Below are 70,165 nucleotides of genomic sequence, written 5' to 3' on the forward strand. Positions count from 1 at the left end.
AGTCTCTGCGGCCTTTGGGCGCTAGCAGATGGGGTGCCCCTTACCTCGGCCCAGGAGACCCGTCAGTCGCCACATGTCGCCAGCACCATAGAGACCGCGCAGCCGAAAAAGCCAGGCCAAACCATGGGACAGCCGCTAGAGCGGCCGCTGTGGTGTCCCGAGTGGGGAAATCCCCACGCGACTCTTGAGCTCGCCAATTAGAAAAGAGCTCCACCGGAAGGACGGCCCTCAGCGAGAGGAAGTGGAGGATGTGGGCGTATCTGGGGCCATTCGGGGGGTGAACCGCGACAAGGGCATGGGGGTGTGGACCTGGGAAAGAGCTGTCATTTGCCACCCCCACTGGAGAGAGGACAGCGCGCCGACCCGGGGATCGCAGGTGGCCGTTGAGGCAGGGCTGGAACGACTGCGGTGGAGCAAGAGGGCCTTGTAGACACCGCGGAGCCGCCGAAGAGGAAAAGACTCCCCAGGCCCAAGGCTTAAGGAGGCCAAGTGGATCTAGGCCGAAGGAGAAGAGCCTTAGGGCCCCACGGAAGAAGCTAGCAGTCCCAGCTTCCCGCTCGAGGCCATCGTTTAGCGATGCCAGGCCCCGACCCCACCGTAGCCATGAGAAATGCACCAGGCAGGGTTTCAATTCTTAGATTCTAGCTGTGGCTCAGCTTTGTCGCACTGTGTAACCTAAGGCCTACTCCTTCCCTTATCAGGGCCTCAGTCTGTGTACCACGATGGGGTCAGGTGGAATAGTCTCCCCTGGTTCTTCATGGTGTAACAGGCTGAGACTCTGATTTGCTCCTTTCAAAATCCCAAGAGCAGCCAGCCACATGCCCTGTTAATCAGAGCCCATGTCTGCAGACCCAGCCAATGTTAAGTGTGTTCTTTTGAGAGAAATAGCTCTCCTTTCACTATATTTGAATCCATTAAATAAAAGAGCTCAAATTAAAATGTAAGATGTTCAGACTTAGACTTCTTGTCCTCTTTCCCCCTTTTCGGTGAGTGTAAGTCTCTAGGGTGAGAGAGTACTGAAGGTAACTACTTTTAAACCCAGGCATGTGGTACAAAATTTATGTTCATTTGGTAAACAGTTTTTGAGCCAAAAGTCAGCTGCCATTCTAGGATCTGAGAAATCAGTTGAATAAGGAACTTCTGTGACCTTCAGGAATACATGATCCAGTGGATTAGAGTGGATGATGGAGTCCCACAAATCTGAGTTTGATTCCCAGCTTTCTCATTTTCTAGCTTTATTATATTGTGCAGGTTCCTTAATCACACCAAGCCTCTTCTTCTTCATCTATAAAATAGAGAAAGTAATACCTCATGCAATTGTTGTGAGGCTTAAATAAAATAAAAGTTCCTGGCATGTAGTAAGAGCCGAATCAATGTAAATTGCTATTATGGTTGTGGAGGAGGTGAGTAGGCAAATGTATTAGATAACATTGTAATAGAAGCATGAGCAATGGATTGTGGGATGTACCATGGAAAGATTCAGAAAAGTGGTTGCAGGGGCTGGGGATGTGGCTCAAGCGGTAGCGCGCTCGCCTGGCATGCGTGCGGCCCGGGTTCGATCCTCAGCACCACATACAAACAAAGATGTTGTGTCTGCCGAAAAAACTAAAAAATAAATATTAAAATAAAAAAAAAGAATTGTCATTTAAAAAAAAAAGAAAAGTGGTTGCATTTGAGCTGGGCCTTTAAATATAAGTAAGAATTTATGAGGTAGAGATGAGAAAAAATAATTGTAAGCAGAAAAGCTGTGAATAAAGGTCCAGGAGTTTGAATATTGGGGAACTATTCAGAAATAACTTGATTTGAAATTTGGGGCAGTTACCTTTCATATTCCTTGTGTTGGCTGCCTCAACAAGTTCTCTGGTTCAGCTGTGTTCTTCCTGGGACTTTGGTGCCCTTCCTTTCAACCTGTCTGTACTTGGCTTTCTTTTCCAAGGGTCAGCCCAATCCTCAACTGTTTGAGACCTCCCTGCTTTCTGCTTTTCCCATTCTTGTAGCACTTAATTTCTTACTACATGGTTTAGCAGTAATTACATGTTGTCCAGCTATTTAATGACCTCATTTGTGTAAGTCTAGTCTCCCCAGTTCTCCAGGGCAGAGATAGCATTTTCCTATTTTGTGTCCTATATGGGGCTGACATAAACTAAGTCCACAGAATATGTTCAAGCAATGCCTGTTGACGACCGGATACCTTGTGCTGATGGTGATATAGCCACGTGTACCAGAGCCCAATTATGGGATTTACTGATTTGAATGGAAATGTCTTCACTCCACATGCACACATTCATTGAGTGTTCTCTCTGTTTGAAGCTAGTTAAAAGGTTTTAAAAGAGAGGATCTGAGAAGACACATGTGTAAGGTGCTTGTTGCCATGTATAAAATGGCATTATGGCATCTTGATGCCAGAGAACAAGGGATAGATGTCAGGGGCAGCTGGCCTCCTCACTGGGATACCAGGAGCACTGTCAGGAATGGCAACTTTGTTTCCTTGAGCTTTGGATTTGCCTGAACTGCCCAGGCTCCAAACCATCAGCCATTCTCTTCTGTTCCCCAAACAGTGGTTGGATTGTGGCACAGAGTCAGGTTGATTCAATCCCTCTTCAAAGGTAAGCTATCTTACACTGGGAACCTATTGTCCAGGTACCCAGTTAATCACCTCTTGTGATAAATACTCGTGCTACTGTGTATTCAGTGAATGTTCTAGACTTTTGTTATTGCTTTCGTTTTTGTAGACATTCTTAATTTGCATTAATCAAGTATATGAGAGCTTAATTCAGTGTTAGAGAATGTTCTGAATGTATAACAACTTTAAAAATGGCTGTGGTCCCTGCCCTCACAGAGAAAATAGTGTAGTGGGGCAAAGTCAGTAGGCAATTAAAATACAGAATGGTGTTTTATTTATTTATTGCAACACAACAAATAGTGCAACGATCATTTTATTAATCTCTCACAGTTCTGCAAGTTGACTGGGCTCAGCTGGGCAATTCTGCTAGTCTCTCTTGGGGTCTTAAGAGGTTGCAGTCAGATGGCAGCAGAAGCAGGAGTTGTATGTAGATAAGTGGTACACTGGAAAGACAGGGCCTCATTTTCTCTCCATGTAGTCTCAGGGCCTCTCTGCTCTACATGGCCTCTCCAGCTGGGTAGCAGAACTTACAGGATGGCTCAGAGCTTCCGAAATTACCAAAGTGGAAGCTGCCAGGCTCCTTAAAGCTTAAGCCTAGAACCAATATGGCATCACTTCTGTACTCTGTTGTTATAGCAGTTTACAAGGCCAGTTCAGAATCAAAGTGAGAATGAAAGACATAAGGTGGGAAGTTGGTTCTTTGGATACTACCAAATTCTACAGTGTGGGGAATGTACAGGTACTATTGGAGTTGGGAACGGTGGCACACACCTGTAATCCCAGCAACTCAGGAGGCTGAGGCAGACAGATCTTGAATTTAAAGCCAACCTCAGCAACTTAGCTAGGCCCTGCCTCAAAATAAAATACAAAAAAGACTGGGATGTGGCTCAGTGGTAGAGTGCCCCTGGGTTCAATCCCCAGCACCAAAAAATAATCTCTCTCTCTCTCTCTCTCTCTCTCTCTCTCTCTCTCTCTCTCACACACACACACACACACACACACACACACACACACACACAGAGCACTATTGGAACAAGGAGAGACCCAGACCTAGGCATGTAAGTTGGGAAGACTCCGAAGCAGCTGCATCTACAATGACCAACCTGAATGGTGAGGATTAGGAACTAGCCAGGTGATGATGAAGGGAAGGTACAGTACAGGAAAAGGAAATAGCTGATGCAAAGTCCCAGGGAGACACAGAAAACACAGCTTCGCAAAGAAAGCACAACTTAAGATCACTGTGAGCCAGCCAGATTACACACCTGTAATCCCAGCGGCTAGGGCGGCTGAGACAGGAGGATCTCAAGTTTAAAGCCAGCCTCAGCAAAAGCAAGGTGCTGAGCTAAGACAGTGAGATCCTGTCTCTAAAATAAAGTACAAAATAGGGCTGGGGATGCGGCTTAGTGGTCAAGTGCCCCTGAGTTCAATCTCTTATTAAAAAAAAAACAAAACAATTACTGTGGTTATAGGGGGTCAGGGTTGGCACGGGTGGGTTGGGGGCATAGAATAGTGACACTCCTTTCATCTGAAGAGGTATGGGGCCAGGTCATAAAGCCCTAGAGTTGTCTGGTCTTGGTCAGAGGGCAAGGAACACCTAGGGTTTTAGCAGAGGAGTAACCAGGCCAGAGGAACAAAGAAAGGCCTTTGGCTACTGTGTGGGGGACAGATTGGAGAGAGAAAGTCTTCATTTTCACTGTCTCTTCTAGGCCAGCAGCCTCACCTTCATCATTGAGAAGGCTGGGTCATCACCTCAGCACTGACTTGGGTTCTTTAAATGTTTTTTATTAGAGGGGATTTTTTTTATATAGGAATGCAAATTCCTTTATATAAATGTTTTGTTTTGTTTCATTTATTTTTAAAAGGACATGTACAAAACCTGCTACCTGGCAGGGATCTGGACATGGGCTTGGTCAGACGGTCAAACAATTTATATTTAAGTGTGAAATGTGTTAAGGAAGAGCCTGCTGGTAGGGATCAGGGAGCATGCCAAGTTCAGTAGATTTGACCCCTCAGATGAAAAGATATATAAAATTTAAATTATCTTTTCATTACCAATGAAAAGATAATGTAGGGGAGGGCATAGAAGGTCATTGAAAGAGCTACTACTCCAGTAAGAAGTCAAATAGTACTAAAGGTTTATATCAAACCCAGCAGACTTTGGCTCCCTGCTCTCCAGTCTCTAGTTCTGCTCCCCAGAGGCAACCATTGTCAACCCTTTGAAGTGTCAGGAGGCAGAAGAGCAGAGGCTCTGAAACTGGCGTGTCTCACATCCAACGTAGCTCTCCTACCAACCAGCCAGGTTATCTTGGTTAAGTTAATTGTAATAGTTCCCTCAGTTTTCTCATCTGTAAGATGGAGCAGTGCAGTCAATGAATAGTAGCTGCATGTGATGATGATGATGATGATGATGATGATGATGATGGATGAGGACTAACTTGAGAGGTGCTGTGAGCGTACTCTGATGTTAGTCATATACTATACAAATAAACGTAAGGCCTGATTATGGCTTCGAGGAAATGACAAGGACGTGGACTCAGTTGGAGAGGTCTGAGTCTTCCCTTTGTTCTAAGGCCAAACACTGTTTATTCTCAGGCCCATTCCCTTCCTGTCTCTTGTAGAACCTTGTTGCTATTATTATCCTTTTCCTCATGCTAAAGCATACATCTCTTTACTAGATTTTTTTTCTTTCTGCCTATGAAATAGACCAGGGCTTACTTATCTTGGGTGAAAAGCTCTTTACTTGATCCTCCTGCCCTTTTCTGCTCCTATTCTGTTCATTTCTCTCTACCACCAGATTTCTTAGTCAACACACATTCTGCTTCCCAGTTCTATACAACTTCCTTGCTCTTCATCCATGTATCCCAGCTTTTATCCTTGTTCTTCTGATGCAGGGTCACAAGGATCATCAAAGCTCACCTCATTAATCCCCAGTGGGCCTTTGGATCCAGAGCACTTGACTCAACTCCTTAAATTTTACATACAGAACCTCATCATCCTGCTCCTTCGTTTTCTATTTTATCTTTTCTCTAAGCCATCCAGGCAAGAAAGAGGGGTGACTCAATTCCCCTCTGTCCCTCCCACGCCCACATTAGTTTTGACTCTCACTGCAAATGCTAGAAACTCATTGAGGATAGCTTTTGAAAAGCTTTACCAGGATACAGGGTGGCAGGGGGGATATCTAATGGAACCCCATGATCAGGATAGAGCTGGCAGCCAGGAAAAACTAGAACTAGAGACTCAGGAGTCAACAAATTGAGCAATCTCTCTCTCTCCCTCTCCCTCTCCCTCTCCTTCCTTCTTTCCTTCCTTCCTTCCTTGTGGATTTCTTGTGATCTGCACAGACACCCCAAAGGTGTCAGATACTCCCACACCCAGCTAGTCACCAGGTCCTATTAAAAATCACCCTCTTGCGTCAGGGCTGGAGTCTGTCTCCTCTGCAATTTCCCTTGTACTGCATCTTGCTTGTTTGTTTACCATCTGATCATTTTTCTGTCTCTGTTATTGCTTCTTCCTTCTTCTGACCCCTAGCGCAAGCATCACATTTCAGTTCTTTGCTCTTTTCTGAAGCTCCCTTTTGTTTTTTTTTGTTTTTTGGTTTTTGGTTTTTTTGACTCCTAAATGAGAATATAGTGGTTAAGAACTTAGGTTCTAGAATCCTAATGGCCTGTGTTTGAATCTTCCACTACTTTCTGATTGTGTAAACTTGGGAAAGTTACTTGAATTTGTGAGCCTTAATTCCTCATCTGTGAATTGAGGTGCATATAAAGTGCTTAGTTGGCACAATATCCAGCACACAGAAAGGACTCAATTGGTGGTAACAATGATTAGCCTTACCTTGTCCTCTTTCCTGAGTTTCAGTCCTAGATCCCCTGCTAGCCTTTTCCCTTAGATGTTCTGCTGGGATCCCATATCCACCTGTCAGAATTCTCCAGATACTGGGGGAAGATGCACCTTTCCCCAAGAGAACTGAGGGTGGGGGGGCCTGAAAAAGATGGATGGTCTCATCAAATTCTTGAAGGAACCTGACCTCAGTCAGGCCTCAGGAGAGAAGACTCCAAAGAGCAGTGCTCCTGTAAGCCCCCAAGTCCTGTGCTGGCTGACTCTTGGGACTCAGGAGGGCAGGCAGGGCTGCCATTAGAGGAACATGGAGGATGGGAATCCAATCTAAAACAGCCCGGGGTGGTGAGAGATGTCGCAGGATCTTCAGTGCTTCAAGAGTGTGTGAAAAGTGTGAGCCACATCCTCAGGGCATTGTGCCAGGCTCAGGCTGGGGCCTCCCTCAAGTGCTGGGGTTTTAGTGCACTTCTGGAGGCCAGAAGCGCTCCTGTTTTTAGCTGAGCTATTACAGATCCCCTTTGCACCCTTGTGAACATTCATCACCAAGTCCCACGTGTAGAGTGTACAGCTTTCTAGGACCCAGCAGCCCTGCTCTACTGGCCTGCTCTCTGCTCCCAGGTGGAGACATTTCTGCAGCAGGAATCTTGGAGGGCAGTGCTCTCCTCCCACCAGCACAGAGATGGGGAGTGGGGCAGGGAGGCTGCCCTGCCAAATAGTTCAGCGCTCTGACTCTGAGTCAGAATGTGCCTGTGCATCCTGCCTTTGCCATTACTGTCTTTGTGGTCCTAGGTCAGTCAGTTAACTTCTTTGTCTCCTCTGTACTGCAGAGATGATGAAGGGCTGGGGATATAGCTCAGTTGGTAGAGTGCTTGCCTTATATGACCAAGGCCATGGGTTCAATCCCCAGCAACACAAAAATAAACAAACAAAAAATGGAGATACTGAAGGGGTGGTAATTCAACAACGAGTCTAATTGTTGAATTTTAGTAAGATAATGCAGGGAAAGCACTCAGTTTTATTCACTTACATGATCTGAGCCCTAGGGCCCTGGCCTTGCAGGAATAACAACCCCCATTCCACACACACACACCCTGACTGCCATCTCTACCCCATCTATTTCGTCCTCTGTTTACATATCTGTCGTTGCCTTTGGATGATAAGCTCCATTAAGTCAAAGAACTGTATGTCTATGTCCCTTGTGTCCAGCATAGGACTTGGTATATGGATGATCTTAATACTTGTTTATTGGAAGGAAGTGGTGAAACAATATAGAAGACCCAGGATTCATTTGGCCTCAGAGTCCCATCATCCACTCTGGTTATTCCCCATAAATGGAGGGCCTAGGTCCCTCACTGTCCTAGAGGCTGGAGATACCACAGCAAATGCAACAGACTGAGCTCCTAGCCTGGTGAACTGTCCAAAGGGTGAAAGACATTAATTGCTTAACAAAACCAATTCTACATTTCAACTGGGAAATTTGCAAGTAAGGAGAAACCTGCTGCTGTGACAGCATAGAACAGGAAGATCACTTTTTGGGGAGGAAAGAATTGGAAGGAATTTGCCACACCATGTACAAGTAATGTAGGCCCAAAGAAAGGAGAGGCTGTAGGTTAGGGATGTAGCTCAGTGTTAGAGTACTTGCCTAGCATGTCAGAGGCCCTGGGTTCAATCCCCAGCAAAACACAAACACGCAGAGGCTTGGTTGAAGCAGAAGGTGAAAAAAATCTTTCAGGCAGAGGGAATGTGCAAAAGTCCTGAGGCTGAAGGTACTTTTGCTGGATGGAAAACAAGGCTTATGTGACTAGAACCCGATAATGGAGGAATTCAGTGGCCTCTAGAAGGTTGCAGAGCTGGGAGCACAGGTTATGCAGAGCCTTCTTCTTTTTTTTTTTTTTTTGAATGATACTAGTTAAAATTTACTCAATTTTATGTATATGTGCACTGTGCTAAGTACTTTGCATGCATGTTTTCTCAGTTACTTTTCACTTTTTGGTGCTATTATTCCCATTTTACAGGTGAGGAAAATCCTGACTCGGGAAGGTAAACTTGCTCTGGATCACACAGATGGTGCTAACGTAGTTGGGATTTGAACCCACACGTTAGGGCCCAACATCTACCTTCTTAATTCCTGCACCGGGTCTAAGAATTAAGTGCGGACTTCCATCTTTGGTGCACATTCCAGCTTTGCTACTTGTCGCTGATGCTTATCCTCCAGATTGGAGGAACCCAGGTATACCTTTGCCCTGGTCAGACGTGCTCTCCGTGCTCTCTAGTGGCGACCGCCTGTAGAGGTGGCCAGAGTCGCCTGGTTTGGGCTCCCGTCCACGTGACCAACCAGGCGCCGCCTTGCCGCCCAGCGCGTTGCAGTGCGACGGGTGCTGCTGCTGCCACCACAGCTGTGAAATCTGGAGGCATCCCACCCGGGAGCCGCCCCGGGTTGGGCAGGGAGGGGCGCCCGGCAGCCTCCGGCAGAGGGCTCCCTTCCCGCACTCCCAGGACTGAGCCCGTAGTCCTGCGCCTGCTTCACGTCTCCTCCAGCGTTGAGGGGGAAAGCAGCGTTCATTTCTGATTAAAAACGACTCTTTTTAAATGGGCTTCATTCTTTATTTCTTTTCGTCCTCTCCCAGGGCCAGAAAGAGGCGGAAAGCGACACCGAGAATCCATTCCAAACGAGCAGCCAAGAGAAGACGCGGCAGCTCCCAGATGTTGATGTTTTGTTTTTTGACATAAATCTTTGCACTCATATGGGAGTTTTCATTGATTCATGTTCCCATCTGCTGAATTTCCTTTTATTTATTTAATATGGCTTTTTGGGGAAATCTTGCTCTGAAGCTCTGGAGGAGCATAAACCGTAGCAACCGCTGCACCCCTCCTCCCTCCTCCAAACCTTGGCTGCTGGGGGCCGGAGCTTCAGTGCCTGCAGAGAGGCCGCTCCAAGCCTTCCTCGCTGGGGGGCAGGCGCCCCAGGCCGTGTTAATGTGGCCGTTCCACTATTTGGGGCCTGCCAGAGGCTGCCAACGCTAGAAAGAACAAGCCGCCCTCCCTGGTGCTGGGGATTGAACCCAGGGCCTTGCCCGGGTTAGGCAAGGCTATACCATTGAGCTTCAAGGCAGCCTTACTCCCAAGAAAGAAACCATGAGCGAGACAGATGGGGTGGAGTGTTCCTCATTCTCACTGTACCCAAATATCATGTTTCCTTCATGCGAAAACACTCGTTCTAATCGACTGGGAAGCCAGAGAACATCTAACAATGGTTGTTCTATTAAATGTAGTAGTTTACCCTACCCCCCCCCACACACACACACCCGCTTTCCGGCACCCCAACAATGATACTTTGGTAATTATCAATTCTGACTCTGGAGTCAGACTGTCTGGGCTTGAATCCTGAATCCTGATTCTGCTTTCCATAGCAAATTCCTGGGCAAGTTCACTTCTCCAAGCCTCAGATTCTGCATCTGTAAAATAGGGATAATTACTACTTCTTTCTCAGACATAGGCACACTTTACAGATGAGAAAACTGAGGCTGAGAGTAGTTAAGAGATCTATCCAAGTGATCCTTACCCAATCCCACCACCTTGCCCTCCCACCAGTGCCCCCTCCAGCTTCTCCCCTAGGGTTCCAGGATAGATCATAATCCTGACAGAGAGAGGTACTTTCTTTACCATGAGGCAGGAAAAAAGTCGAAAAGTTGATTCAGAATGCCAGACACTTTAGAACAATTTCCATTTGACTTTGGAATGTAGGCCCAAATTGGGAAAGGACCTAGATGTCATCTTGTCCAGTCTTTTACCTATGCAGACCTCCCAGACAGGCACAGCTTCTTCTAGTGGAAGATGCCTCTGGCATTAGGAGACCTACAGACCACTGTATAGAACTATTGGTTCTCTGCGCATGCTAAGTGAATATCTCCTTGCTGAGGAGAATATGGCTGGATATCTGAGACTGATTTGATTCTAAGCTCACCGTGTCTGACCACATGCCCTTAGCCTTCATTTACGAGTGCCATGTCTGTAAAACCTTACACATACATTAAACCTTGCTCATACTCCCACACTCTCCCAGCTGGATCTCAGTCATGGCAACAATCTGACCTCAACCATGCCCCCTATAACAAGGCAGTAGAGGATCCTTGATTTCTAATGACCATATGGAACAGGGCTGCCTGCTGACCTGAAACACTCTTCGGGTCATTATGTGAGGGGGAAAAATGCATTTCTGTTATTTAAGTTACTGAGTTATTTCTGGCTTCCTAGTTATACCAGTTGGATGTAACTTAATTTTTAAAAGAGGGTAGACAGTGAGTTAGTTGGTCAAGAGCATAGGTTTTGAAATCAGATTGATTTAATATACTTTCAGCTCTACCCTCTTTGAACTGGTGACCCTAAGTTACTAAGGAACTGAGCCTCGGTTTCCTCATCAGTAGGATGAGAGGAATAAGCACAACATCACAACCCCTTTGGAAAACAACCTTTGGACTTGTCCATTAAAGCTGTTAAGATACTAATAGTCTTTGATATAGTGATTCCAGTATTAATCATATGCCTTAGGGTTTTGAACCCCAATACACCAAAACTCATGCATAAGAATGTTCATAAAGTCCAAAAAAGGAATAGAAGTCAAATCCCTTACATTGTGAATGGAAAGATCACTTGTGGTATTTTACACACGGAATGTGCAGCAATAAACCTCAATTAACTTCAGATACATAAAACAACCTAAATTCATTAACTTCACAAAAATAAGAGTAAGTTTAAAAACTCAAATAACGTATACAGTGTGATTCCATTCACTTATATTTCAAAAATAGACAAAACTATATCATTTAGGAATGCATACATAAGTAGTAAAAGTATAAAGAAAGCAAGGGGCCTGGGGCTCTGTGGTGGAACACTTGAGTAGCATGCACAGGCTCCTCCTTAGCACTACACACACACACACACACACACCCAAAAAAAAAAAACCCAAAGGAATGTTCATCACAGATATATGAACAGGTGCTTTTTAACTTATTGTGGGACATAATTATTTATTAAACTGTGCATGTACATGTTTTAGACAGTGTGTGTGGCTGCCTGAGAACTGAATGAGGCAACATGTAAAACACTGAGCATCACTTCCAGGTGGTTGTAGTAGATGCTCAAAGGAGCTGATTTTTTTTTTCATGTCAAGGGAAGAATTTGAGGGCTTTGAGAGAATTTCATACAATTAGCCAATGATACCATTAAGAAAAGATTCTATTTTTTCTTTGAAGCATATTGACTGCCTGTTTTTGTAGCTTCTGTGTATACATGTGTGTATTTACATAGGTGGGAAGTATTGATTGATTTAGGATTAATTGATATTCATAAACTCAGTGCAGAGTTAGAAAACTTCATTCTGCCCCTCAGAGAACACACAGCGGGAAGGGAGAGAAATCAAAGAGGTTGGTCATAAGATAAGATCTAGGGGGCCTGGATGACCGGCTAAGAGCAATGAGGAGAAAATTGCAGAATGCTGACTTTGTGAGGGGACAAGGTCTGAGGCTTCGGCAGTCCCCTGGATATCTCACCTACACCCTCCTGGCTGCATCGGCTTCCTGCAATGTTGGCAAGCCCTCAGAAGCCAGCACAGACGACAGTGGGTTGACCCAGAGCCAGTTCAGTAATGGTGAGGGAAATCATTTTGCTGACCGTGTGCTCTAAGGCACTGTGGAAGCAGCCAAGAGTAAGAGTGGTCACCCAGCCAAAAGGCACTAGAATCAGCCAGGCAGGCCAGGAAAACCTGGCTAGAGTTTTGTGGCTAGGAGATGCCAACAGAGCTATGCCCCCCGGAAGCCAGCCTCAGGAGTCTCAGAACCAAGACTGCTCTGCCCATGTCTGGCCATGAGCTCCTAGACGTGCCTCCCCAAGGGGAGCCCAGTTTGGGGTACTGCACAAGGCCTGTCTTTCCAACTATCTTCATCTGCTTTCTGCTACTATAACATAATACCACAGGCTGAGAAAATTACAAACAAAAAAATAAAAGTTTCTTTGGCTCATGGTTCTGAAGCTGGGAAGTCCAAGATCAAGGGGCTGCATCTAGCAAGGGTCTTCTTGTTGTACCACAACTTGGTGGAAGGGCAAGAGAGCATGCATGAGAGAGAGAAAGAGAGGACAAGAGGGTCAGAAGTTATAACAAACTCACTTTTGACCTAATCATCTCTTAAAGGGCCTACCTCTCAACATTGTTACAGTGGCAATTACATTTCAATATGGGGCCTGACGGTGGTGGTGCATGCCTGTAATCTCAACAACTCTGGAAGCTGAGGCAGGAGGATCACCAAGTTTCAGGCTAGCCTCAGTGACTTAGTGAGATCCTTAGCAATTTAGCAAGATCCTTACTCAAAATTAAAAAGTAAAATAAAATAATAAGGTCTGGGAATGTAGCTCAGTGGCAAAGAGCCCCTGGGTTCAATCTTCAGTACAGATGGGAGTTCAGCTCAGTGGTACAGCAATTTTCTAGCATGCAGAAGTCCTGGGTTTGATCTCCAGCACCAGAAAATAAATTCTAACTTGAGTTTTGGAGGAAACATTCAAACCATAGTTTCAACTGATTTCTACATGGTGGGCTGATACACTCCCCCATGCAGTGAGAGTCATGGAAACAAGGACTTTTAAATCTTGGACCATTTAGACTGTAGGTTCTTGGGCTCAAGGACCCCTTGTGCCTTTCAACTTGTACTTTGCTTCCTTCTAGATAATCCAGTTCAGTCATTCAATTCACCCAGTATCTACTGAACATGTGTACTGTTCAGGTACTTCTTTTAAATGCTAGGGATATGATGAATAAGGAAGACATAAACCCTGCCCTCATGGAGTTTACAGTCTAGGGGAGAAAGAGTTTCTGGATAAGAAATTACAATTATGATGTATATTAGGAAAAAAAGAGGAAAGAGATTATGGAAAGAGATTAATAAGAGGACTTACATGGTTTAGTGATGTTTCTCAAACATAGTCCCTGAACTACCTACATCAGAGGCATTTCAAGTACATGTTGAAAACTCAGATTCTGGGCCTCCTGCTGGATGTGCTGAGTCAAAATCTTTGAAAATGGGGTCCAAAGAATCTGCTTTAAAAAAACAAAAAAACTAAGATAAAATTTACATAACAAAACACCAGTCGTTTGAAGGTATACATTCCAGTGACATTTATACATTCACCATGTTGCACAATCCTTACCTCCAGTCAGTTCTTTTTTTTTTTTAATATTTATTTATTTATTTATTTTTTAGTTTTCGGGAGACACAACATCTTTTTTGGTATGTGGTGCTGAGGATCGAACCCGGGCCGCACGCATGCCATGCGCTATGGCGCGAGCCACATCCCCAGCCCCAAAAGGCTTTTTTTTTTTTTTGGTGCTGGGAATTGAACCCAGGGCCTTCTGTATGCAAGGCAAGCACTCTACTGTCTGAGCTATATCCCCAGCCCTCCAGTCAGTTCTAAGACATCTTTACTATCCCTCAGCGAAGCTCCTGAAGTCACCCCCCTTTGCCCTTCTCCCTAGCCCCTGCCTACCACCAACCTGCCTTCTGTCTCTGGATTTCCCCGTTCTGGACATTTCGTGTAAATGAGGTCATACACTATGTGATCGTTTGTGTCTCGCTTCTTTCACTTAACACAATGTTTTCAAGGTTCTTCCTTGTTGTAGCCTTTCTTTTTAATGCTATTCAGTCAATCATCCATTGATGGATATTTGGGTAGCTTCTTGCTTTTGCCTATTATGACTATTACTAGTACGAGCATTCAAATACAAGTATTTGTTTGAGTTTTGTTTTCAGTTCTCTCAGGTAAATACCTAGGAATGGAATTGCTGAGTTACATTATAATTCTATGTTTAACTTTCTTTTCTTTTTTTCTTTTTTTTTTTTTGATACCAGTACTTGAACCCAGGGACGTTAACCACTGAACCATATCCCCAGCCATTGTTATGTTTTATTTTGAGACAGGTTCTCACTAAGTTGCTTAGGGCCTCACTAAGTTGCTGAGTCTGGCTTTGAACTCGTGATCCTCCTGCCTCAACCCCCTGAGCCACTGGAATTACAGGTGTGCACCACTGTGCCTGGCTGTGTTTAATTTTTTAAGGAGCTACCAAACTGTTTTTCATAGCAGCTGCATCATTTTACACTCCATTAGGAACATGCAAGCGTTCTACTACCTATTTGTTCTTGCCAACACTTGTTGTTTTCCTTACTATAGTGGGTATGAAGTGGTAACACATTTTGGGTTTGATTTGAATTTCCTTAGTGACTAATGATGATGAGCATCTTCATGTATTTATTGGACATTTGTATGTCTTCTTTGGAGAAATATCTATTCAAATCCTTTGCCCATTTGATTTTATTATTATTGTTATTGTTATTTTGGCAGTGCTGGGGATCAAAACCCAGGGCCTTGTACGTGCTGGGTAAGCGCTCTACTACTAAGCCACATCCCCAAAACTTTTGCCCTTTAAAAAAAAAATTGGACTGTCTTTTTGTTGTTGAGTTGGAAGTTATTTTTTTAAATATTTTTTTTAGTTATACATAGACACAATATCATTATTTTGTTTATTTATTTATTTATTTTTTTGTGGTGCTGAGTGAGGATCAAACCCAGTGCCTCACTTGTGTGAAGCAAGTGCTCTGCCACTGAGCCACAACCCCAAACCCTAGTTGGAAGTGTATATATATATAAAATGTATATATTCCGAATCCTACATGATTTTCGGATTAATAAATAAAATGGAAAATGTCTTTTTACCTATGTGTGTGTGTGGTACTAGGGAGAGACTGCACCCAGAGTTGTGGGTTTTTTTGTTTTTTTTTTGGATACCGGGGTTGAACTCAGGGGCACTAGGCCACTGAGCCACATTCCCAGCCCTATTTTGCGTTTTATTCTCTTAGTATTTTATTTGTATTTTAGTTGCTTAGTGCCTCGCGTTTGCTGAGGCTGGCTCTGGACTTGCAATCCTCCTGCCTCAGCCTCTTTTGAACTGCTGGGATTACAAATGTGCACCACCATGCCCAGTTTGTACCCAGGGTTTGTTTGTTTGTTTATTACCACTAAGCTATATATTCTGCTCCTTTTTTTTTTCTTTTTAAGTTTTGAGATAGGGTCTTGTTAAATTGCCCAATTTGTGATCCTCCTGCCTCAGCCTCCCGAGTCTTTGAGATTATAGTGTGTGTCACCACATTGGCTTCTGTTTGTTTTTGTTTTAGCCATTAAGTTTGTGGTCATCTATTGCATAGCAATAGGAAACAAATACAGGCCCAAAGTAAGAGAAGGTTCTGAAGTTAGTATAAGCGGTTTCTTGCTTGGGCTTTATGACCTAGCAGATTCAGCAGTGCTCCAAATGTCTACTGCAGATAAGAATGCTGATGGACCTTCTGGGAATCCCCAATAGAAGAATTCAGATGTAGATTCCTGATTTTTTTTTTTTTTTTTTGTACTGGGGATTGGACTCAGGGATGCTTTATCATTAAATTATATCCCCAGAACTTTTTTTTTTTTTTTTTGAGACAGAGCCTCACAAAGTTGCCCAGGCTGGCCTCAAATTTGTGATCCTCCTGCCTTGACCTCTTGAGTCACTTGATTATAGCCATATGCCATCATGACTGGCTAGACTGCTAAAAAATATATATTCTTTTTTATTGTAGCTATGCCTTCTTAACATAAATAAAATATTCATGCAAAAAAAAATCCAGTTCCTGGGAAAGAAATCTGGAATGCCAAGTGGACTTACCTATTTATTACAGAGGCTATCCAAAGGATTCACATGAAACAGCTAGATAAAAGAAGTGGATAAAGCTGGGTATGATGGTACATGCCTATAATCCCAGTGATTTGGGAGGCTAAGCCAGGAGGACTGCAAGTTCAAAGCCAGCCTCAGCAACTTAGTCAGGTCCTAAGTTAACCCTGTCTCAAAATATAAATAAAAAGGGCAGGGGATGTGGCTCAGTGATTAAGTACCCCTGAGTTCAATTCCTGGTACTAAGAGTGGGGGGAAAAAAGAGGTAGATTGGGTAAGGAACATGGAAAGCGACATGGAGCTTCACATGTTCAGCTATCTGGAAGCCCATTTTATAGGATGTGAGGTAGGGTCCAAACTTTTCATTTTATTGTTTTTTTTGGGAGTTACTGGGAATTGAACTCAGGGGCACCCGACGACTGAGCCACATCCCCAGCCCTATTTAGTACCTTATTTGGAGACAGGGTCTCACTGAATTGCTTAGGGCCTCACTGTTGCTGAGGCTAGCTTTGAATTTGAAATCCTCTGTCTCAGCCTCCAAAGCCACTGGGATTACAGGCATATACCATCCCACCTGGCTTCATTTTACTGTTTTGAGTGTGGATTTCCAGTTGTCCCTTAACCATTTATTAAAGAACTAGCCTAGGGCTGGGGATATAGCTCAGTTGGTAGAATGCTTACCCTGCATTCACAAGGCCCTGGGTTCAATCCTTAGCACCATTAAAAAAAGAAGAAAATAAGAACAATCCTTTTCCTTGTGAATGGTCTTGGCACTCTTGTCAAAAATCTATAGACCAAGTCAGGTGTGATGGCACATGCCTATAATCAATCCCAGTGGCTCGGGAAGCTGAGATAGGAGGATCACAAGTTCAAAGCCAGCCTCAGCAACTCAGTCAGGCCCTAAGCAACTCATCCAGACCCTGTGTCTAAATAAAATACAAAAAAAAAAAAAAAAAGGCTAAGGATGTGGCTCAGTTGCTAAGCGCCCCTGGGTTCAATCCCCAGTACAAAAAAAAAAAAAAATCTATTGACCATAGATATATGAATTTAGTTCTGGACTCAAAATCTATTCTCTTGATATATGTCTAGCCTTAAGCCAGTATTACACAATTTTGATTACTGTAGTTGTGTAATGAGTTTGGAATCAGAAAGTGTGAATCCTCCAACTTTGTTCTTATTCAAAATTGTTTTGGTTTTTAGGATCCCCTGCCATTCCATATGAATTTTAGGATCAGTTTTTCCATTTCTGCACTGAATCAAAAACTCTGAAGGAAAGCTGGGCATGGTGGCACAGCCCTGTAATTCCAGCTACGTAGGAGGTTGAGGAGGGAGGATTGCAAGTTCTAGGCCAGCCTCATCAACATAGCGAGACTGTCTCAAAATAGCTTAGTGACAGAGTACCTCTAGGTTCAGTCCGTAGGACCACAAGCTAAACTCAGGAATTTCCCCTCTTTTTTAAATGGTACTGGGGATTGAACTTAGGGCTTTCTGCATGCTAGACAAGCACTTTCTCATTAAGCTATAACCCAGCCTCCTTTTTAAAAATAATTTTTTAAATTCTGAGACAATCTCACCTTGTTGCCCAGATTATAGGTGTGTCCCACCATGCCCAGTAGGAATCTTCTTTAAAAGAAAAAAAAATAATTGTGAGTAAAATGAACATAATATAAAATTTACCATCTTAACTATGTAAGTCAGTAAATACAGTCAGTGGTGTTAAGTATATTCACATCGTCATGCAATGAATTCCCAGAACTTTTTCATCTTGCAAAACTGAAACTGTACTCATTAAACAACTCGCCATTCCCCCACACCAGATCCTGACAACCATTCTTTGACCTTCTGTCTCTGTGAGCTTCACTCCTCTAAGTACCTCATATAAGTGAGATCATGCAGTGTCTTACTGTCACTGGTTCATAAATCTTAGCATAATGTCTTCAAGTTTCATCCATGTTGTAACATGTGTCAGAATTTCTGTCCTTTTTAAGGCTGAACAATATTTCAGTGTCTCTCTCTCTCTCTCGTTTGTTTATATATTCAGCAATCTATGAATGTTTGAGTTGCTTATACCTTTGGCTATCATGAGTAAAGCTGTTATCAACATGGGAGTCCAAATATTGGTATAAGAGCATGTTTTTGATTCTTTTGGATTTATACCCAGAATTGGAATTGCTGAACCACATGATAATTCTATTTTTAATATTTTGAGGGGCCACCATATGATTTTCCATCAAACTGTTCCATTTTACATTTCCACTGACAGTGCACACAAGTTCCAATTTCTTCACATCCTCACCAATACTTGTTATTCTCTCAGATTTTTTTTGACAGTATGAGGTAATATCTTATTGTGGTTTTGATTTGCATAGGAATCTGATTTTTTAAATTAACTTTATCTTCAAGCAATTTTAGATTTACAGGAAAGTTGTAAAGATAGTACAGAGAATTTCTGTGTATCTCTCATTTGGTTTATAAAAGAGAACTCACTAATGTTGTAATCTTACTTTCCATGGTACTTTGTCAAAATTGGAATCTAGTTGGGCATGATGGCACATGTCTGTAATTACAATGACTCAGGAGGCTGAGGCAGGAGGATTGCAAGTTTAAGGCCAGCTTCAGCAACTTAGAAAGGCCTTTAGCAACTTAGAGAGATTGCGTCTCAGAAACCAAAACTCCCTGGTAATCTGCTTTGTGATGAGCACAAACACATAGTGATGTGTGTGTATGTGTGTGTGTGTGTGTGTGTGTGTGTGTTGCTGGGGATTAAGCCCATAGCCTCACACATGCTAAGCAAGTGCTCTACCCCTAAACTACTCCCCAACCCACACAGTGATTCTTACATGTACTAAAAACCCACTGATTTAGGGATCAGAAAAGTTTTTTTCAGAGAAATACATTTCAGCAGTTACTTGAAAGACAAGTCTAAGTGAGTAAAAGAAATGGGATATGATCCAGGCAGATGGAACAAACTGTGTCAAAGCCTGGGGGTAATAAAGAACTTGGAGCATTTGAGGATAATCATAATAGCAATAATAGTAATTTATTGACACTTACCATATGCCAAGCACTAGTAAACACTTTAGAAAATTATTATACCTAATTTTTCACAACAACTCTATAAACTGGGAAATATTATCTTTTCTATTTTATAGATGAGGCAACTGAGAGTTGAAAGAAGTAACTTGTCCAATGTCACCCAAAATGGCTAAAGTAGAACTTGAACTCAAGCCCCTTCCAATTCCTTTTCTCCCACTAGGCCCCAGTAAAATTTATTATCTACTTGCAGCAAGGAACAAAGCATTAAATACATGCTCTTCCTGCCTCCTGTCTACTCTCCTACTCTCTCCCTCAAACTTTGTACCCTTCAGGGCTCAGAGAGGCCTTACCATTCTAGTTAACGGGAGCACTCAACAACTGAGCCACATCCCCAGTGCTATTTTGCATTTTATTTAGAGACAGGATCTCACTGAACTGCTTAGCAGCCTCGTTTTTGCTGAGACTGGCTTTGAACTCGCAATACTCCTGCCTCAGCCTCCCAAACTGCTGGGATTATAGGCGTGCGCCATTGTGCTGCCCTAAGGCCTTACCATTCTAAAGTTGTTTCTTCACTGTTATTCTGTCTTATTGAATTGATAGGTAAATGAAAGAACGAGAAAAACAAAGAGCATTAGTAACATTTTGCAATTATAGACTCATTTTTGTATCTGTGTAATGCCTGTCTCTTTCACTGTACTGCCAGCCCTGAAATGGCAAGGATCCCGTCTGATTGATTCACCTGATACCGGTAGATGCATGCTAAATATGTAGTTCACATGGAATAAATGTAGGAACTCAACAAATTTTAGATGTTGGATGAGTAATTTTTATTTTTGAGAAAGAAGAAAAAATGGGTTGCTGGATTCTATTTAAGATATCAGTTATAGTCTCCCTGTCTCTCCAGCAAAAACTTCAACTTCACTTGCCCATCCATCATACCCCATAGAAAGTGCCAGTAGTTTTGTATGAAGAGAGAGGAAAAAAAAACAACCTTGGTCTGACTGACCTAGGAAACATCTCTTTGACTCTTCAGAAGGTCAGACCCAGAGACAGGGGTGGTGAAGTCTCTATTTAAGAATATAATCAGGGCTGGGCACTGTGGTTGGCTCAGGAGGCTGAAACAGGAAGATTGCAAGTTCAAAGCCAGCCTCAGCAACACAGTGAGGCCCGAAGCAACTTAGTAAGACCCTGTCTCAAAATAAAGAATAAGAAAAGGGCTGGGGATGGGGCTCAAAAAAAATTATCAAGAAGATAGAATACAACTTCAGAAAGTCAACTGCCTTCAAGGAGGGAAGGGGCCTAGTGACCTCTCCAGCCCTCTTCCTACGCTGGGATTCAGCTTTCCGGCACAGCACCAAAGAGCTAGCAGAATGACCATGCGGCAGGTGAAGGCATAATTGCTCTTTACTTCCCCTGGCTCCCCCAGTGTTAAATTAGCTTTATGTCAATACCACATTGGCAGTTGGGATGAATTATTGAAGCTCATTCACTGCAACAGGCCCAGGTTCCACTCGCTTTATGGAACAGAGGTGACTGTGAGCATATTATTTCTGTTTGTCTTGTTATAGTCGGTACATTTTCAGTCTGTTGTTAATATGAAGGGACTCACTCTGATGGGCAGATCATCCCAGCCTCTGCTTCTCATGAGAGCAACACAGATAGGCATGGTGGGAGGGCCCAACCTATGAGAGAGCTGGGAAGAGCTGGTGCGGGCCCCTAACTCACAGAGCTCTTTAGTTATCATAATTCACACTGTACTCCCAAACACCTATTCATACACACACAAGCACACACTATCAGCGCGCACACACACATATGCGCTTGTATACATTCAGAGTCTTAATGAAGTTACAATCAACAGAAGCCCTGCAACAAAAATACAGTGGGAGCCAACTTTCTAGAGAACGATTTTCCAATACACTGTGCAAATTTTAAAGCCTTCTCCTCCTCTTACCTTCAACACCAATGCTTCTCTAGAAGTCCTGGCTAGTTTGCTAGCCACACTTAGCAGAAATGACTGGCCTGGGACTGGGGATATAGCTTGGTTGGTAGAGTGGGTTTGATCCCCAGCACCACAAAAAAAAAAAAAAAAAAAAAAGATTGGCCCGGGATGTCCCAGGGCAAGGATAAGGAACCCAACTTCTGGAGGCTTCTGTGTGCATATAAGGGACTAGTCTTTCTTCTTTGATCTCCTCCAAATTTCCCTTGAGCTGGCATGTTACTGAATTTCTTTTTCATTTTATTTTTTGAGTTACTGGGAATTAAACAGGCCACTCTACCACTGATCTACATCCTGAGTTCTTTTTCTTTTTTTTATTTTGAGACAGGTCTCAAGTTGCTGAGATTGCCCTTGAACTTGCAATCCTCCTGACTCGGCCTCCCAAGTTGTTGGAATTCTAGGCATGTGCCACCATGCCTGACTGTGTTACTGAATTTCAAGATACTTCTGCTGCTTGGCCCAACTGCCAAAATTATTAACTAGAGCTCTGCATTTATCCAAGCACATGTGCACTGATGTTCAGTTATGAATATGCATTCACATTCCTTCACACACACACACACACTCCACATATCCAGAGATAGGCCTCCTAGCCACGTGGTTTATTTGGAAGGCTGATGAGAAGGCCTCTTGATTCTATCAGCTGGTCACATGCCTCACAAAAATCCCACCATTAAATATTTATTCCTTTGGGAGTCCCCAGTTGAGAATCAAATACCTCTGGTCAAGGCAACACACCATAAAGTTATCATCTAACATTTTGGCAGGAACTCCACTTCTGCCCAGGGAATTTCCTTCTCCTTGGCTGGCTGACTCTTTCACATTCTTCAGGTCTGGTACAGCCTTCTCTGCCCACTCTGCACCCCTGATTCAGAAACGAAGGTTAGTCCTCCTGTTTTCCACTCTCATTACTCCCTAGCGTTTTCCTTGGATGCACCTATTATAACTGTTTAAATGATTATTAGTGTGGTTATGTACCTATAGTCTGTGGCTTTGGTGAATGGACAGCTCCAGTTGGTTACCGGCTACCTTTCTCTGCATTCTTCACTCCCAGAGCTAGCACAGCGCCTGATACAGTAGACAGTCAATAAAATTTATACGAAGTTGGAGCATTTGGGGAAAGAACAGAGAAAGAGGGAAAGTGTCACAAAAAAGTCAGAACAGATGATTCCAAACCCTCTGATCATAGGCCTTCAAATAACCTGTATTTCCCATGTCACCCTGCATGGGGCCTATTAAGATGCCCAATGGAACTACAAGGGACTGCAATAGAATTTAAGGAAGCAGAAGCTTCTTAGCTGAAGGGAAGAGGCTTGAGGGGCATTCTGGCCTAGTCTAGCTCCCCACTTTTCCAGAATGCAACAGAGAGCTTATAGTTCTAGACCAAGACTTATGTGAAGAAATCTCCTTTTCACATTTTTTGGTTTGTTTCTGAGGTCGTAGAGTATTGATAATTATTACAAAAACACTAACAGCTACCATTTATTAAAAGCTTACTATATGCCAGGCACTGGGCAAGTACTTTATACCTATTTAAATACAATTATCTTAACTAATCTTTTCAACCATCTTGGGAGGTAAGTACACTCTTATCCCCTTTTTACAGATGGGGAAGAAACTCAAAAAGAATAAGTGATTGACTGAGGTCACACAACTAGGAAGCAACTGAGCCAGGACAGAACTCTGAGGCCAAGCTCTCAACCACAAGCATAGGCTACATTCCACTTATGTCCCTTAGGAGATGCCAGACCGTCCCTTGTCCCTGCACTCTCAAACTCACTCAACAAATATAAACTGGTGCTCTTTAATTTTGGATGTATTTGGGATCTTGGGATTGCTGCTATTCCCTCGTCTAGGAACCACCAAGACCTGGCTCATGATTCCTGGAATCAGAGAAGAGGAGAGATGCCAAAACATCTGGAACTGCAGGAAAGAACAGGTATTAACAGCAGGAAGGCCCCACTTTCTTGATGTTCCCCTGCAAAACACTCCCTGGCTCCTGGCCCTGCTGTTTGAAAGATGGGCTCATTTTCAGTCTTTCCTCTGCATGCTTCTCTTCTTCTGGTGGTGATGTGGAGACTCATTTGAGAATGACGGTCTTCAGGCATGTGACAAGTGAGACACACAGGACCACACAAACCAAAATCAGCCAATTTAGGAGAGAAGCTGCCACTGAAGCTGGGCCCTGTGATCTTGGGATGGTCAAGACCCTGGATTATTGTGTACAACCCTTTACAGGAAGTAAGAACATCATATATCTGACACCTGGAAATGGTCTTTGTTCTCTTTCTTCCCTAGTGCTCTGGTGGTTTTGTTCTTCCAATCATTCTCAGAGACTGAACTCCATAGCTCCAAATTAGGTCTAGAATCAGTTTGAATCTATGATGGTACCAGAATCCTGCCAGTGAACTTGGTCTGAGACACTTTCTGATTTGTTTTTTCAACTTGCATTGATCCTAAACTGGCTGCGGTGGTGCACACCTATAATCCTACTGACTCAGGAGGCTGAGGCAGGAAGATCACAAGTTCAAGACCAGCCTCAGAAGATTAATGAAGCCCTAAGCAACTTAGTGAGACCTTGTCTCAAAAAAAAAAAAAAAACAGGATTGGGGCTGTAGCTCAATGGCAGAACACTTACATAGCATGTGTGAGGCACTGGGTTTGATCCTTAGCAGCACATAAAAATAAACAAATAAAATAAAGCCACGCTGTCCATATATAACTACAAAGTGTTTTTTTAATAAAAATAAATAAAGGGCTGGGGTTATGGCTCAGTGGTAGAGTGCTTGCCTAGCATGTGTGAGGCACTGGGTTCGATTCTCGGCACTGCATATAAATAAATAAACTAAAGGTCCATTGACAACTAAAATGTATTTTCCTAAAATAATAATAAATAAGTAAAAGGGATGCATCTCAGTGGTAAAATACTGGGGTTAAATCCCCAGTATAAAAAAGAAAAAGAAAAAAAATCTCCAACCTCTATTGATCCTGATATTACCTTCTCTTTACTGGCAATGAACTCCTAAGTGACAGGGTCCAAGTCGGTGTTGAATTGGCCAATTGGCATCTTCCTCTGTTCCTACTTTCTTCATTTGTGTTGCAGAGATCAGAGAGCTTGACTGCGTTTCCCTGATTCCTTTGCCATCAGGTACATTTGTATGACTGGAAGACAGAAAGGAGGAAGAGGCCTTGTTTCTCCTATTTCAGACTTTTTGCTGGCAAGAAAGATCCTGGAGATAGAGGGTTCTCCCTGTAACAGCCATTCCAATTTGCTGGTCTCCACTTTCTAATTCCTGGTTGACAAAGATCAGGCAATGTGTTTTTTAAATCAATAGTTCCAGTGGGGGCCTTTTGATTTTTTAAACTTACTGATCATGTCAAATATATGAGCTCTCCTGGTGTATTTTCTGGGAGTCCACTTCACAAGTACTTACAATTTTGTAATCACAGTTTCCCTATATTAAATTCCCTTCAGTTTAAAATACCTAGAGTGGTCTGGCATGGTAGCACATGCCTGTAATCTCAGCGACTCAGGAAGCCAAGGCAGGAGGATCGCAAGTTCTAGGTCAGCCTAAGCAACTTAGTGAAACCCTGTCACAAAAAAAATAAAATTAAATAAAACTTGGATGTATGTAGCTCAGTGGCTGAGTGCCGCTGGAGTCAATCCCCAGTACTGAGAAAAAAAATTAAAATACCTAGAGTAGCATCTGTGTCTGCACTGAACCAAGCCCTCACATAGTTGTAAAATGACTCCTTGGAGAGAAAGAAAGGAAGGGCGGGGGGAGACAGTGTTGGAAAGAAAAGATTTCTTTTTGGAGAGAAGAATTTCTTTTCTTATCTATCACTAGGTTCATAGCTAAGATCCCTATAACAAAAGACAGATTAACAAGAGAAAAGCACACAAATTTATTTAATATCAGTTTTATATGACACAGGAGACTTCATAAGAAAATGAAGACCTGTAAAAACAGGGAAAACTGTAATTTTTCTGCCTGGGTTGGATGCAGGGTGGGCAGTCATGCAGAAGTATGATCGGATCAAGGCAGTATGACCTACTGGAACACAGTAGAGGGAACTCAGTAAGGCCTATTTGCCCAGATTCTTCTTATTGACTCTGTGTCTTTGAGGACAAGGATATTCATTTCCTACTTGTTTACAGAAGGCACCTTTGGAATGAGGGTCTTATGGCTTACTTCAGGGAAGAAAGGAGGAAAATGGCCTGTAATCCCAGTGACTCGGGAGGCTGAGGCAGTAGGATCATGAGTTCAAAGTCAGCCTCAGCAAATTAGCAAGGCCAGAAGCAACTTAATGAGACCCTGTCTCTAATAAATATACAAAAAGGGCTGGGGATGTAGTTCAGTGGTTAAGTGCCTCTGGTTCAATACCGGGTAACACACACAAAAAAAAAAAAAAAAGGAGGGAGGAAATCAGAGAGTCAGAGGTATTATAGCCTTCGTGAGGGAAGAGGGAGAGTGGTGTTTCCTGTTTTTGCCAAGCTGCTGTATTTTAGAATAGTGTGCCCCAAATTCCATCACTAGTATGTGAAAAGTAAGGGGTCAGTTAAATAGAAATAAAAATACATTATCATAAATAAGCCTCTCTACTATAACTGGTAAACTGTCTCATTCATAGTAAAACAATGACATTCAAACTTCTCAAATCATACATATTAAATGTTTTTGGTTCTTGATATATCATTTAGATCTCAACAAAGATATTTAAAGCAATCTGGGTATGGTGGCTCATACCTGTAATCCCAGAGGCTCAGGAGGCTGAGGAAGGAGAATCATGAGTTCAAAGCCAGCCTCAGCAAAAGCGAGGCACTAAGCAGCTCAGTGAGACCCTGTCTCTAAATGAAATACAAAATAGGGATGGGATGTGGCTCAGTGGTTCAATCTCCAGTATAAGAGAGAGAGAGAGAATATTTAAAGCAACAGGGAAAAAAACCCAAAAAAACCATAAAAACAAAAATAAACAACAACAACAACAAAAATCCCTAAAAACGATAAAGGCAGGGCTGGATGCATTGGCACATGACTGTAATCCTCAAGACTCAGGAGGCCGAGGCAGAAGGATTGCAAGTTCAAGTCCAGACTCAGCAACTTAGTGAGACCCTGTCTCAAAATAAAAAATAAAAAATTCTGGGGATATAGCTCAGTAGTAAGTGCTTCTGGGTTTGATCCTCATTACTGACTCCCACAAAAAAATAAAGGCAAGGATAGAGCAGATAGACAGGTGGGCAAAGAAACAGCATATATTTCAAAGGTTTATTATGGCTATAGATATGGAATAGACAGCAAACAAGTGCACAGATACAATGTGAAAGTTCAGAAATGTGGAAGTTGACTATAACAAGTATGTGAGTGAGTGAGAGAGAGAGAGAGAGAGAGAGAGAGAGAGACTAATAATTCTCTCTCCTAGTTTGAAAATTCAACCCCTTTTCTCTCTGAAAGTCCCAAATGGGATGAGGAATGATATAGAAGGTAAAAGATGGATGTGCGTTAGGAACATAGGAATCAAGGTGAAGTGATAAGCCTGCTTAAAAGAAGGAACAATGGAGTGGGAATAATGAAAGAAGACCTGGAAGCATTCAGGAGGTTGTAAAAGGAGTGAACTTAAATTAAAAGGAAGGAAGGAAGTGGCCAAAGGTGTTTTGAGGAATAGATTAGCAAGAACGCCAACTTCCTCACTCCTAGATAACTTCATGTCAGCTGCACAGGGCCTGGAAAACAGTACAGATGACATAAACATTTACTGAACTGAAGAACAAAGTCAGGGAGGAGCAGGGAGGTGAAATGGCACAGGGGATGATATGTGTATAATAATAATCACTGATTTTTTTTCTTATTCATTTTCATTTTTTTTTTCTTTTTCATTCTGGGATTTAAACGCAGAGGTGCGTAACTACTGAGCCACATCCCTATCCCCAGCCCTTTTTATTTTTTATTTTGAGAGAGGGTCTCAACAAGTTTCTTAGGGCCTCACTAAGTTGCTGAAGCTGGCTTTGACCTTGCAATCATCTTGCCTTAGCCTCCTGAGTTGTTAGGATTACAGGTGCATGCCACTGCACCTGTCAATAATCACTAACATTTACTGAGGACCATAAGCTCTGCTAAGCATTTAAAATGCATTATCGTTTTGAATCCTGGCCAACACCCCACGAGGTAATTATTAATATTCCCATTCAATAGATTAAGAAACTGAGGCTCAGTTTAAGTAACTCTATCACACAGAGAGTAAGTGATGGAGTCAAGATTTGAATTCTGACTTGTCTGACTTTAAATTCAGTGTTTCTCACTGCTACACTATATGTATTCCCTTTGGAGTCAAGGGGAGGTCTGTATTCCCCCAGCTCCCCTAACGCCCTATACACCAAAAATGTAGAGAAGATTCCAGAGGGCATTGTCCCAAACCTGGTCTACCAGTGAGGAGAATACTAAGAGAGGAGGGATGGGGGTAAGGCCCTCCAACTGAGGAGGGACCATATTAAAACCTCATCTTCAACAACACAAAGAAAAACAATTTGAAACTTAATCATCTCCCAGAATTATGATCCCTCCCCGCAGCAGGGAGCACATTAGCAGAGCTGAGAAATGATAATTCAGCAGCCCCCAACCCAGCAGGGAGGGAAAGAGAGGAGGAGGGAGGAGGAAACAGAAGCAGAGATGCAGAAATGGGGGAAAGGGGGAGAGGCAGGGCCTGACTTCTCTTTGCTTCTTTTGCCTGCTCAGGTCTGAGACAGGGCACCAGGGGAATGGCCTAGTGGCACTTGATCCTTCCACTCTGCTCAGATAGGACAGGGATCAGGTTGCTCCCTAAGTCAGTTCTCAGCACCGGTGGATTCCTATGTCCAGAGTTGTATTTAAGCCCACCCAGGTCAGGTCTGCTTTGTGGTTTTAGCCTTGGTGGGGAAGAGCTCGAGCCACCAGGTGGCCCTCGGCGCCCCTTGTCCGATGGCACCTAGGAGAGTCAGCGGTCCGTCAGGACCCGAGGTGCTGGACAGCTCCCGTCCGCAGCAACGTTTCTCCCGAGCGCTTTAGAGGGGTGGAGCGAGGCTCCTCAGCGCCGCAGCAGTCCCCACCCTCAGGAGAAGCCCGAAGGCTGCCGGGAGCTCCTGGGGAAAGGACTCGGGGTCATGAAAGGGTCCCGATGGAGATCTGGTGGGGACTTTGAGATTGGAGCCCCGGGGGCAACTTCTCCAGACGCATTCCTTCCTTCTGAGTCGAGACCCCCTCACTCCCCACACCACCCCCCGCGGGGGACAATGGCGCCTTCAGCCCCCAGAGATGAATGGGGCCTTTGAGAGCGGCACGCCATCGGGTCAGCAGCGGCCACCGGGTCCGGGGCTGGGCTGGGAAGGGTGGGGAGCTCTTGGGGGAGGGAAAGTATCCCATGGTCCCTGTCTTAGAGATTGGTGGGTTCTGCAAAGAGATTCATCCCAAACAGGCAGTTCCTGGTAAAGGGGTTCTTAAGAGGGTGGGGAGGGAAGGATAGGCTGCTCCTGCCCCACACCTCCTACCGGGAAAGGGGCAGTTCTGTGTCCTCTCCTTAGAAGGCAGCAGAGCAAATTGCATGGGGAGAGAAACTAGCAAGTGCCTGCTACCTCTTGTCTTTCCTCCCCAAATCAGGGTTCCAACCTTTGTTTGGATGGCCAGCTTCTCCCATGTCCCTTCATCTGGGCTGCCCCTGAGGCCTGGTCCCCTTTTCCTGCTTCTATCTCCCTTCCCCTTCCTGCACTACATAGCCTACCAGGTTTCTATGGAAACGGGCTAGGAAGGCTCTGCCAGGAGGCCAAGGCCACTACTGCTCTTGAGGGGAGGAGGGATGGAATTGAAAGTGAGGAGCTGGAGGTGAGTTCTAGCCACTCATAGAAGGGAATGGAGCTGTGCTGGGAATAAGACTTTCAAGTGTTGGTGGGGTACAGCAGGAACAGGGAACAGAGATGTAACTGAGTGATGTGACTGAGAATTGAGGGGCTCCTTTTCATTCCCCCAATTCTCAGTGCTCCAGATATCTAGAAAAGCTCCCACAGAGGGGAACTTAGTGGGTGAAGAAGGGAGACAGGTAGTACCAAAAGCTCTGACCTTCCCTCCTTCATAAGGCTCTATTCCTTTTTTCTCTTCCTGTGGACATGTCCTCTTGAGAGGAGGCCTCCAGGGAACCAGACTATACCTAATGGGAAAGGAAATCAGAGTGGGGTGTGGGTGTTCGGGGATGTTCAGGAGTATCCCCTAGATAGGAGGCTAGAGGCCTAGGAATGCCAGGTAGTTTTACAGCATCTTTCCCTAGTGCCTTCCTTGAAGAGTTGGTGGGTAATGCCTGGAGGTTAGCTTCCTCCCCTCTGTCCATCCCTTAAGAATGTTGGGGTGTAAAAGGAGGAAAATGGAGGTGGCCTGGGAGTGGGGAATTGGGAAGCAGAGAAGGGTGAATGGGCCTAAAACAGAAGGGCCTGGGGAGGAGCGGATGGGTGGGGAGGAGAGTGCATGGCTAGGGCAGGTAGGGGGGTTCTTAGAAGCTTCATCTGGCAACTCCTAGGATAAGCTCCATCTCTCACCCACTCCCACCTCAAACAAAACTGCCTCTTGGCCAGGGACTATTTATTGGAAATCTCAGAGTCCTGGGAGAGTGTGTTGTGGGAATCCCTTGAGAAGGGGCCTCCCAGGTTATCCTAAGGTTCAGCAAAGCTTCCCTGGGGAAGAGGGGAGTGAAAGGGGTCCCCTGAGAGCCTAGAGTTTCCTGGATCTGAGCCATTGCTTCTCCTTTGGCCATAGCCCCCAGCATAGCTGTCTTGGTGTTTGCTTATTTTGGTTATTTTTTGATCAGATATTTTGGCACTGTGCACACTGCCTCCTGTTGCCATGGCAGCCGTGACAGGGGCTGAGGCACCGTGAGAAAAATACCAAAATTAATGAGTGAGCGAAAGTGCAGCCGAGAGAAAAACAAGGTTAAAAAAAGAGTTAAAACAGTAATGAAAACAGGCTTCCCAGCTCTACAGCAGAGCAGCTGCTGAGGCCTCCCCAGAGCAGCAGCCCCCACCCAGCCTGGGGCTCCTGGCATCTCCCAGACCTCGAGGCAGGACTCACTCACCTTCCCCCACCCAGCCAGTCACAGGCCCAGCAACAGCCACTTGGGGACCATCCTAAGCACAACTGTAGATCAGCTCCAACAGCAGATCAGCTCCCATATCAGGTAGCTGCCTGCCTCCCAGAACAGCATCTCAAGGAACAGCTTCTCATCTCCTAGACAACGGATTCTCAGCTATGGCCCCCACACAACAGTGGTCCAGCTATATTACCAGGAAATGGCCTCCCAGCTACAACCGAGCTTCAGAGTTATAGCTGCAGGCATAACAGCATCCCAGCTAGAGTTCTGCACCCAAGAACAGCCCAGCCACAGTCCTGGGCAACAGCATCTTAGCTATAGCCAATCCCCAATATGCTATCATCATAGCTATAGCTTCAGGACCAATAGCATCCCAGCTACAGTCCTATATACAACAGAAGCTCCGTTCTCATCCCAGATAACAGCCTGCTTCTCAGGTACAGGCTCCTAGCAACAGCTTTCTATCTCCTAGGACCTAAGCATTGGATCCAGCTAGAACCCCCACCTTTATCATAACAGCTTCTCATCTATAGCCAACCTCAGGTGGGCCAGCCTTATATCTATAGCTTCAGGCCCAATAGCATTTCACTTACAGGTTTCCTCAACATGTACATATGCATAAAATATAAACACACACACACTCACAGCTTGACAACATCATTTCAGGTAATCTGATTTTCTGGCTATACCTAGGCACACCAGCATCACAATATCACAACAGTGTCCCAGCTATAATCAGAGGCCATTATGATTTTGGTTACAGTTGCAGGCCCTAAAGCATCTCAGTCCTCTATCTACAAGCCAATCCAGGTACCCATATATCACAGAAAGCAAATCCAACAACTCCCATACCTAGCACCAATCCAGCCTCCATTCCCTAGACACAGTCCCTACTGGAATCTCAGTCACTATCGGTTTCAGGAGCCTCCCCCCATGCTCCACTTGCCAACCAATACTTCTTCCAGTTCGGTACAAGGCCTGGCTTCTCTCATGTACAAATGCCACTTCCCTTATTCTTCCTCCCAGCCCCAGCCCTCTTGACTGCCCTCCTCAGGGAAAACATTCCAAAGTACCCATACCTACATTGACCCAACTCAGATCCCCACAGAACAGCCTGGCAGTTGGAGTAGGAGGGGATGGAAAGCAGGGAAGAAGTGTAGACACACCCTGGTGGTATTGCCCTGGCCCAGTTCTGCTCCAACCACTTGGTGCAGGATTTGGGTTTGATGGTAGTGGATCAGGGAGGATGGAGGAGAACATCTGGGAGATTAGCATTTCCTGCCCAGCTCTGTGGCTGCCGATCTTGCTCAGCCCAGAGCAAGGGAGGAGAACAGAGGAGCCTTTGAATGGCTCCCAGCAAGCAGCCTGGGGAGGGTTTGCTGCAGTGGGCAGCAGACAAACACTGGGGGCAGGGAGACTGGGGCAGCTCCCTGTGGAAGATTTCTTCTCTCTAGGCCACTGATTCCCTCTTTGGAGCTGTCCTCAATGATGGGATGAGTATGGGCTTTTCAAGAGACAGACGTTACTTAGAGGACAGATCCTCCTTTCACCAGCTGATCCCACCTCCCATCCAGAGACTCCAAACTTGGGTTCCTGAGCTGAAGGCAGGAGCTGAGGGTCAGAGTGTAGGGTACAGACCAGAAAGGGAGTCCAGTTGGGTGTGGGTGTGGGGGCAGTTGCTGCTCTAGGAGAGATTTTGGACAGTCCTTGCTTGCTTCCTTAGGTGGCCACAAATTCCACCCTTACCCTGAAGAGGAAGAGAGGTCAGAGCTGGGAAGAGGAGGAATCAGAGAAAAGAGACAAGGGATAGAAGAATGGTAGGGATGGGGAAATGGGTAGGATAGGAACAGGAATGAGAAATTAGGAAGTTAAGGCAAAGAGACCCAGAGACCGGTCATAAAGATGCCTTTCCATAAGCAGCACCAAGCCTTGCTAGAGTCAGCCTTCCTCATTCTTATGACCTAGAACACCCTTCCTGGGCCTATTAAGAGGAGGCAGGCAGGAGGTCCTATTGAATTGGGGCACTTGGCAGCCTAGGGTGCCAAACCCGGAGCGCCGGAGGTATTTCCCAAGCTGCTCAGGGACCCCTAGATGGCGCCAGAGAGCCAGAACTGAGAGGGAGAAACCGAGTATTGGAGTGTGTGAGACACTGCGTGTGACATCGTGTGTGACTCGTTGAGTGTGAGTGTGACAGAGAGCGTGTGGCACTGTGAGGGCGTGTGACACAGGCCATGACACTATGCGGCCTCGCGGGGTAGGGACCCGTGTGACTTGGTGTGAATGTGTGTATGTCACCGGTAAAATGTGTGTGGCCATAGCTGTACACAACCCCAGGGGGCAAGTGATCAGGCGACCCTCGAATAGCCTGAGCTCCTCCGGCACGCCACTTCATCCTCATACTTGTATATTTTCCTCATCCTCAACCTAGAGCCCCCAGGTCCCATCACTTTCCGCCTCCCACGGTCCCCTCTATAGCCCCACCCCCATGGCTTGCTGCGGCCACCGAGGCTGACCGCTCTGCGGCTTCGGTAGGAGGGGGGAGGGGCGGACTTCCCCGGAGCGCAGTGGGAAGGGAGGGCCAAATGGGGAGATTCGGGGGTCTGGGCGGGAAGACCGTGGATCTGAAGGGGAAGTGCCCAGGGAAGAAAGCGCTAGGGGAGACACTTCCTCGGCCTCGACTTCCAGGGATGCAGAGTGGGGGACAGGTGTTTGAGTGAGGCAAGGAGGGGAATTCGGGAGGGGGTCCTAGATGCAGGCTTGGGTGGGATAAGTGTTAGGCGAAGAGCGGAGGAGTAAACCTATGTACCCAGGCCTCCGGCAATCGGGAGATGGCAATGGGGAGGGGGTCCCGGCTTTAGGGAACGGCGCTCAGGGTCCCCTCCCAGCGGGACCAGAGCAGTCCCGAGCTCCACCTCCCGGCCGGAGGGGGTGCGGAGAGGCGGGCGGGAGGCAGGCGGGCGGGCCAGGAGGGAGGGGGAGGGAGGGGGCGGGCCGGGCTGTGCGCTCCGCTCGCTGCTGGCTCCGCCGCCGCCGCCGCCGCCGCCGCCGCCGCTGCCGCCTCACACACTCCGGGAGCGGGAGCGCGGCGCGGACGCGAAGCCGCCGGGCTGCTGTGCCCAGAGTCAGCCGGAGCCGGAACCCGAACCGCAGAGCCAGCCCCAGCCGTGCGGAGCCGCAGCCCGGGCCGGGGCCGGCAGCGGCTCATGGACAGCGGGGCGGGCGGCCGGTGCTTCCCCGAGGCGGGTAAGGATCCGGAGGCGGTGGAGGCGGCAGAGGCTCGGGGCCCGGAGCGGCCATGGCCGGCGGGAGCTGAGGGAGGGGCGCTCAGCGGAGCGAGGCCGAGGGGATCCAGTCCATGCCCAGCGCGCGGGGGCCGAGGTGGGGGCTGCTGGAACACCAAGTGGGGGTTGCAGCCGGGCACCCTGGCCTCAAGGTCCACTACAAGAAACCGAGAGAGGGGAGGGGGTACCGAGCCGGACCCCAATCCCGGTGTCGCGCACTCGGGCGCGCCTTGGAGCGGCTGGGATGAGACTCCAGGAGCGCGCGAGATGGAAATGGTTTTAGGGAAGCGCGCGGCCCTCAGTTTGGTGGGGGGCTCCCCGAGGATGAAGCTAGCAAGAAACCTTATCCCCAACACACACACAAACACACACACACACTTGTTGGGCGACTAGCTCAGCTCACTCAGGCGCTTCCAGCTCTCCGCGGGCACCTGGAGGACCGTACCAGACATACACACGCATACATACATCCGAACATATGTGAACACAGACATACCTCCCGCACACCAGCGCCCAATGGGGCACCGTCACCAGCTTAGAATCTGCTTCGGCGTCTGCACGATCAGCAGCAGGGACACACAACCTGTGTCCGTAGACAGCAACAACACAACCGGGTGTGACACTGGGCAACATAGACACACAAACACAAACCCATGCCCTCGTGTACGAGTGCCACGGCCATAGTTCTCAAGATGAACACTCAAAACCTAATCCCCCCATCCTCGTATTTCTTTAAGGAACACACCCTAACATAAATTATGTTCCCTACTCCTTGGCCAGAGCACAGGTACACAGAGCACAGGTCTCACTTGCTCCCACCGCCTGCACCCACACAAACACAACCCAATGTCTCAGCACACGCCTTGATGGCACACACCCTAACACAGTAAGAAGCACCTACAGCAGCGCCTCACGGTCACAAACACGGAACCTACTGCTTCACACATCTTAACACTGGGTGTCACACACACCTTACACCAACACTGTCACATTACACCCTGCGGGGCATACACAGACAAGCTCTGCCCCTCTCCCTCGGAGGCCAGATTCCGTGGGGAGAAACCGACCCAAGCGCCCTGTCACCTTAATAGCGACATTGTTATTGTAAATATCTGTACAGCGGGAGCCCTGTGGCCGGACCGACCGGCTTCCCGGCGGGCGCCTCCCCCAACCCCCACTCCCGGGCCGTACCGGCCGAGTATTCCGGGAACAAGCTGGACCTGGCTGGCCGCGCCATACCGCCTCCCCGGGCTCCAAGGCCCTTGATTCCTTTGCAAAAGGTGCAAGCCTGAGGCTCTGTTTACGACCCTTTCCGGACCACTTAGCTGAGTTCTGCGAGGCACCTGGGTCTCTGACTCACCTGGGTCCCGCACACCTGGGTCAGTCACACACCAGGGCGCCCCCTCTTCCCGGTCCCGGCTGCAGGCCAGTCGTGTGTCGGGGAAAGGCCTGGGGGCCAGAAGGGAGACCGTGGCAGGCGCGGGAGTAGAACTGGTGGGTGAAATGGACTCGCACCCGTTCCCCCCTCCCCCAGCTACCCTAGCTCAGACTTCTGGCCTCAGTTTCCCTAGCAGTGGTGGGCAACGATTCGTTCCGGCAGGAAAGATTGGGGGTGATGCTGAGGCCACTGGGAATTGACCGTAGGGCAAGAGCCCCTTTTCCGCCGGTCGTGAGAGCATCGGTTTTACGAGAGTGTCCCCGCCCGGCTGGGTTCGCGGCTTTGTGATTCCGGCGCCGGCTTCCTCCCCGCCCCCCTCCCGGCGCCCGCTGCGCGACTCGCCGCGGCGCCGGCTTGCGGGGGACCCTAGGCTGAGGCCGGAGATGCCAAGGAGCAGGGATTCCCCGCGGCCGCCCGGGGGGCGGGGGACGCAAGTGACCGGCTGGCCTAGGCGCTTTCTCACTACGCTGCGCGCTCGCCTGGCCTCGCCTTAGGCTTCAGGAGGCCGGCGCCGCTGGGGTGGGGGCGGGGCCACTCGAACCCTAGGAGCCGCCGCGGTCCCCCAACTATACACTGGCTCAGCTGCCTCTGGGAGGAGACACTCCGTACGCTGGGTGTGTTCTGGGAGCGCCCGCTGACCCTAGCGGTGCGGACCCGGCCGCCCGAGCAAGCAGAGGCCAGGACTTCGTGCCGGAAGACGCAGGGCGCCTTCCAGCACCTGCTCTGGGTCAGTCCTAGGGAGCTGCCAGAAGGTGTTTGTGAGAACCCTGAGGTCTGGGTGTGTGTGGGGATGAGTGGGTGTTACCTTCGTTCTTGACGTGGGAGTCTGAGGGGATTGAAACCTGTAATAACTAGACTAGGGCATGGGCTGGAATCCAGAAAAGAGGCGTGAGAAGAGAGGCCTCCAGAGATGACCAGAGGCAGGGTGGTAGAGGGCAGGCCTAGGTTCAGTTCTGGTCTGGCCGCATTAATTTTTCCCCTTCCCCCTTCCATCCCCAGTTCCCAATTCCTGAAGGCACTTCCGCTGGAAAAGGGTGTCTGGCTGGTCTGGTGTCCTCCTACCAGAGCCCTTTCTACTGTGGTTACTTCTGCAGAGAAGCTGGCCAAAAAACATTGAATATTACTAGGAAGAATGGGGTGGAAAGCCAGGAAGGGGGCCTACAAAGGTGGGGAAGACCTAAAAGGGAATGAAGGTTGAATAAGGGGAGGTAGTGAAGGAGGAGGCCCTTCTGATGGGGTGAGGGCTGCTCCTGCCCTGAGCAAGGATAGTTGGTGCTGCAGAGAGCAATTCTGTTCAACAGATTAAGCATCTTCTATCTGCCAGGGCCTGTGGCAAGTGGAAAGGATGCAGTAGTAAGATATGTATTATATTTATTTACCTTTATAGGATTTGCCAACTGTTCGTTGAACAAACAAGAACCTACTATGTGCCCGATGCTGGAAATAAACTGCTCTATTCTGGAGTTGGGAGACTGTTTTATGTCTGACCTTTACAAATATAATAGACTTTAGATGCACCAGATCTCCTTTAATCCTCCCAAATAACTCCCAATTTCCATTTCATTGTATAGAAACTGGTACAGAAAAGACAATTCACAGCTAGGAAGTGTGAAGTGAGGGTTCAAACAAACAATCTGGCCCCAAACAACAGATGCCTGGACGTCTGCAGAAGCTAATGGAGGGTGGTGGAAGAGGGGAAAGAGCTGAGGGCCGTGCCCTTGCTTGCTGTGGGTGGCCTCTGAACAGCTCCACCCCATGCAGCTTCACTTGCTTACCCTTCACTCTGTTCCTTTGGTGTTTGCCTGAGGAAGCAGTGGTTATTGTCTAATAGTGCTGGGGGCAGGGGACAGGGAGCATCCGAGGTGTCAAAGCCTGACCTGGCATAGCTCTCTGGTCATAGCATGCAGCAAAAACTCTGGAAATGAAGGTTTCAGGTGAACCTCTGTCATCAACCCTTCCCAGGTATGGATACAGATGAGGTCCCCTTGACTTTCCTTGGACTCTTGTCCCCTCATCCGTCGCTCCTATACCCCTGATGTTTCTTCTGCTCCTGAGGGAGATGGGTCCCTGTGTCTGTCCCTGCTTAAGCTCTGGCTTCTTAGTCCCCTGGACACCCATGCCACTGGGTGAATGCGAAGCACCCCTGCCCAGGAAGGCAGCCAGAGCCTGGGGAAGGGCAGATAAGGCACCAGTGGCTTCAAAGGCCACCGCTGAGACTAACGACTCCCCATACCAACTGCAGAGGACAAAGTTCAGAAGTGGTGGGGGCAGGGATGAGTAAGGGCCACTTAACTGCTGTTCCTGCCCTTCCCAGGAAGGGAAAGTCACCTGGCTTTCTATATCCTGATGGACCTTTGAATGAGCCACAACAGCCTGGGAGGCCTGGGTTCAATCCTAGAAGGCTAGCCTCCTCTTCCCTTTCTGTTCTGATGGTGGGCAGTGTTGGCAACAGGGCTGAGGTTCCTGTGTGCTGGGGTGGAGGTGGGGGTAACACAATAAACATCCCTTTCCAGCCTTAGGGATTACTGTTGATTCCCTTCCTGAATCCAGCCTTTCCTCCAGACTCTGGTATTTGAAGAAGCCCTGTTTCTCACATCCGAGCTCTTCCTCATACTGTTTCTCTGGCCTAAGACGATTAATATATTTTTGAGTCTCAATTTGACTTGTAATACGGGGACAGGGCTGTAATAATGAATATTATCTGTTTCAGAGGGTGGGGGGATTAAATGAGATCCTGTGTATGAAACGCTTAGCCGTGCCTTAGTGAAACCTTGCCTGCTGGGATGGTAATCGTGGTGCTCAATGATGGTGGTGTGGTGATGAGAGAGTTTGTATGGCCTCAGGCTTTTTCTTTCTTTTTTGATGCTGGGGATGGAACCCAGGACCTGGTGCGGGCCAGGCAAGCCCTTGACCACTGAGCTACACACCCCCCCAGTGTTCAGTTTCTTAACTCAGTGGATCTATTGTATCCCAGAGTTGTTCCCAGATTGTCTGGGACCTTTGCATCACAATTGCCTTGGGGGTTTCTCCCGGTCCCACCTTCCAATCAAAATTCCTAAGGGTGGGGCCAGATAATACTTATTTTGAAAGAACTCTCCAGGTGCTTCAACCTTGAGAGGTTCTGCTTCTCTCCCAGAGTTTACCACTCCCAACTCTTGCGTCCAATCTGGGGAAGACTCACTCCAGGCCCTTATTCCTCTACTCTTCCTGAATCTCAGGAACACCCCTGCACATTGACCCCAAGCTTTCCCTGTCTTGCATTTTACCCTGTGGTTCTCCTGGTTCTAACTTGGAAGCCGAATACTGTAATCCTTCTGGATTCTATCTCTGCCGACTGGAAGTAAGAGATCCTCTAAGGGTGAGAGAAATAGTGGGGTGGCGGGGGAGGGGGGACTACCTAAGAGGTCTCAGGTATTTGACCCTGAGATGGGGAGGAAGTCCCAAGTTGAAGACTGAATCTGTGGTTTTTGTAAAATTCTTAAAGGTTTGCCTGAATGGTTAAGTAACCTTGATCTGGAGAGGGGGAGTACAGGCAAGCAGTTACTGTGAAATTTCTCTTTTCTGCAAGGTTCAGGGTCATTCCCGTGGGCATCCCATCTAACCCCTAACCTGCCAACGCTTACACAGAGAATAGGGTTGCACAGTTATCCCATGTTGTGTATGTGGAGGAGGAGGGTGGTGGCCAGGTGAAGGCACCCAAGAGAGAATGGGGTTCTTTGGAGACAGTCCCTTGGGGATGGATTTGGGTTGGGACTTGAAATGATAAAATGAACTCTTTGCCAAGGTCCATGCAGATGAAGGGGATGTGGCTGGAGGGCAGATCCAAATGGAGCATCAGATATACTCCTCCTTCCTTTAAAGAGATTAAGATTGTAGCTGAGAATAAACATAGACACTAATTTGATAATGGCCTCACACACATTGAGTACTTTAATACTGAGGAGCTACTGAGGAGGGGCTTGTGTTTAGGGAAGTCTCCCCAGAAGAGGTGAAGTGTTTGAAATGTGTAAGGAACCATGCATTCAAGGAGCATTTGCTCTGCCCCCTAGGTGGAGAAAGGGAATCGGGGAATCATATGCAAGTTGTCAACTAAACAACCCGTGATCAAGTGCTCCAGGATTAGCAGATAGTCATTGAGTAAAAATAACCAGTCCCTGGAAAGCTATTTATTGAGAGCCTACTGTGTGCCAGTCAGACCTGTCAGCTGCTGGCCCGGTATGACTGCGCTGAAGATGTTGAAGTAAGCAAAGTAGAGACTCTCCCACTCTGCTTACTGTCTTGTGACAGAGGTTAGCAAGTTTTTCAAAGAAGGACATAACTACAATTGTGCTGAGTACTTCCAGAGACCATTTATTAAGTACTTACATTGGGTTAGGTAGTCAGTCTATATTTTCTCAAACTGCCCCCTTCCAGGAAATAGGTAGTATCTTTACTATTTTCAGATAAGAAAACTGAGGCTCTAAATAATTTGTTCCAGGTCACGTAAACAGGAAGTGGGCAGCCTGGCATCACAGTGATGCATGCCTATAATCTCAGTGACTCAGGAGGATTGCTGGTTCAAAACCAGCCTCAGCAATTTAGCGAGACCCTGTCTCAAAATTTTAAAAAGAGATGGTGATGTGGCTCAGTGGTTGAGTGTCCCTGGGTTCAATCCCTGGTACCACCACCACTACCAACAACAACAACAACAAAAAACAGGAAGTGGGCAGCTGAGGTTTGCCTTCGGATAACAACTATTCTCCCCACTGCTGTCTAACATATGCCAAATGGGTACAGAGAGGCAGCCCAACAAAATTGACAGGTAGTTCTTGCTAGAACCATTGTCGTGGTAGACTGGGCCAGTCTTTACTGTTGTACCCAGGATTATAAGTGCCCAATAAGCATTCGTTGAATGCATGAATGAGCACCTATTCTGGGCCTGGCTTCGAAAAGCCGCATGGGTGGGGGTTGAGGGAGTGAGTATACAAAGTTCTACCCCTTCCTTCAGGATGCTTGGTGTCTGCCGGGAGAAAGAACAACACAGGCGGGCGGTGTCCAAGGCAGCCTATGATTCATTGCTTTAGGATTGGAGCAGACAATAAGTGGCTGTGAGTTGGAGGAAGGAGAGGTCACTGTGGGTTGGAAAGGCCTGGGAAGGCTTCCTAGGGGGGCCAGAACCTGCCTTCAGTGGGGTGGGTGTGGTCATCAATAGGCCTGGGGTGGGAATTCCAGAAGTAGAGCTGGTCTTCCAGGTATGCTGAGGGGAAGTGGGGAAAGGAGACTGAGCCTGAACCCTCCACAGAAATGCTGTTAGAGACTTTGAATTTGAGTAGAGGAGAGGCTCACCATGATTTTGTTGCAGAGGAGCGCAGTCACAACTGGGCCAGCAGCTAACAGGTCTGACTGGGGTCAGCAAATGGACAGCCTTGAAGTGGAGGGGGTGGAGAGATGGGTGAAAGAAGAGGGTGATAGTGGTGATGGGGATGCAGCTTGTGATTGGCTAGGACATACAGAGCTAGCTGGGGTGGGCAGGGAGAAGAAGGTGTGAGGTGGGGCTGGACCAGTTAGAGAGGAGGAGAGGCGGGGTGTGCAGTCGGAGCTGGACCTGTGTAGGGATAGGGGTCAAACAGGAGCCAGATGATCACCCAGAGTGGGGGTGGGGAAGGGGCCAGGGATAGGCTGGTGGTGTCATCGAAGCTCTGTCCCAGGTAGACCTGCTGGGCTTCAGTTGCAAAGGACAGGTCAGGGCAGCTCCCAATGCCAATTTGAGGGCCATTCAGCCCTGTGACCCCAATCTTGACCTCTATTCTCTTTGTGCACCTGCCCATGGAAAGAGGCAGAGAGAAGAGCCCTAGGAACTGTTCACATGCATATGTGTTTGTGTACACACACAAACACAAATGCTCCTAGACACATGTTTGTGGGGGAAGTTGGAGAGGGCTAACACCTATTCTTCACCCTAGCCATTTTTACAAGTCTTGGTTAGTTCTGATTCAAGTTGGACCCTTGTGGGGGTGCTGTGGGTGATTATTGTCAGGAAAAGGGAATTGGACCTGTCACACTTCATATACTTATTATTGATGTGGCATCTCAGAAGAGAGAAATGAGATGTGTTCCCCTCTCCCTCCAGACAACCTGAGTAGCTCTAGTATGGGCAGTAAATGACCCCAGAAACTGGGTCATCTAGAGAGTACCTGCATCTCTTTCCTACTACATAGGTGGGAAGGGGTGATCCAGTTGGGGGTGCCCAAAGCCTAACCACTTGCTCTCTCGGTATCTCAGTATCAGGGTAATTACCATGGGTGACTAAGGCAGGATGCTGGTGAGAAGGAGGTGTTGGGCAAAGCAGAGAATAGGGAGGGAAAGAGGAAAGGAGGGAGGGAGGGAGGGAGGGCTGGGACCCAGGGAACATCAGGTGGGTAAGGGCGTTCCATGGGCGGGAGCTACTCTAGGCCTGCCAGGCCTCTTACAGGATCCTCCAGCTGGGCCAGGCACAGCTGCTACACCCAGCTGTGGGTAGAACTCAGGGTTCTGGACTCTGGTTTCTGGAACTGGGTTTTGGGGCTAGGATTGAATCTCCTTGTGGGAGAAGAGTGTGTAGGTGGAAGGGGGACAGCGGGGGCCTGGCTCTGGGCAGTCCTCAAGAGCAGCTTCCATTTTGCCTCTTTTCCTTGCAGCCCTCCTGATTCTAGAGCCTGCCAGGATGGGGTCCCTGAGGCCCAGCCCGGGCCCTGGGGGGCAGCGATTGCTGCTGCCCCCCTTGCTGCTGGTACTGCTGCTCCTATTGGCTCCATCCACAGGCCACGCCACTCGGGTAGTATACAAGGTACCAGAGGAACAGCCACCCAACACCCTCATTGGGAGCCTCGCAGCCGACTATGGCTTTCCAGATGTGGGCCACCTGTACAAACTAGAGGTAGGTGCCCCATACCTTCGAGTGGATGGCAAGACAGGTGATATTTTCACCACTGAGACCTCCATTGACCGTGAGGGGCTCCGTGAATGCCAGAACCAGCTCCCTGGTGAGCCCTGCATCCTGGAGTTTGAGGTGTCTATCACAGACCTCGTGCAGAACGGCAGTCCCCGGCTGCTAGAGGGCCAGATAGAGGTACAGGACATCAATGACAACACACCCAACTTCGCCTCACCAGTCATCACTCTGGCCATCCCTGAGAATACCAACATCGGTTCGCTCTTCCCTATTCCATTGGCTTCAGACCGTGATGCTGGCCCCAATGGCGTGGCATCCTATGAGCTTCAGGCTGGGCCTGAGGCCCAGGAGCTGTTTGGGCTGCAGGTGGCCGAGGACCAGGAGGAGAAGCAGCCACAGCTCATCGTGATGGGCAACCTGGACCGCGAACGCTGGGATTCCTACGACCTCACCATTAAGGTTCAGGATGGTGGCAGTCCCCCGCGTGCCAGCAGTGCCCTGCTGCGTGTCACTGTGCTTGACACCAATGACAACGCTCCCAAGTTCGAGCGGCCCTCCTATGAGGCCGAGCTGTCTGAGAATAGTCCCATAGGCCACTCGGTCATTCAGGTGAGAGATCCCCTCTATCTTCCTGTCAGGGTGACCCACCTTTAAAAATGGGAGCCCACCCCAACCAGCTGAGAACTCCTTTCACTTAGGGGATAAAAATGTCAGAACTGTGTCTAGATTTCTTCTCCCCATCCCTAGTCAGGTGAGACCCTCCCACCACCCAACTGGTGATTTTATTTTTCTCTATCAAGCTGTTAAGTGACATCACATCTGAACAGTGCCTACCCCTCTCCAAGGCAGATGTGAGTTAGAAACTCTGGAAAATGAAACTCCCCCTCAAGTCAAGGAGAGCCTTCTCCCCTTGCAAGGGATGCTAAGGTGGAACAAAAGGGCTGCTTTTTATCAGGTAGAACCTTCCCAAACAGGAGCAGGTGCCCTTTAATCAGGTGGGATTTTCCTGAAACTGGGGATACAGTCTCACTGCACCCCTCCCTGATGGAGTCCAATGAGATCATTTAAGTCAGATACTTCCTCCAAGTTCTGAAAAGTCATACAGGGGTATTTGTATACTCGCTTCTGCCCCTGGACATGGGGCACCCACGGGTGTGGGGTGTTTGGCACAGTAGGCGGGGGTCAGTTCCCCTCATGGAAGTTCTCAGCACTCCTCTCCATGGGAACTGCCCCAGGGGCTGGGCAGCTTGGTGGGGCTGGGGCCTGGGAGGGAGCAAAGAAAGCGTCCCTGCAGACAGGTGGGCGTATCTCCTGCTGTCATCTCGGCACTGGCCTCCTGCCAGCCCAGCTCCTTTTTCCTTCTCCACGGGCTGAAGCTGTCTGTTTGATGAGAGGGAGCTGAGGAGGGCTCAGCTGCCCTGGAGCCCATCACCCATCCCAGGAGACCCTCATCCTAGGTCCCCATGCTGAAGTGGGTGGTGGGAGTTTCATCTTTTTTCGGAACTGGTAGACTGGAATCTGGACAGGAGGATGAGAAAGAAAAGGGAGACAGACAGTGGGAATGGTGAATAATAATAGCCTAAGTGCCAGGCTCTGTTCTAAACACACCATGTGTATTATATAATTTAATTCTTACAGTACAGGGTAAGTGAGCATATCCCCATTTTACAGATGGGAATCTGAGCTCACAGAGATTAAGAAACTTGCCTAATGTCATAGCTGATAGATTCAGAGCCCACCATGGCTCACGTCCCACAGTGTGGATTTTTATAGCCTATGCGTGTAACAGCTTTACATCCTCCCAGCAAGATACAGCAGAAAAGCAGGACAGAGGGTCAGCTGAGAGGTGGACAGGCTAAAAAGAGAGGATGGGAGAGAACAGGTGATGGGAAAGAGGCAGGATCAGAACTTAGCAGGGACAGGAGGCAGACAGACAGAAGTCAAGAGTCACAGACAGAGACAGAGACAGATGGCAGGAGACAGATAAAGGGCTGAGCCACCAATCTAGAGACAGAGAGACAGTGGGGCGCATAATCACATAGTTGGTGACAGATAAGACTCAGGTCTGCAGTAGGAGAAACTGTTAGGGTTGGGCCCTCATAGATTGGAACAGGCAGCAGGGTAGCTGGGAACCTCTGTAATAAAAGCCCTAGCAGGTATGGTATGAGTCCCTTCTAAGGGGAAGAAGGCCAGACAAGCAGTGGCTTGAGATCCCACTACCTGCAGTGCCCCGCATGGTATTAGCAACTGGTTTTGCAGAGACAGAAAGGAGGATAGATGGACAGATAGATAGGCTGATGGACAAAAAGAAAAAAAAATATTTAGGGAGCACTCTCCATGTATCAGGCAGAGTTGACATTTTGACATGTATCATCCCACTTAATATTCCACAGTGAAATCAATTCCATGATTAATCCCCATCTTACACATTTGTAGACTAAGGCTTGAGGAAGTTCAATAATTGGCTCAAGGTTACATAGTTATTTGAGAAGTGGTAGAGCTAGGATTTGAACCCAAGACTTCTGTTTTAGAGAGTCTACCAAGTTATGCCTATCCCCCTCTGCACCCTGCCCTGCCATCACTTTGCCCTGGTGGTGACCTAACCCTAACCCTCATGTTTCACTCGAGAAGTGGTACCTCATGGCCAGTTCCACCTGGTTCTTTTTGTCCCATTCCTGCCCGTGTTTGTATAGACTTGGACCCAGTGCGCGTCGGCATTGGCGTGGGAGGGCGTGCCCACTGCAAAGGGACAGACAGTTCATTGTTTGATGCTGGGAGCCCAGCCCGCTGCCAGCAGGCTCTGTGGCCTGCACCAACCCCTCCCTCCTGGCCGCAGGCTCAGGCCGGATTCCTCACATTGGTGCCTTGCCAGCACCAGCCAGCAGTCGAAGGAACTGCTGAAACAGGTTTCCCCAGTTTAACAGAGCAGTGGCTGGGCCTGGCCTGGCAGGCTCCCTCTGACCCACATCACTATCTGGCTGCTTTCAGAAGAAATTCCCTCACCTGTAGCCTCCAGGTGGGCATGTGGTTCTCCACTCTTGCATACACACATTCACACATACCTTCTCATGGTTACACATAAGCACACACAGCTCACAATCATATGCGTGTTTGTGCATGCATGCACACCATCTCTGCTACCCACACACCTTTCCATCTCAGCAGTTGGTTAGGAGCCACTTTAATTGGATGAAAGTGTTGCTGGTTAGATCCTAACCGCCATATTTGGGTGGACCAGTAGAGGAATGAGAAGGAGTTTAATTCTGCCATGTACCATCTCTACTGGCAGTTTGCATCACTATTGAGGATTTGCAGGCTGCATCTGGGCTCTTCAGGAAAAGAGCCAAAGTGCCAGGGCTGGGGAAAAGGTTGTACACATGCCACTTTTGGAAAGGGCACTAAGTCAGATTCGTTGTGTTTGCCATGATCATTGGAAAGGACTTTGGCAGCACACATGTACCCCTGAACTTGCTATCCCTGGTCTAACCCAGTCTGTTCTCCTTGTTTTTTGCTTCTACCCTATAGGTGAAAGCTAATGATTCAGATCAAGGCGCTAATGCAGAGATCGACTACACGTTCCACCAGGCACCTGAAGTTGTGAGGCGACTTCTGCGACTGGACAGAAACACTGGACTCATCACTGTTCAGGGCCCCGTGGACCGTGAGGACCTGAGCACTCTGCGCTTCTCTGTGCTTGCCAAGGACCGAGGCGCCAACCCCAAGAGTGCCCGTGCCCAAGTGGTTGTGACTGTGAAGGACATGAATGACAATGCTCCCACCATTGAGATCCGAGGCATAGGACTGGTGACCCATCAAGATGGGATGGCTAACATCTCAGAGGATGTGGCGGAGGAGACAGCCGTGGCTCTGGTACAGGTATCTGACCGAGATGAGGGAGAGAATGCAGCTGTCACCTGTGTGGTAGCAGGTGACGTGCCCTTCCAACTTCGCCAAGCCAGTGAGACGGGCAGTGATAGCAAGAAGAAGTACTTCCTGCAGACCACCACCCCACTTGATTACGAGAAGGTCAAAGACTACACCATTGAAATTGTTGCTGTGGACTCTGGCAACCCCCCTCTCTCTAGCACTAACTCCCTCAAGGTGCAGGTGGTGGATGTCAATGACAATGCCCCTGTCTTCACCCAGAGCATCACGGAGGTGGCCTTTCCAGAAAACAACAAGCCTGGTGAAGTGGTGGCTGAGGTCACTGCCAGCGATGCTGACTCCGGCTCTAATGCAGAGCTGGTTTACTCTCTGGAGCCTGAGCCGGCTGCCCAGGGCCTCTTTACCATCTCACCTGAGAATGGAGAAATCCGGGTGAAGACGTCCCTTGATCGGGAACAGAGAGACAGCTATGAGTTGAAAGTAGTGGCAGCTGACCGGGGCAGCCCCAGCCTCCAGGGCACAGCCACCGTCCTCGTCAATGTGCTGGACTGCAATGATAATGACCCCAAATTTATGCTGAGTGGCTACAACTTCTCAGTGATGGAGAACATGCCAGCGCTGAGTCCAGTGGGCATGGTGACTGTCATCGATGGGGACAAGGGGGAGAATGCCCGGGTGCAGCTCTCAGTGGAGCAAGACAATGGTGACTTTGTCATCCAGAACGGCACAGGCACCATCCTGTCCAGCCTGAGCTTCGACCGAGAGCAGCAGAGCACCTACACCTTCCAGCTGAAGGCGGTGGACGGCGGCGTCCCACCTCGCTCAGCTTACGTTGGCGTCACCATCAATGTACTAGATGAGAATGACAACGCACCCTTTATTACTGCCCCCTCCAACACTTCCCACCGGCTGCTCACCCCCCAGACACGTCTTGGTGAGACTGTCAGCCAGGTGACAGCCGAGGACATTGACTCTGGTGTCAACGCTGAGCTGACCTACAGCATTGCTGGTGGCAATCCTTATGGACTCTTCCAGATCGGGCCAAATTCAGGTGCCATCACCCTGGAGAAGGAGATTGAGCGGCGCCACCACGGGCTGCACCGCCTTGTGGTGAAGGTCAGTGACCGTGGCAAGCCTCCACGCTACGGCACAGCCTTGGTCCATCTTTATGTCAATGAGACCTTAGCCAACCGCACACTGCTGGAGACCCTACTGGGTCACAGCCTGGACACACCACTGGATATCGACATTGCTGGCGACCCAGAATATGAGCGCTCCAAGCAGCGTGGCAATATCCTCTTTGGTGTGGTGGCTGGTGTCGTGGCTGTGGCCTTGCTCATAGCCCTGGCAGTGCTTGTGCGCTATTGCCGGCAGCGGGAGGCCAAGAGTGGCTATCAGGCTGGTAAGAAAGAGACCAAGGACCTGTATGCCCCCAAGCCCAGCAGCAAAGCCTCCAAGGGAAACAAGAGCAAGGGCAAGAAGAGCAAGTCCCCGAAGCCTGTGAAGCCAGTGGAGGACGAAGATGAGGCTGGATTGCAGAAGTCCCTCAAGTTCAACTTGATGAGTGACGCCCCTGGGGACAGTCCCCGCATCCACCTGCCCCTCAACTACCCACCAGGTAGCCCTGACCTGGGCCGCCACTACCGTTCTAACTCCCCACTGCCTTCCATCCAGCTGCAGCCCCAGTCACCCTCGGCCTCCAAGAAGCACCAAGTGGTGCAGGACCTGCCGCCTGCAAACACATTTGTGGGCACCGGGGACACCACGTCCACGGGCTCTGAGCAGTACTCCGACTACAGCTACCGCACCAACCCCCCCAAATACCCCAGCAAGCAGGTAGGCCAGCCCTTTCGGCTCACCACGCCCCGGCCCCCACCCCACCCCTATGTCGGGGCCATCTGGACCGAGGTGTGGGAATGACAGCAGGTGTAGCATTCCTGCCGCATTCACTAGTCCACCTGGGGGCCAGCCTGAGCCATAGTGGGAGGTGGGACCTCAGATCTGGAGACACTGGGGCCTTAATGACCTTGCTGCCTCACCTAGGCATGGGGGTTAGGCTGAGTGGAAACCAAGGGAGGGCATGCTCTATGGTCTCCTCCCTGCCCCTTCCCCACTGGGGAGAGGCCTGTGACTTGTCAGATCCCTGGATGCTGGACCAGCTGCTGGGGCTGATGGGCAGATGAGCAGAAGGGTTTGGAAATGGGGGTCAGGAAAATTGGGAAGATGTCTATTCCAAACCTGGGTCTCTGAGACCAGCCATAGGTGCTTTTCTAGAGGGGAAACAGGGAGATCTAGGGTCCTGGTTGGGAACCAGATGGGGAATCTGCTAGGGAGGGGGTCCTCCCAACTTGTGCCTTCTCTGTGTACTATGTATTAACCTCTTCCTCACCCGGGGCTGGGCCCCATATCCCCTACCCCAGCCCTATACACTTGTCCCTGACAATAAAGTTCTCTATTTTTGGAGTTTTGGTTTCTTATTTTCCTGGAACTGAGAGAAGAAGCGAGAGAGACTGGAAGCAGCCCTTGGTCCTCAGGTCCTGCCTCAATTTCCCCATCCCTCCTCTTTACCCCTTCCCAGCTTAGACTTGCCTATTCTACTGCAACCCTATCTTAGCATACCATCTCCCCACCCACCCCACACCCAAATCCATGTCTAGGGAAAGTTCCCTCCTGAACAGCCTTCAAATGGAGGCATCTGGTAGCCTGTTCCCTTGCCCCATGCTTCAGACCTTCTCCCTAAGAATGATACCCTTCTCCAAATAAGGGTGGGTAGAGATGCACACAAGTCTTGCGCTGTCTCCATGGTCCAAGACTTAATTTTTCCAGACTGTCCAATTGGGAAGCTCAACAGACCTCAGACCAGACCACCTGTGGTGTAGCAAGCAGCCTGCTTGCCTTTGGTGACGCCAGAGAACCTCTTTATTACACCAGTCACCCTCCCTCAGGGCCAAGATCTTCCCCCAAGTCCCTTTCCCAGCCTCTTCATCATGACACCACCTACACCCAGCAATTAGCTAGCCCTGCCCTGTGTCTCCCCACTGTGATCAGGGCCTGGGCTGTAGGGAGGGAGGGCCCAGGGAGAGGCAAGGGACTTCTTGAGTCTTTGCCATGACCTGCTCTGCCCCTCCACTCTTGGGTGCTTCCTTCAGCTCCTTGCTCTGACCAGCAGGGCTGCTGGCCTTCACTCTCTCTCTCTCCATCTCTCACTTCTTGCTCTCCTAGGTCTGCCCTGTCCTTGATTTGTCCTGTCCTTGGTTGTGCCTAAGGGAGGCTAAAGTGTGGGTGAGGGGCCTCAGGTCCTGGGGGAGTCTCTGAGGCCAGAGGCAACCTATCTCCATGGTGACCGAAGAGGCTCAAGACACTCCCAGGAGGTCCAAGGCGCCTGCTTTCTCCTTGATACCATCTACAAACTCCCTGATGCCCTGGGATACCTCCAAAATAAAACCTCTTAAGGACTTTGGAGGAGTGGGGAAGTGAGATGTGACTGAATCATATTTCTTTGGGGCAAATTAAATATTTATAGCGTGACCTCCAGCAACTCCCATTCTTTCTCTTCCATTTCTGGCCTTATAACCTCTGCTTCTTTTCCCCATTTCCCTAGTTCCTTCATTTCTTTCCCAGGTCTGATTTTTCCCTCATCAGCTCCATCTCAACCCAATCCATCCATAGAGCCACACCGAATATATTCTTCCAACATTTCAACACAGCCAAGCCATACCACCTGTTGTCATCATCAAAATATAGGCCAGGGGCTGGGATATAGCTCAGTTGGTAGAGTGCTTGCCTTGCATGCACAAGGATATGGGTTCAATCCCCAGCACCAAAAAACAAAACAAAACATATATATGCTAGGATGGGGATATAGCTCAGTGGTAAAGCCCTTGCCAAGCATGTGCAAGGCTTCAGGTTCAATCCCCAGAACTGAAAACAAAAACAAACCACCATGGGCCGAGCTCCTACTGTGTGTTCAGACTCTTTGATGAAAAAATGGTTGTACTTGTAGCCCAAGACACAAGTGAGATAAATCATGTCAAGTGAGAAGTTCCAAAGTAAATCTATTCCCAACTTGTTCCAAGCAACTACTTCGATTGCTGCTATTCACTTCCATTTTTTGAGGCCTTACTAGGTTAGGTGCAGGTATCTAAGTTCATTCAGTCCTCATGACTGATATGAGCTGGTAGGTCCTCCTATTCTTCATTTTTCAGAAGTGAAAACTAGTTAGTGATTGAACCAAAATTCACACAAAACATCAGAAAATCTGATTTCCAGAATTTCCCATTATCCATGTGCTATTTTAAAAAGGGTTTGTGATTGATAGTAAGAGATTCACTATCATTAGCCTATTAAAGGATCTGCAAACCATGCAAGAAGGGGGAAAAGGGTTAAACTCAGCTCTTGAGTTTCCTGAATTTATCTGACCAGAGTGTCTTTCCCTTTTTTTGAGGAGCATGGTATGGGCTTCTGGGAAGAGACTGTGAATTCTGAACCAACTTGTCAACCATGAGCCAGGACTTGGGCAAGAGGGTCCCATCCCCTTGCCTATGGTCACTGTGTGAGCAAACTCCTGAGGCAGGAGTGAGCATGACTACACTGGAGGCAGGGAGAGGCCAGAGAGGAGTGTTTGGGCTGGAGTGGAGGGTGCAGGAGAGAGCTGAGAGATGAGATTGAAAGCACGGTAGGTTGTGGAGGACATGGATGCCTTGCCAAAGGAAATGGAGGTCCCTGAAAGCTCAGGCATTTTTCAGATGAACTGAGTTTAGAAAATTCACTGGAACTTAAAGAGGAGCAGAGGTGAAGGTCCAAAGTCAAAATTCTAAGGTTTGAACTAAGAGGGTGGCAATGGGGGTGATGGGTGGACTTGGAGGAATTTAGGGAGAAAGGACCCCCTGGATTCAAGGCCAATATGGATATGGGATGTGGGGAGCTGCCAGGATTCCCAGATGGATGGAGGTCTGCCTTCTGAGTGTGGGTAATGGAATGGTGATGAGATCATTGTCTCTGTGGAGGCTGATTGAAGAAAAATAATTCGGTTTCAGACCTGTTGAATCTGAAGGGTCAGAAGGGGCAGCTAATTAGAATGATCCAACAAGTGCCTCAAACATCAGAACTGGAGTTAGATTCAGTTCCAGGCTTTGATGCTTTGATAGTCATAGAATTATAGGAAATATTTTGTTGAATACAACCCAACCCTCCATTTTACAGAAAAACATCATAGGAAAAGAGTTCAGGTGACTTGCCTGGTGGGCAGAACTGAAGCCCTCCATTACCAGATGTGAGCCCTATAGGGAGGGAGAGCTGCTAATCAAAGTCTTAAAAGAAAAGTGAAAAGAGAAACACCCACAACCACTCTGCCCTGTGCCTTCCAGAACTTTCCTGGAGCCTGTTCACCCCAAAAGCAAGAGGACTATGCTCCTTTATAACCCCAACCCCAAATGTGCATGTTAATTCTGGGGGCCTCATCTCTCATCGCCCAAATTTTTCAGTGTTGGGGATCACAGTATAGGTTCCCAAGGTGGGGCAGTTCTGGGCCACCTTCCCATTGGTGCCATAGTTCCTTGTCCTGATAGCCTCCCCACCCCAGCTGCCCGCAGTCAGATGGAGACTGTGTGTGTGGTAGGGGGAATCAGGAGGGAGGTCTGCAGACCTGGGACCACTTCCTCTGGTCATCCTCACAACCTCCTACTGAGAGCTAGAGAGTAAAGACAAAGTGCTGCCAACGCAGGGAGGATTCGAGGAGTCTGGAGGGTCAGTGGCAGGGCCTGGGCCCTGCTGCTCCCACCTGGCCTCCAGGGAACCTGGAGGTGCCTTCCACACTCCTAGTTTCTGGTTGGCAGGAAAACCAGTGGCAAATCCCAGGTGGGTGTTTGGGTGGCTGGCTGATTGTGCCAAGTGCCAGGCTGAGGTTGCCAGGTTCCTGGGCTGATTGTTAACCCATGGCAGGCAGATGGGGGCTGCTGGCTGGAAGCAGCCTGCCACTGCTCCACTCTCCTGAACCCCAGCACCCAGTCTAAGCTCCAAGTCTAACTCCACCAAGCCAGAGGCCCCTCCTGGAGCTCCTTCCTATTTCCTAGAAGGAGTCTCCGTTTGAGGCCAACTTGCCTAATTTCTGATGGATGCCATTCCCTCCCCCATGCCAGTCTCCTTTCAGGGCCCTGCCCTCTACAGTCAGTATTCTGTTTGCTGATCTGGAGGACAGGGGAGTTTCCACTGTTCTGCTCCCCCACCCCAGGTGCCCTGGCTTGTTCTCAGGCTCCCTCTCCAGTTCCCTTCCACCCCTTTCCACTCCCAGGTCTCTCTGGAGGGGAATGAGGTGAGGCTGGGGGTGGTGGGTGGTACTCAGCAGGGAATCCTGAGGTGGCCTCAGCACTCAAACCAGGATGAGGAACAGGATGAGAAAGAGTTGGCACCTCATTTGGATGGAGGCCATGGGAGTAACAGAGCAGTGAGACAGGTGAGGAGCTGGAGTCTGGAAGGTGCTCTTGGGAAATTAGGGGACTATTCTGGCATTGGAGAGCTGTTTGGGAGTTAGAAGTACTGCTTTTAGGAAGCTGTTCTGGAAGCTTGAGGTTGTGCTGGTGTTTAGAAGCCATGCTGGCATTTGGGGAATTGGCTGGCGTTGTGCTGTTCTGGTGTTGGGCTCTACTCTTATCAGGGACTGTTCTGAAATTAAAGGGAGACTGTGCCTGTATCGAGGAGCTAAACCAGAACTAGAAGGGCTGTGCTGTAACAAGTAGTCATGCTGGACAGAGTGACTAGAGTGGCCTGGGGGCTATAATAACACTGAGGCCTGAGCTATGTGGGACTTTCTTTGTGTGGACTTGGCTGTTCTGGGAGCTGTCTTAGAATTGAGGAGCAGTCCTCTACTGGAGCCTCTGCTTTCTGGGGTCTACGCTGTGCTCTGGGCTGGGACTTCTTGGTTGCTGCTGAGGCCTGAGGGGGCTTTGCTGGGGCTGGGGCCTGGTGTGGTGCTGGCAGCCAGCAGTGACACTCTCTCTTCCTGCAGTTACCTCACCGTCGTGTCACCTTCTCGGCCACCAGCCAGGCTCAGGAGCTGCAGGACCCATCCCAGCACAGTTACTATGATAGTGGCCTGGAGGAATCTGAAACACCATCCAGCAAGTCATCCTCGGGGCCCCGACTCGGTCCCCTGGCACTGCCTGAGGATCACTATGAACGCACCACCCCCGATGGCAGCATAGGAGAGATGGAGCACCCTGAGAATGGTGAGGAGCGTCGGCATGGTCGAGGCACCCCAGGAATGAGTAGAAGCCTGAGAATGGTGACAAGACCTTAAAAATATCCTCCATTTATTGAGTTCTTCTTGTGTGTTCAATAGTATTCACCGTGCTGAGTGCTTTCAGGTATATATTCGTTTACTCCTCACAACCACTCTCTGATCTGAGAACTTTATTGTGCCCACTTTACAGTGGAAGAATCTGAGGCTCAGAGAGGTTAAGTCACTTGCCCAAATTCATACATCTAGGAAGCAGCAGACCTGGGAGGGATACACACTCAGGTTTCTCTGAGACCAGAGCCCTTGCATTCAGCACTACCTTTCACTGACTCCCTGGGAACAGGGACCCTGAGAACAGTGGCCAGAAGGCTCAGGTAACGGTGAGGAAAACTTAAAGGCAAATGGTAGCCCCCTAATAAGGTGGGAGGGCCTTGAGAATAGAGAATGGAACCCAAATGCTGTAAGGAGCTCAGAAAATTATAGGATGACCCCCTGGAGAGAGAAGTGGGAGAAACTGTGGCTGAGGAAGAGCTGCAGGGAGGTCTGGGAGGGGAAAGACTGTCTGGGAGGGGTTTGGTGGGTGATGGAAGGGAGGTGTGGGCCTGAGCAGAGGTCAGCGTGGAGATGGATGATGTGTACTGTCAGAATGTGTGTGCGCTGTGCATGTGTATGTGCATGGCTGTGTGTGCATGAAGGCGTCCAAGGCAGCTGTGAAGATGGGGAGCCTGAATAAGCTAGCCCTTGGGGTGGCGAGACTCTTAACTTGGAGTTGTCCTTGGTTCTCATCCCCTCCTTCAATCCAAAATCACCCCTCTCCAAAAGATGAAAACTTCCACTCCCCACCCCTCAGTCAGAGGGCCCTGTCGAAATCTCCTTGGCCCTAGGTCTCAGAGGGCCCTTTGCCCCACGCCTGCCCCTCCATGTGTGATCTCATGCCCGTCTCGTCCTTTTTGTGCCCGCGCAGAGCCGGCTGGCCGGAGCAGGCCCTGAGGCAGAGTGCCAGGTATGTGGGAGCTGCTCTGGGGTCTGGGGTCTGTGGGACTCTGCCCAGCACCCAGCCCCGCCCACCAGTGCTCCGTGCCACACTGGGTCCCCTAACTCTGCCCTGAAGATTGGCACATTGAGGGTTAACAACAGAGCTGTCCCCTCCTCACCTTGCCCTGGCTAGAGGCCAAGCCAGGGTGGGTGGTGCCAGGGGAGCCCTGCCCCAGGCAGTGCTGCTCAGTTATGTCCCTAAGGGTGGGTCACTGCCTGGTGCTATCCCAGAGCGAGGGCGGGATAGGGGCAGCTGTGACAGGAAGTGCTCATGGCCCAACCGTTCCCATGGAGATCCCTGCTGCCCAGCAACCGCACCGGCTACTGCTGATGTCAGGCGGCCAACTCCTGTTCCCGTGGGTGTTCTTCTGGGCAGGGAGCCGGGGAAAGGCCAGGGGTGGTGGTTGGCAAGGGGGCTGGAGTGAGGTGGGCAGGGGCTGCATGAGTGTGCTTGTGGGTGTATGAGTGTGTGTTTGTGTATGAACATCTTGCATAGAAACTCTCCCCTCCCCCTGGCTTTAAAGCAAGGCCTCCCGTGCTGGGCAGAGAGGGCTTCCAAGATAAGTGGGAGCACAGGAGGTCTGAGGAGCCTTAGACAGAAGGTATGTACCCATCTTTGTTTGAGAACAGAGTTGTCCAGTGCAACAGATGTGTGTCCATGCCTATCAGACTGTGTGTGTGTATGTGTGTGTGTGTGTGTGTGTGAGAGAGAGAGAGAGAGACAGAGAGAGAGAGAGGGAGAGGGAGAGGGAGAGGGAGAGAGAGATATGAGAGGAGTCTGGTGAGTTCTTAAATGAGGATGGGGGGGTTTCCTCCAAACACCAAGGGGTAGAATTGCATGTTTAAACCTGTCTGGAGACAGACGACATGTGTGCAGATGAGTTGTGTGTTTGTGCACCTGTCTGAGGGCAGATTTGGTGGGTGTGTGAGAAAAGCAGGGGAGGGTGGGTGAGACTAGAAGAAACGTGTCTATTGAAGGAACGTGTCTATTTAAGGATAGGTTTTTGTGTGTGTGCATGTGTGCATCTGAGAGGGCTATGTGCACAGTGGGCTTTTGGTGGAGAGTGGGAGGGTGTGTGTCTATTTGAAGGGTGTGTGCCTGTGAGCTCAGTGGGCAGGAAGAGTCCCACACCCCTGTGTAGATACCAGTGGGAGACCATGGAGCAGATCTTTTCCAGGCGCCATGCCCGATGACTGTCCTCCCTGCTCTCTCCTGCAGACCTCCGCCCTCTGCCTGATGTTGCCATGACGGGCACGTGTACCCGGGAGTGCAGCGAGTTTGGCCACTCTGACACATGCTGGATGCCTGGCCAGTCATCTCCCAGCCGCCGGACCAAGAGCAGCGCCCTCAAACTCTCCACCTTCGTGCCTTACCAGGACCGAGGAGGGCAGGAGCCTGCGGGCGCCGGCAGCCCCAGCCCCCCGGAAGACCGGAACACCAAAACGGCCCCCGTGCGCCTCCTGCCCTCCTACAGTGCCTTCTCCCACAGTAGCCATGATTCCTGCAAGGACTCGGCCACCTTGGAGGAAATCCCCCTGACCCAGACCTCGGACTTCCCACCCGCAGCCACACCGGCATCTGCCCAGACGGCCAAGCGCGAGATCTACCTGTGAGCCCCCTTCTGGCCGGCCGGCTACTCCTCCCCTAGCCGCCGGCCAGCTCCCAGATGGGCCCATTCCAGGGCCCCCACTCTTGACCCCTCCAGTGTGGACTCCACGGCCAGGGCCCCCCAGTGTGGGGGAGTACTGGCCTCCTGACCACACTGGCCCTTCCCCCATGCAGGGTCCAAGTCCTCTCCCTCATTTCCATCCCCCAGCTCCCAGGAGCCTCTTCTTCCCCTTTATGGGGCTCCTCCCAGCTGATGCCCAAGAGGGCTCCTCTACAGTAACTGGGCTCCCTTCTCTCAACTTCTAGGGAGTACCCCCTCTCTTTGGGCAGACGGTGGAGTCAAGGGTGGGCAGCACACTTTTAACTCATAGTTTCCCACATGACCAACCAGGGTGGGGATAGCATGCCCCATTTCAGCCCTGAAACAGGGCTGAACTGGGGAGCCCCTCGCCCTTGGAACTTCCAGAGGAAACTCTTGACCACCAGGGGCTCCCTGAAGGGCTTTTGTTACCAAAGGTGGGATGGGGAGGGGTGGAGTAGGGCGGAGGCCTTGTCTTCCAGTACTGCTCCTGGGCTGGCCCACCTACCTGCCACGTGTCCATGCCTGGTCCCATCTGAGCTCCCTACTTCCCTACTGGTCATGCAGTGTCTGTATATAAGGACCTTGGAATGATGTCCCCATTTCTGCCTGATTTGCAACTTTTCTCGTTGATGTTGTGTTGTCTAGGGGGACCCCTCTGGGGGGGGACCTGCCCTGTGCCCCTCCTCCCTGCCGCAGTGCCCCCCCCAGGCCTCTATTGTTCCATGTTGTAAATACCCCTGGGCCGAGGTGGGATGGGGTGCAGGCCAGGGAAACAACGGGTGGGTGGGGGTGGGGATGGGGGTAACATTCGCCTATCAGCAGAGCTGGGCTTTTATTTAATTTTTTTTAAAAAATACAAATCTCTATTTTTTTGGAACTGTTGCGCTGTGCCCTGGGGGGGATCCCCGCTCAGGCTGGCCTCCCACGTCCAGATGAGCATCACAGAGGGGCCCTGAGGCTGTGGGGGGGCAGCTGGACAGGGGTGGGATGACTGTGCCTCTGGCCTGGTTGGGTGAGTTGGGAGCAGGAAGGTTTGCTCAGGGGGTGGCTGGTAGCTGCCTCCAATATGGGGGGGCCTGCACCCTGCCCCCTCCCTGCCTCTCAACCCCCAGCCCCTGCCATGACTGACCCGTCAGCCTGTAAAACCACCATTGCCTTGATCTCAGGGGGTGGGAAGGGCTGCCTCAGGGCACCCTGGGCTCCAGGCCCCCTTCTTCCAGTTGGGCTTCCCTTCACCAAGGTCAGAGGTCCCATGAGGGAGGGGGAGGGGAGATTGGGGGGCAGAGAAGCCCAGTCAGCCATGATGAGGTGGGGTTCTTTTCTTCACCTCAGGGGGCCAGGGTGTGAGCGGCATCCTGCAGAGCCCCCATCTCCCACTGTGGCCATCTCAAAGCCTCAGCCCCTCTTCCTTCCAGAAACCCCCACTGCCTTGGCCCATACCTCTCCGGCTTCCCAGGGGCCCAGGCTGGGAGGCTGGAGACTCAGGGGTATGGCCCTTGCTTGACTTAGTCTAAGCTTGGGGCAGGGGTGGCCCAAGTGTGGGAGGGGAGGGTACAGGCTGCTGGGTCATCTGGTGCCTTTGGGAGCTGTGCTGCTGGGGTCTTTACTCCTGTAACTCCAGAGACCCCACCCCAGAAAAGCCAGGGGGCTATAGAATCACCCTATTCTCTGTCCCCCTTACCCCTCACTTGGTTTGGGGTAACAGTGCTGGGAAGGAGAGCATTGTTAGGCTGGTGGCCCCGGCCTCCACAGCCCTTCTATGGAGGGTAGTGGGTAGAGTGGGCTGGGGTGGCAGCAGCCAGGTCTAGGGGTTGGCCAAAGGCTCCTTTCCCTGGGGGAGGCCCAGAAAGTGGGCTGGGGGCTTGTTAAAGAGACAGCCCCTTTCCCCTGCACAAACGGGGCAGGTGCAATAGTGGTAGAGTTGGTAGCATGAGGTGCCCATTTGGTGGGGCTGAGGCCTCGAGGGCTGTCCTGGGTCCTGGAATTCTGGATTCAGGCAAAAAGATTGTATGAGGCCTGTTTGCTTGGTGGAGAGGGTGGTCCAGACAAGAGGCATTCCTCAGGTCAGTGGACTCCTGTTGGAAGCCTCTGAGGCCTGGTCCCCTGCCCTGGCCTTGGAAAACTCCTGAGCACTGAGTGGAAGGGCAGAGGAGCATTTTGCACAATGGAGAAGCCAGAAGGAAGGGGGTAGCCCAGATGGCTGGGAGGACTGAGAAGCACACAGAAGTCCTTCCCACAGACCAAGGCAGAGCCCCGGCCCCCTGGTTGGGGTCAGGGTTCTGAGTCTGTTACCACCTGGGCACTCAAGAGGTGAAACCAAAGGTGGGCAGGGGATGGGTGACAGCACTGGGGACTAGGTTGGTCCTAGGTCTGTGAAGCCCCTCCCAATGCCTTGTGTCGCTGTACAGTTTTATGTACAAATAGGCGACATTTGGCCAGAGGAGACCTCCCTCAAACCCAGCCTGACCCAGTCAGTGTCTTCCTAGAGGGGACCTAGTTGGTTCCCATCCCCCTACTTCAGAGCATATCTCTTGGTAGAGGAAGAATATATGGGGACAAATTTCTCTCCTAGAGTCCCTGAAGCATCTCATGGGGCAGGGAGTGTCTCTGGGCAGCCCTGACCTCTGGGGGCTCCCTAGCCCCTATGTCTCCCCTTGGGAGTCTCTGGGGGACTTGTATTCCTGCTGGGGGCCATGGGAGCATGTCTCCCTCCCTACTCAGGCTCTTGGGGAGCCTGTTTTTCTCCCAGGGTTCCTGGGAGCACTTGAGACAAGTCAGTCTTGGGCCAACTCTCTTCCCAGGGAAGGGGGCTATCTCTGATGCGCCTGAAAAGGGATGTTTCTGGCCCTCCCCCCATCTCTCCCATGGGGGGTGTCTTTGCCCTGCAGCACTTTGGGATGAGGCTGGGCATCTCTGAGTTGTCTTTTCTCCTAGGGGCTCTGGGATACCTCTCTCTCCCGAGGGCGGGGCCTCTGGAGCCATTTCTTCCCTGGGTGGGGGTTGTCTCCGGGCGTTGGGAGGGCTTGTGTTGGCTGTGAGAAGGTCTCTTAGGGGGCGTCTCCATGCGGGACTTCTCTGGGAGGGGGGACTGTGTCTCGCCCATGGGGTTCCGGGCGGGTATGTCTGCCCATGGGGAGGGGGAGACTGTGTCTCCTCGGGTTATCTGAGTGGGGAGGGGGGCCGTGTCTCTCTCGTGTGTCGGGGAGGGAGGTCGGGGAGGGGGGTTTTGGGCGCGTCGGGTGCCCACTTTGGGGTCGTGTTTCTCTTGGTTCGTGCCACTTCCCACCGCCTCGCTCCTCCCGGGAAGGGCCCCCGCCCCGCCCCCACTCCATCCCCATCCCTGGCGCTGCGAGCACAATCCCGTTGATTTGTAATGATTTCTGTCTCTTTCTGTCTTTCTCTTTCTCTGACCTCCCCCCTCGCCGCGAGCATGCGCAGGCACCGCCCCTACCCCCTCCGGTTCGGTTCGTTTCCGGTTTGTTTGCTGAGCTGTCAATGAAAGACCCGTGTAATTATTCCCGAGCTTTACAATAAAAGTGTGAAAACCGGACCCCACTCCACTTCTTCCAGGCCCTCGGGTCTGCGTCCCGGGGAGAATGAAGCTAAGTCTGGGCTGGGGGCCTTGAAGAGGACTGGGGGGACGCGAGGGAGAGAAGGGACAGACCCAAGCTGGGGTTAATCGGTGCCTGGGGCATGGGGGCGAGAGGACGCAGACTGAGGACAAACCTAGTTCGTGTACCTCAAAGTGACATCTACCCCATCTGCTGGGCCCCGCCCGCTCCGGGGGCTCCATCCGCACCGAGCTCAGGTGCAGACCAGGGATGGGGGGACGCTGGGGAGGATTATGCTGTGCTGCTTTCTCCCATAGGTCGCCTTCCTAGGTCATGCTGGTGGGGACTGGGGCCCTTCTGTCGTTCCCTGGTGTATCACTTCCCGCTCCTCTGGCAACGCGTAAGAATTGCGGAACTGTATGGGAGAAGGGGCGGGAGACATCTGTCTGTCTGTCGCTTCCTCCCACGCTCAGGAACGAGGGTTGGAAGTCGGTTTCGGGGAAGCGAACCGAAAAGGTCTCAGCCCGGGTCTCTGATTGTGCTCCCCTCCCCTCTTCCGGCCTTCTCGGTCCGGTCCGGTCCGGCTCCGGGGTAAACACCGGCTCCGGAGAGGCCGGAGAACAGAGACCGGATTAGCAGGTTCCCGGCCCCGCCTTCCAGGGCGCGCCTCCTTCTCCCGCCCCGCGCCCTTCCGCCCAGCAGGCGCCCTCTCTCCCCCGGCCCGCGCTGCGTGGGCCTAGCTCCCGGACCCCGGGGTCGCTCCAGCCACTGGGATTAGCCGAGAGCAGGGACTAATCCCGGATGAGCCTCCGTGTAAACCCTGACCTACTGTGGGGACCGCGGGCGTCGCTGGCGCCCCTTCATCATTCCGGGACGCAAGGCATCTCGGGACCTGGAGCTCACACCGAGTGCCCCCTGCTACTTTTGGAGAGACGTGGTTCTGTGTGCAGTGGGTAGGGACCAGGCCAGGGTGGCGTGAGGGGCGATGAAGAAGACACAGTGAGAGCAGGCACACCGCGAGCTTGGTGTTGGAAGGGAGATGGGTAGGGAGGACGATGGAAAGGCAAAGGCCACCTTGGCGGCCTCTGATTCGCCAAAGATTAGGTTAGCGCCCCCCCCCCCAGCCTGCAACCCTGTGTGTGCCCCCCACCAACCCTCCAGCTACAGAATCACAAATCCTCCTCCTACCAGTGTACATGGTGACCTACCCTTAACCTTAATCCGTGAAGCAGTCAGCTGGGAAGGGCTCACATCATCCCCATCCCTGACTTGATCAGAAAGTGGAGGGTGAGGAGCCCTTCCTAATAGTGCTAAGCCCAGAAAAAGATGTCAGGGTTCAAGAGAGTTGGGGGGGGGGTTGGGTGTGGCCAACTGGGTACCAGAAGAATCATGACCCTGATTAATTTACTCATTCTACAAACATTTCCTGAGCCCTTCCCTCATGCCAGACCAGCACAGGGTACTGGGACACCCCAAGAATGACACACAATCTCTATGGGAAAGGCAGACAGGTAAACAATGACCACACCATGTGTTCAGCCCTGCCTTAAGCCGGAAATTCCAGCTGAAGAACCAAAGGAGTTGCCTCCTCCAGAGTCCAGAAGACTTCCTGGAAGGGGTGGTGCCAGAATTGCATTTTGAAAGGCACATGGGAGAAAGCTCACTAATGAAGGAATCGGCATTTCAGGTGGAAGGAATATGTGTGCAAGGACCTGGAGGTGGAGAAGAAGGTGGGGTGGCTCAGAAGAGCAAGAAAAGTTAGAGAATAACCTGGGCCAGACTAGAATGACCTGCTAGTCAACCTAAGGATTGAGAGAAGGGGAGGGCTGTTGAAGGATTCCAAGCCTCTGAAAGAAAGGTCAGATTTACATTCTTTATAGATTCAATCTTCTTCCTGTTCCTGCCCCAAGTTTCTCTGGGAATGCCTGGATGGGAAGTGGAGAGACAGACAATAGGAACCAGGTATACTTCAAGTTGGTTAAGATGATCTCTACTTCCTTCCATTATACCTAAGGTCAAAGAAACCTGGCTGTACCGGTTCCTTAGTAGCATGATTTTGTGCATGTGACTGACCATCAATTTCTTCATCTATAAAATGGAGATAATAATGAGGTTTATGGTGAGGCTTCGATGAAATTATTTGTCCACTCTTGTTTAACACATATTTGACACTATGTGGCAGGCATTGTGCCAGGTACTAGAGTTAAAGCACTGAATAAGACAGGCAGGTTCCCTACTCTTTCTCTCTCCTGAAACATACATTCCAGTGGAGAAGACAGACAATAAACAAACAAACAAATGAGATAATTACACATTGTGTTAAAGTGTTGTGAAGGAAACAAACAGTGGGACATGAGAGAGGGTAACTGGAGGTGGGGTAGAGGAAGGGGCTGCTTTCCTCAGCAATGCCAGAGAAGCTCTGAAGAAACCTGAAGGTTTGGAATTCAAAAAAAGAACATTCCAGGTACTAGAAATTGCATCTAAAAAGTGAGAGGCAAAGAATTTAGCCTGAGTCCACTAAGATGCTAAGCTTCCAGAATTACTCAGAATTTACCCAGAAGGTCAGGAGACCTTCTCTCACTTTTCCTAACCTTCTGGGTAAGTTCTGAGTAAACTGAATAGCAGAGTTCCTGACTCGCTGAACCACATATCCCCACCCATCACCTGGATGGTGTTGGAGAGTTGCTGGCCTCATCAGTCAACCTATCTGCCCAGCTTAATCTTGATTCCAGCTGTTCCGTAGCTGCCTCCCTCTAACCCCCACTCTGCTCGAGGACTGGTTGATCTGGTCCACTCTTGTTCCCCCCTCTACTCTGGGGGTTCCTAGTCCTCTCCTTAGGCAGGAGGGACAGATTTGGCTCCTCCAGAATCTCCAATTCAGAACCTGGGCTGGACAGAATTTAGCATCTGGCCTTCAGGAGCTGAGGGGAGGAAGACACCCAAAGGAAGATAGCCAAAGTGTTGAAAGGTTTAGTCCTTGTGCAGTTTCTCCCTTGGCTTGGGTTGAGACCTTCAGGGAGGGGACCTGGATCCCTGTCCAATGTCCCCTTGAAGAATGCTTTCCACACATGGATACATTTCCCAGAGCCACCCGCCCTGTTGCAGAGCGCACACACAGCTCCTCTCACACACTCACCATCCAGCTGCACACTGTGTCTCCATGACAACCGGGAGGCCTGGTCCAGGGATGTTAGAAATAAGTGCCAGAGGAAAAGGAGAGAGGGAGGGAGGGAGGGAGAGGAAGAGAGAGAGAATATGAGGAGAGTAACATCAGAAATAATGAGACTTAGAAAGGTAGCCTTTCCAGGAGGCCCCTATTCTTCCCTGGCACCCCCTTCCGGGAAGACATGAGTGGACTGAGGGAGGCCCTGAGGATATGGTGGGGACTAAGGACGGGCTAGGGGCTGTCTGGACACAGGTAATGGGGCACAGTGGGCAGTGAGAGAGGAGCAGGAGCAAGGGGAGCTTGAATGGCAGTGAGGAGTCAGGATGAGGATACTTGGTCTGGGTAAAAGGCATATGAGGGGTTGGGTGGGGGGTGGGGGACTTGGGGGAGCTACTTTCCCTTATTCCAGGCCTAATTGGCTGTTCCGGCTGAAACCACCTCTTAGTCACTTAGTCTAATTACAATTGTTCCGGAGAAGACTGTGGGGGAGGGGAAGGAGATGCAGGGGTGTGAAGGGGGAAGGGTAGGTGAAGACAGAGTTGGGTGGGGGAGGGGTGGGAGTTCCTTCTCCGACCTTCTTCCCATTCTATCACCACGGGGTGGGTTGTAACTGACCAGGTTGGGGTCACTCTAACACTGGCCTCTCTAGTTGTCACTGCCTTCTCACACTCACCTGCTTTCTGCTCTGCCCTGTCCCCACCCATGCTATCTCTGTGTGTGTCTCTCTGGTTCTAGATCTCTCTCACTCTCTCCTGCTTTCCCTTGAGAATCACTCACCTTCCCTTTTCTCCTTCCTCAGAATCTCCTGACCTCTGGCCAACCACAAAGATTGTCTAACAGATAAAGCCAGTGTGGTGGCCACACCTGTCATCCCTGCTACAAGGGAGGCTGAGGCAGGAGGTTTGCAAGTTTGAGGCCAGCTTCAGCAACCTTGGTGAGACTCTGTCTCAAAATTTGAAAGGGGAGGGGTGATTTGAGGAGCTAGGGATTTAGCTCAGTGGTAAAATGCCCCTGGGTTCAAACACCAATACCAAAAAAGGAAAAATAAATGAGTACAATAACTCCTAAATTTGTCATTTGTCCTGTGGATTTAAGATGATCATGCATACAAACTGCTTAGGAAAGGAAATTGTAAGGGCTCAATAAATGACTGCTCTTATGGTCACTCCAGATTCCCTTCCTTTCTTTGGAGCCCTGCAAGAGCCAGGACATCTGCATCTTCCAAATCCCTTCCTCCTGTTGCTACTTTCCCTTACTCTTAGGTGCCCAAATGACTTCTTCCTAGACCCCTCCCCTTGCCTTGCCCCCATGGTCACTCAATGGGTGTCCCTGTGGAGAGGAAATAGATGCTCAGCAGGTGAGGCTTGGATTCTGCCCCTGCCTACAAGATCTGGAGGACAGACTACTATAGCCTAGGGTCCGTTTTTCCCTGCTCTGTGGGTCTCTGAGGGGTGGAAAGGGGACAGCCATAAATGATGTAGGGGAAGCATACTTGCTAAGGGGGACAATAAGAGATGAGCAGCGTCCAGAAGCCTAAATATTTCATGGGGCTGCAGCACTGCAAAGGGCAAAGTCCCTGAGCTGTGTTTGTGAGTGTGCATGTGACTCCTGCACGTGGTTTAGAGCTGTTCCACCTGCACTGTGCCCTCTGCATGCCCAACCTTTAAATTCCTGCACCCTCAGAAAGCTGCCCCCAGGTACCCTTTCCTAGCCATAATGCTTCTGAAATCCTCCCAGTAAATACATATTTTCTTTCTTACAGCTGTGGGAATCTGTTAGGTTCTGGGGCTGTGTTTTTACCAGGTCACATTTCTTTTTGCCTGAGTTTTCAAACCCCTACTTAAAAAAAAAAAACATTTTGGGAATTGAACCCAAGGCCTCATGCATGCTAGGCAAGTATACTGAGATATACTCCCAGCCGAAGTTTCTTTCTTTAGCTTCCCCAAGGACCCTTACTCATCCCCTCAGCATTATCAGGAATCCAAATGTTGGAAAATCTGGTAGTTGGGTGCAGAGGTAGACGTGTGGGCTGGTGGGAAGGAGGACAAGGTCTCCCTAATTTTATGTTGACTGAGAGGAAGTGGTCCATCTGAGCAGGTGGGAATGGAGGATAGCAACAGGGTCTAGTGGCTTCCATGCCTACACTCACAGATGAGCTGGGGGACTACCTCTGCCAAACCTATACCTCCCTCCAGCTGATCCCAGGAGGGATACTCCATGAATCCAATCTAACTCCATATGGAAGTAGGGGAGAGGGGAGAGAAAGGTGTCCCTTTCAGTCTTCATCCCAGGATTCCCTTTGTCCTTTTCCCTGACCTTATCCCTCATAGATCACTATTTTGTTTACTTGTTCAATTTTTGTCTCTTCCCACTAAAATAAAAGCTTACGGGATTCAAGAACCTTGTTTAATTTATTTACCACCACCTAAATACTTGCTAAGTGAATGAATGAAAGAATATCTGAGGCTAGGGATATAGCTCAGCTGGTAGAGTGCTTGCCTTGTATGCACAAAGTCCTGGGTTCAATTCCCCAGCAACACACACACACACACACACACACACACACACGAACACACATGAACAAGAAAAGAAAGAAAGAAAAGAGAAGAGAAGAAAAGAAAAGAAAAAATCTGCTTGGGGATTGTGCAGCCAGAACAAGAAAAGGGAGGAAGAGGGAAGACAGGCCCAGGTGAGTGGGATGTAGGTGCCAGGGACTGTGGTGGGGAGGAGGAGGGGAGTTTGGGAGGAGGGGAGTGTGGGTGGGAGAGGATGAGAGAGCACCAGGGAAGAGATGGGGTTGAAGAAGACCTGGGATGGGCTGGACCCAGTGGCGCACCTCTGTAATCCCAGCTGCTCACGAGGTTGAGATAGGAGGATCTTGAGTTCAAAGCCAGCCTCAGCAACGGTGAGGCCCTAAGCAACTCAATGAGACCCTGTCTCTAATAAAATACAAAATGGGGCCAGAGATGTGGCTCAGTGGTTGAGTGCCCCTGAGTTCAATTCCTGGTACCAAATAAAAGAAGACCTGAGATGGAAGTAGGCAGAATTAGACATGGGAGAGCTTTGGAGAGAGGGATGAAGATTCATGCAGGGGCTTTGGGAAGAAGAAGACTGAACTTGGAATAGGGAGCCCTCAGCAAGGCTAAGCCTGAAATTGGGGTCTGGGGCCACCAGGAGAAACTGAATCTTAGGGGTTTCCCAGAGCCTCTGGTTCCATCAGTGTCCCTCCAAATCATTGTCACCTCCAAATCTGGGCTGGATGCCCAGCCCAAGTACCTTCCTCTAGCCCTTCCAAGCCCAGAAACAGGAAATTGTAAGGGCTCAATAAATGACAGCTCTCTTGGTTACTCCAGACTCCTTTCCTTTCTCTGGAGCCCTGCAGGAGCCAGGACATCTGCATCTTCCAAATCCCTTCCTCCTGTTGCCAGCAGGGGTACCTGACCCTCTGATTACCCTGCTATATTCAGAGAGGCCCCTCCGGAAACCTTCATCCTCCCAAATCAAAGGTGACGGCAATATTAACTCATTAGCACTAAGCCACCAGAGGAAACTGGGTTGGAGGGAGTAATTGGTCACAGGGTTCAGCCTGGTCCCTTTGCCCTCTCCCCAGGCAAGGGGCTTCCTGAGAAGGCAGGCAGGGGACAGGGGAAGTAGCCTAGAATGAGGGTGGGGAGATTCCTATCAGAGGGATAGTGTCTCCCCCAGAATTGGCCAGAGTGGCTGTGTGCACAGGGGTGGGAGGGGAGCAGAGGAGATTGGAGGTGTGCACCTGCAGTGGTTGTCATGGCAACCTGACTTGGATCCCAAGGGGGTGGCTTCTCCCCCAAAGCCCTATGAAGCCTGGAAAAGGAGAGTGGAGACCGTGTGTGTGTGTGTGTGTGTGTGTGTGTGTGTGTGTGTACCCACAAAACTCTACTCCTGGGAGAGGATTGCTAGCCTCCTCCCTCTTCTCTTCCCTACTTCTCTGAGTGAGGCTAAGACCAAGCAGGTGGCCATGAAGAAAATGTGTCAGGGTATTAGGAAGGAGGATGCCCTTCATAAGGAGGACAGGGCGGGGTAATATGGGCCTTGTACTGGGGTGGTGTCCCAGTATATGTAAAGGACAGTTATACTCAGCTGACCTACTCCAGTCCTGCAGCCAGACCACACAGGAGAGGGATTTGGGAGGAGACGCTTATTAACAAAGACAACAATAATCACAGTTAACTTTAATTGAAGGCTTATTAAATCCAGCTTTGTGGTTATGGTAAGCATTTTACAGGCAGTGTCCCATGTGACTCTTACAACAGTACAGGGTAGGAATTATGGGCCCCATTTACAGATGAGAAAACTGAGACTCTAAATAATGTGATTCCAGGTCAAGATGCTGGAAAGAGACAGGAAAAGACTCTGTAGGAAGGGAGGAGGCATAACCCAGGTTGCCAGCCCCTGAGGCCTTAGTCCTGTCCCAGGCCCTCCAGGTCACTCGTGCTCAAGGGTCCCCATGCTCTTTGATAAGATTAGACTGGTACTATGCCAAGGGGTAGGGCCTGGGAACTTTAGATCTTGCTTGGGCTGGGCAGGAACAGCTGAGGGCACCTGTGAGGGTGTGGGGTACGCTGAACATTGGGCATCGTGATTGGCACGAGCCAGGGGAGCGGCTGGCAGCCTTGTTCCTGGTAAACACGAGGAGAGGTTACTTCACAAGGAAACAGTAATTAACTTTAATTAGCACCTTGCATCTCAGAATATTATTAACATCTCAATTTCTCTAATCAAGGCAGCAGGAGAGGGGCGGCGTCTGCTTTGCCGACTCCTTCCTGGCTCTGCTCCCTGGCTTGACATGGCTCCTGCTCAGCCCCCACCCCCTGGATGGCACCCAGGAGTGCCTCCTCAGGGCCGGGTTGCCAAGGGGAGCCAATAAGTGAGGGGTGCTTGGGTCCACAGGACAGAGAGCAGGTACAGGCCAAGGACACACAGCTGGCCTCAGCCAACAAGGGGTAGGAGGACAGAGCTGTGTTTGTGGCCACCTTATCTTTCCAAATAGACTATAAGCTCATAAGGCAGTGTTGGCTTGTAATCCTACCCAGACAACAGCATGGCTGCCTCACTGTTTGCCCTTTATCTCTTCCTCCCTTTCTTCTTGCTTCCTTCTTCTCTCCCCTCCCTTCCCTTCCCTCCTTTCTCTTCTTTGAGTTAGCCTTCTTTCTTTCTCTGTCACTGTCTCCTTCCTCTCCTTTCCATTCCTCTCACTCCCCCTCTCCTCCTCACTTGAATCCTCCATTTCGACAAACACGTTAAACATCCCTTACAGCATGGGGCTCCACTCTCACCTCTGCCATACAGCAGTGGGCAGAGGATAAATCCCATCCTGGAGGAGTTTAGAATCCCACAGGGGAGATAAGGCTTGGGTGTAAAGAACTCTAATTTGGGCTCCATACAGATAGTCATCAAAATGTGAGGGATGTACAGATAAAGCATTGTGGGGGTTCTAGGAGGGAGGGAGGAGTGGGAGAGGTGAGGGACCTAACTATGGGGCACTAAGGCAGAGATCTCATGGGGCACCTCGAGGGCAACAGGAGCCTGAGGCCATGAGGGCATGTGATATTGACCTGCACTCTTTAGAAGAAGGCCCTAACATCAGGGAGGAAAGCCCTGAAGGTGTGGGAAGTAACACTCTCTTCATTATCCCCACCCTCAATGGCCGTTAACCCTGCCACGTGTCTGATATTAATAACTGACTGTCCTTCTTGGTCTAATTACTGCCGACTGCTGCTTGCACAATTGGTTATTTGGCAGTATCCTCAGGGCTTTCTCTCTGGTCCATCCCATTTGTATTATCGAGTGCCTATTATGTCTCCAGGGCAGGGTCTGCGCTGGTCCACAGTGGCCTCATCAGTACCCCTCACCTGTGGCTGCACTTGTGACTACAGTATCACCCCACAGTCTCCAACTTTGAAACAGCTAGAAGACAGTGATAAGATTAAGGTTCAACTGTAAATCTTGTTCTACAAATTTAGACGGCCAGTTCAACATCTGTGGAGACCCAGTCTCAAACCCACAGGACACACACCATTTGATTTTATTATGTTTACCTTGGTTCGGGAAACTGATCTCACATCAAGTGTCCGGGTGCCAAGTAGGGACAGGCTATATTGGACCACCCTGCTAATATGGGCCATGACACCAAGACACCATGACACCTTTCCTCTGCTATAGTTGTATTCACCATTTAGGATTGACTTTCATGAAACTTAGAGGATTAATGTAATTCTCACAGTAACCTGGAGAGGCCGGAATCATAAACCCATTTTATAGTTGAAGACACAAGACAAAGAGGTGAAAAGTCACCGGCTGGGAAGAAAGTGAAAACAGGGCGGGGACAAGCAGTGCTGGGATCACTTTCCTAACTGCTGTCTCCCCGCTTTACTGTGAGCCCTCGGTCCACCCAGAGCTGGGGCCATGGGGAGGCCTGAGCATGGGCCTTGGCCCGGGAACTAGAAGAATGGCCACTTGCCGGGTTAGCAAACAGAGCCTGTTAGCTCTCCCTCTCCTCCGACTCCTCCCTACCTTCCACCCAGCTCCAGCTCCCTGAGGGAGGGCCGGGGGCTGGGCCTCTATAATTATAGAGTAGCCTGCACAGGGCGGAGAAAAATCTGACGTTTCCAAAGGCCTTTTTGATGTTGATGATTATGGCGATGACGAGGCTGTCCGAAGACTGGGGACTTTTTTGTTTCTCTCTCCATCGGGGTCTCTCCTTCTCTGCCCTGAGGACTGGTGTAGTAGAGGAGGACCAGCACCGGCTCCTCTTTGCAGGGGGATGAGGACGGACTTGGCCAAAGGGAAACCCGGGGACTCAGCCCACCCTTCACCTCGCGCTGGGCACAGGGGTGCGCTGACGCGATCATTAGCATAACATTTGCATAAAGAACAATTGAGGAGATTGGAGTCGGGCCTCAGAGGAAACACCTGCAAGGAACTGTGAATGAAAGGCTCTCCACCCCCACCCGAGGTCCCTCCTACCTCCACCCAGGATCCCGGGAAGCGGCAGGAGCCCAGCATAACAAATGATGATGGCGATCAGTTGTAATTTACAGGGCGCCTACTAAGGGCCAAGCACTGACGTGGGTGTTCCCTGCCTCACGCCCCACCCGAAGTGATGATGTTTATAATCCCCATTTTTACAGAGGCGGAAACTGAGGCTCAGTCCCCACCCCACCTGTCCAGGTCATGTAGACTATGTCATGGCAGAACTGGGCTTTTTTTTTTTTTTTTTTAATATGTTTTTAGTTGTAGGTGGACACCATACCATTATGATTTTATTTGTTTGTTTTTATGTGGTGCAGGGGAAAAAACCCAGTGCCTCACGCATGCCAGGCAAGCACTCTACCACTGAGCCACACCCCGGCCCCAGAATTGGGCTTCTTAAAGGGTCATGTGATTCAGTGCTCCCAAATCTCACTGTGGGGCAGAGTGCTCTGGGCTTCCCTCAGGCTCCATGATTCAGTCTCGATGGGTTCCCAGGATCTCAGGAGGCTTGGAATTGGGTCTCAAAGACAGGCTTTTACACACAAACACACATGCTCACGTACACATATGCCCTGCGCCCTGCCCCTCCCCCACCATGCTTCTGGAGGCAGAGGAGCGGGCTGA

The 70,165-nt window shown here is 49.6% G+C and overlaps 2 protein-coding genes and 1 long non-coding RNA gene across 7 annotated transcripts in view; 1 reads left to right on the forward strand and 2 right to left on the reverse strand.

Annotated features, from left to right (window-relative positions):
- Dele1 (DAP3 binding cell death enhancer 1) overlaps window positions 1–203 on the reverse strand; it is a 12,414-nt gene extending 12,211 nt beyond the window's left edge. For both annotated transcript variants that reach the window (XM_046460345.2, XM_046460344.2), the window contains exon 1: window positions 45–203. In XM_046460345.2, coding sequence (XP_046316301.1) covers window positions 45–75 — 31 coding nt within the window. In that variant the 5' untranslated portion in view covers window positions 76–203. The remainder of the gene's footprint in view (window positions 1–44) is intronic.
- A 7,353-nt stretch (window positions 204–7,556) lies between these two features.
- Window positions 7,557–35,827, reverse strand: LOC124103498 (uncharacterized). 2 transcript variants are annotated; one of them, XR_006855208.2, is made up of 5 exons: window positions 34,984–35,827; window positions 24,239–24,402; window positions 17,780–17,828; window positions 13,406–13,544; window positions 7,557–9,915 (listed from the first exon to the last, which is right to left on the reverse strand). It is a non-coding gene; the product is annotated as an uncharacterized LOC124103498 (long non-coding RNA). The 2 variants fall into 2 exon arrangements; XR_006855207.2 differs by having other exon boundaries at window positions 13,406–13,547.
- On the forward strand, window positions 33,394–56,590 carry Pcdh1 (protocadherin 1). Of its 3 annotated transcripts, XM_046460144.2 has the most exons (6): window positions 33,395–33,585; window positions 41,718–42,580; window positions 45,497–47,692; window positions 52,860–53,079; window positions 54,055–54,093; window positions 55,345–55,476. In XM_046460144.2, exons 1-5 carry the CDS (start codon window positions 33,546–33,548, stop codon window positions 54,078–54,080), a joined length of 3,345 nt encoding a protein of 1,114 aa, XP_046316100.1. In that variant the 5' UTR covers window positions 33,395–33,545; the 3' UTR covers window positions 54,081–54,093; window positions 55,345–55,476. The 3 variants fall into 3 exon arrangements, with proteins under 3 accessions (XP_046316097.1, XP_046316100.1, XP_046316098.1); XM_046460141.2 differs by lacking the exon at window positions 54,055–54,093 and having other exon boundaries at window positions 33,394–33,585; window positions 55,345–56,590; XM_046460142.2 differs by lacking the exons at window positions 33,395–33,585; window positions 54,055–54,093 and adding an exon at window positions 37,005–37,023 and having other exon boundaries at window positions 55,345–56,590.
- The last annotated feature ends 13,575 nt before the right edge of the window (window positions 56,591–70,165 follow it).

Source organism: Marmota monax, unplaced genomic scaffold (assembly GCF_021218885.2).
Source record: "Marmota monax isolate L192 unplaced genomic scaffold, Marmota_monax_Labrador192_F-V1.1 WCK01_AAM20220418_F8-fsc00006, whole genome shotgun sequence".
In the NCBI taxonomy this organism is placed as follows: domain Eukaryota; kingdom Metazoa; phylum Chordata; class Mammalia; order Rodentia; family Sciuridae; genus Marmota; species Marmota monax.

Excerpts from the sequence above, each read along its gene's own strand:
- Pcdh1 (XM_046460141.2), top strand. The coding sequence starts at position 33,546 with ATGGACAGCGGGGCGGGCGGCCGGTGCTTCCCCGAGGCGG. Across the intron at positions 47,693-52,859 it reads CCAAATACCCCAGCAAGCAG|TTACCTCACCGTCGTGTCAC; the intron begins GTAGGCCAGCCC and ends CTCTTCCTGCAG. Across the intron at positions 53,080-55,344 it reads GATGGAGCACCCTGAGAATG|ACCTCCGCCCTCTGCCTGAT; the intron begins GTGAGGAGCGTC and ends TCTCTCCTGCAG.